This window comes from Patagioenas fasciata, chromosome 11, assembly GCF_037038585.1.
Source record: "Patagioenas fasciata isolate bPatFas1 chromosome 11, bPatFas1.hap1, whole genome shotgun sequence".
NCBI classification, from domain to species: domain Eukaryota; kingdom Metazoa; phylum Chordata; class Aves; order Columbiformes; family Columbidae; genus Patagioenas; species Patagioenas fasciata.
Window position 1 is genome coordinate 8,100,962 of NC_092530.1, and position 69,382 is coordinate 8,170,343.

General features: G+C 46.5%; 5 protein-coding genes across 5 annotated transcripts; 3 read left to right on the plus strand and 2 right to left on the minus strand.

Annotated features, from left to right (window-relative positions):
* Nucleotides 1-328: 328 nt before the first annotated feature.
* NSDHL (NAD(P) dependent 3-beta-hydroxysteroid dehydrogenase NSDHL) lies at nt 329-18,918 on the minus strand. Its single transcript, XM_065846317.2, has 8 exons — nt 18,786-18,918; nt 16,380-16,430; nt 12,445-12,606; nt 11,397-11,543; nt 9,864-9,992; nt 7,748-7,890; nt 2,029-2,131; nt 329-1,327 (listed from the first exon to the last, which is right to left on the minus strand). The coding sequence occupies exons 2-8, from the start codon at nt 16,398-16,400 to the stop codon at nt 992-994; spliced, it is 1,041 nt and encodes a 346-aa protein (XP_065702389.1). The 5' UTR covers nt 16,401-16,430; nt 18,786-18,918; the 3' UTR covers nt 329-991.
* A 401-nt stretch (nt 18,919-19,319) lies between these two features.
* LOC136106174 (centrin-2-like) lies at nt 19,320-23,334 on the plus strand. The gene is made up of 4 exons (XM_065846319.2): nt 19,320-19,681; nt 21,435-21,563; nt 22,266-22,403; nt 23,126-23,334. The coding sequence occupies exons 1-4, from the start codon at nt 19,436-19,438 to the stop codon at nt 23,213-23,215; spliced, it is 603 nt and encodes a 200-aa protein (XP_065702391.1). The 5' UTR covers nt 19,320-19,435; the 3' UTR covers nt 23,216-23,334.
* Nucleotides 23,335-26,119: 2,785 nt separating this feature from the next.
* Nucleotides 26,120-28,186, plus strand: LOC136106176 (centrin-1-like). The gene is made up of 5 exons (XM_071813666.1): nt 26,120-26,173; nt 26,360-26,413; nt 26,542-26,670; nt 27,443-27,580; nt 27,799-28,186. The coding sequence occupies exons 1-5, from the start codon at nt 26,120-26,122 to the stop codon at nt 27,883-27,885; spliced, it is 462 nt and encodes a 153-aa protein (XP_071669767.1). The 3' UTR covers nt 27,886-28,186.
* Nucleotides 28,187-30,170: 1,984 nt separating this feature from the next.
* On the minus strand, nt 30,171-35,318 carry LOC136106338 (glutamine amidotransferase-like class 1 domain-containing protein 3, mitochondrial). The gene is made up of 4 exons (XM_065846662.2): nt 35,157-35,318; nt 32,801-32,972; nt 32,156-32,357; nt 30,171-30,848 (listed from the first exon to the last, which is right to left on the minus strand). The coding sequence occupies exons 1-4, from the start codon at nt 35,262-35,264 to the stop codon at nt 30,656-30,658; spliced, it is 675 nt and encodes a 224-aa protein (XP_065702734.1). The 5' UTR covers nt 35,265-35,318; the 3' UTR covers nt 30,171-30,655.
* A 3,721-nt stretch (nt 35,319-39,039) lies between these two features.
* On the plus strand, nt 39,040-48,816 carry LOC136106458 (uncharacterized). The gene is made up of 9 exons (XM_065846792.2): nt 39,040-39,236; nt 39,973-40,086; nt 41,624-43,309; nt 43,897-43,996; nt 44,696-44,844; nt 45,017-45,129; nt 45,878-45,967; nt 46,854-46,976; nt 47,432-48,816. The coding sequence occupies exons 1-9, from the start codon at nt 39,176-39,178 to the stop codon at nt 47,606-47,608; spliced, it is 2,613 nt and encodes an 870-aa protein (XP_065702864.2). The 5' UTR covers nt 39,040-39,175; the 3' UTR covers nt 47,609-48,816.
* Nucleotides 48,817-69,382: the final 20,566 nt, after the last annotated feature.

The window sequence follows — 69,382 nt, forward strand, 5'->3', positions numbered from 1 at the left end:
GCCAAACTAAGCTTGGTGAACATAGTATTATGATACCCATTGTCTTGTGGAAAAGGGTTCTTTTCAGGTACTAAGTGGGCAAAGCAACAAAAATCACCGTTACCAGCAATAACATGTCAGGAAAGTTGAGAGCTTTGTGCAGTAGGATATTCTGACCAATGTAGTTCTTACGGGAAGTAAATGAGCTGCAGTAAAATAGCAGGTGCTGACTGACAACAGCCACAGCAAAGGTTTGTCCCCCCACAAAGGGAAAGATTAAAATCCTGCTTAGGCTGAGATGTTCAGAATGGGATCTGCCCTTTCAAAGATAAAACGCAAGATAAGGAAGTCATGTCGTCTTGATTTATTTGGCTTATTTTTGAGTAGAAATAGGCTCCTGCAGAAACAAAGGCATGTGCTTCCTTACAAAGAGAGGCCCAGCGCGCCTCTTGTCAGGTTTACTTCTGATGCCTCAGTAAGAAGCCAAATCACCCACCAATCACAGAGAGAATAACAAAATGAGCTTCAATGATTTAAGAGATGGTGGCAGAACTCCTTTTTGGCATGAGCCTCTCTTTCACCACACTTGGACAGAAAAAAGCCAAACCACAGCGAAGAACCAGCCAGGAGAAGTATTTCATTAACCAGTCTACAGCTATGGGAAGAAGTGGCTGTTATCACCAGAGCAACAAAACAAGAGGACAAGGGTGGAGAGAGAAGATGAAGGAATGTTGATGTGCTGGGTTGGGATTGAAGAGGGCACAGCAGGGTGTTTATTCATAGTCAGTAGGGTTCAGCAGTTGTTTCAAAACAAGATGTCACATCAAAGACAAGAACTGTTAGCACAGCTCCTACATGAGGTTTCTTTTCAACCCAGATAATGGTGAAGAGGAGGAGGGACTTTGGGAAAACACCCTGTTCCAGAGGACTAATGAAATTTGCTTCAGTGTTCATGTTAAAATGTCAAAGCAATTAGGAAAATTAAGTAGAAAAAAGATCCGTCTAGGACTTCTCAGGCCTTAGCCCGGCGTAGGTGGGGGTAGCTCTGCAGAGTCCTGTCTATCGCTTCATCCAAGCTCACCACTGGTTTGTAGCCCATGTCTCTTTTGGCCCGGTCACAGCTGTAGTAGTGAAATGTTCCAGCTAGCGCCACCCGCATGGGGGTGAAAGTGGGCTTGATGATGACCAGAGGACTCAGCAGCCACAGCACCAGAGACAGGAGCAGGGCCAGGTAATACGCCAGCCAATAGGGAATATGGTACTTGGGAGGATCGTAGTTCAAGCCAGTCAAGATACGGGACATGAAAGCCCAGAAAGGAACTGGTTCATCGTTTGTGATATGAAATGCCTGAAAGAGAGGAAGACAAAAAGCCAGATGATAATATGATTACGGTTTCCACCCATTTGGCTGTGTGATGGCCCATCTCACGTTCATGCTGAGGAGACTGACATCCCTGACTTGCTTGAAAAGATATTTTCACGAGAAACTGCTTTGCACCAACTACCTCTGAGAAGGAACAAACCTCTTCTTTGCTAAGAAAGGGAGCTCCTTCTGACACAACAGAGGTTAAGATTACTCATAAATTGTCAAACACATGAAATGAGACAACACCAACACACACCAGCATCTGGGCTCTATGGACAGTGCATGCTCAGAGCACGGTGGTGCCACGAAAATCTATAAAAATTTCTTCTATTCTGAACTATCATAAAAGCAAAATAACTCTATTTCTTATGTACGCGTCTTGGCTGGCGCAATTCTGCCTGCATTTCCTTCCACAAGGAGTTTTACAGCACAGAGTTAAAGTATATTCATACAGCTTAGCCCACGTGGTTGCACACAACGGTCGCCAGATGGGCAACCACTCATGATACCCACAGACAGAAAAAACCTGACCCATTTGTGTGCAGAACACTCATCTCCAAGGCAGATGTTCAGTACAGAGAAAAAAGCACATGAACTACAGAGCCGACACATGAAGCAAGGCTTGCAGATGAAGTTTGGCTAAGGGACACTCACTCTTCTCCTCTTGCGAGGTCCTTCCTTACCTTCCCGCACAGGGGAGAGTCTTTCTGAAGCTTTTCTGCAGCCAGGATGTGTCCATGGACCACGTTTTCCACATAGGTGAAATCCACCAAGTTCTTTCCATCCCTGCACAAACAAAAGGAAGAAGTTTAGTCCTAAGGTGAGTTAGGCTGAAAATCTGCTTGTGGCACAAAGGGAAGACTTTCACACAAGATATATTTGTCCCCAGTTTCCTCTCCTGCTCTCTTGTGCTGCAGCTTCAGGCTATACCCTGTCAGAGAGATGACATCGCTACATGTTATTTTGGAGACAGGAAAGGCTGTTATTGTTTCAGCTCTTGTCAAGACCCTCAACGTTTCCATTCCCATAACAATACCATTTTAAAATCTCACAAGTCACCAAGTTCCCAGGTCTTGGAGATCCCACAGGTCTCAGAATCAGGAGAGAGATCCACAGAAGCAGAACAGACAGAAACAGAGTGGTAACAAGCACAAAGAAAGTCATATAAGGACAAGCTTTCAATTATGAATTTCTTGGCTCATGAAATCCTAACTTACCCTCAATAAGCCAACTTAGCCCTAGCTGGAACAGATTTAACCCACTGTGTTAAATCCATTTCTATACCAGTACAGAAAATGAAAAATAATCTGGATATCACTTTCAGAAGTCCAGCTAAATCAAACAAACGGTTTGTTACAAAACCATTGCCACACTCATTTGTTTGTTTGTTTTTAAATAAAGGCAGTAATGGTTTCTAGAAAAAGGAAAGCTGTTGCTGCTGCTGATACAAAGAGTGTGTCTACACAGGAGGTGTCTACACAGACACTACCCTCCAAGAAGGATGCAGCCACCCAGGTTTCTGGCTGTGCAGAGTGTCTGTGCCTGGCATTGGCACCAGAGGATGGTGTGGGAGGCACCTGTGTACGATGCGAGCAGGTCAATGACTTACTGTGCCTAGTGGCAGAGCTCAAGGAAGAGGTGGAGAGACTAAGGAGCATTAGGGAAAGTGAAGTGGAAATTGACTGGTGGAGTCAAACCCTCTTGGCTCCTAAGGGTGTGCAACCAGAGATGGTGAAGCCCCATCCTTCCTGCCATAAGGCGGATGGAGCAGAACTAGCTGATGAGGGGGAATGGAAACGGGTCCCTGATCGGAGAGGCAAAAGAGCACTCTCTCGAACACCATCACCACCCTTGGTGCCCTTAACAAATAGATACGAGGCCCTGGACCCAGAAAGTCCATCAGAGAACAGCCAAGAAGATCTGCCTGGAGAGCCTCCTAGACAGACCTCATTTACAAAAAGAATTACAACCGCAACTATAAGGAAAAAACAAAGAAGGGTGGTTGTAGTCGGCGACTCCCTTCTGAGGGGAACAGAGGGCCCTATATGTCGCCCAGACCCATCCCACAGGGAGGTCTGCTGCCTTCCTGGGGCCAGGGTGAGGGATATCAATAGAAGACTGCCGGAGCTAATTCAGCCCACAGATTATTATCCCCTGTTAGTAGTCCAAGCTGGCAGTGAGGACATTAACAGAAGAAGTATCAGGGCAATTAAAAAAGACTTTAAAGCACTGGGTCAGTCAGTTCATGGGACAGGAGCACAGGTGATATTTGCCTCAGTTCCTGTGCTATCCGGAATGGATGAGGAGGCAAATAAAGAGAGAAACAGAAAAGCCCATCTCATTAACAGATGGCTAAAGGATTGGTGCCACCATAAAAATTTTGGTTTTTTTGACCATGGGGCAAACTCCATGGTACCTAGTCTCATGAAATCAGATGGGCTTCATCCCTCTGGGAAGAGCAAGAGGACTATAGCCCATAAGTTGGCAGCACTGATCAAGAGGGCTTTAAACTAGGTTTGAAGGGGGAAGGGATTGAAACTGGGCTCTCCAAAGATCAGCCTAAGGACAAAAAGCCTGAATTAAGAGTGAAATCAGCAGCCCACTTGAAGTGCATGTACACTAATGCACGCAGTATGGGCAACAAACAAGAGGAGCTGGAAGCCATCGTGCAGCAGGAAAGCTATGACATAGTTGCCATCACAGAAACGTGGTGGGATGACTCGTATGACTGGAGTGCTGCTATGGGTGGCTACAGGCTCTTCAGAAAAGACAGGCAGGGCAGGAGAGGTGGAGGGGTGGCTTTATATGTTAGAGAGTCTCTTGACTCTGTTAAACTTGAGGTCAGTAGTGACAAGGTTGAGTGCCTGTGGACCAGAATCAGGGGCAAGTCCGACAAGGCTGATGTCCTTGTGGGTGTCTGTTATAGACCACCCGACCAGGATGATGAAGGAGATGAATTATTCTACAAGCAGCTGGCAGATGTCTCAAAATCGACAGCCCTTGTTCTTGTGGGGGACTTTAACCTGCCAGATATCTGCTGGGAGCTCAATACTGCACAGAAGAGGCAGTCTAGGAATTTCCTAGAGTGTATAGAGGACAATTTCCTTCATCAGCTGGTAAATGAGCCTACCCGGGGTAAGGCCTTGCTAGACCTACTGTTTACAAACAAAGAAGGGCTGGTGGGAGATGTAGTGGTTGGCGACCGCCTGGGGCATAGCGACCACGAAATAATAGAATTTTCAATAGTTAGAGATGCAAGGAGAGCCATTAATAAAACCTCTACACTGGACTTCCGGAGGGCAGATTTTTGCCTATTCAGAAGTCTAGTTCAGAGCATACCCTGGGAAACAATGCTTAAAAACAAGGGGGCCCAGGAGGGTTGGACATACTTCAAGCGGGAGGTTTTGAGGGCACAGGATCAGGCTATACCAGTGCGCCGAAAGGCTAGCCGACAGGGAAGACAACCGGCTTGGCTAAACAGGGAGATTTTGAAGGAAATCAGAAATAAAAAGAGAGTTTACAGACTGTGGAAAAAAGGGCTGGCTACCTATGAAGAATTTAGGAAAATAGCTAGATCGTGCAGGAAAAAAATCAGGGAAACAAAAGTGCAGTTTGAAGTTAATTTGGCCAATTCTGTTAGGGATAATAAAAAGTCCTTCTTTAAATATGTTAATAACAAAAGGAGGGGCAAGGAAAACCTCCATTCTCTACTGGACTTTGAGGGAAATATAGTTAACAAAGATGAGGAGAAAGCTGAGGTACTTAATACCTACTTTGCCTCAATATTTACCAGTCAAACAGATGGCCCTCAGGATAACTGGCCTCTGGAGATGGTTGACAGGAATAGGAAGCCAAATAGTCCCCTTGTATTCCAAGAGGAAATAGTTGGTGGCTTACTGAGCCATCTGGATCCTCATAAGTCTATGGGACCAGACGGGATCCATCCTAGGGTGATGAGGGAGCTAGCAGAAGAGCTCGCCAAGCCGCTCTCCATCATCTTCCAACAGTCTTGGTTCACTGGGGAGGTCCCAAATGATTGGAAACTGGCAAATGTTACCCCAATCCACAAAAAGGGCTGCAAAGCTGACCCTGGCAACTACAGGCCTGTCAGCCTGACCTCGGTGCCTGGCAGGGTGATGGAGCAGATCATCCTGAATGCAATCACACAGCACCTCCAGGATGGACCAGGGATCAGACCCAGCCAGCATGGGTTTAGGAGGGGCAGGTCCTGTCTGACCAACCTGATTTCCTTTTATGATCAGGTGACCCACCTAGTGGATGAGGGGAAAGCTGTAGATGTGATCTATCTAGACTTCAGCAAAGCCTTTGACACTGTCTCCCATAATATACTCCTTCAAAAGCTGATAGCCCATGGCTTGGACAAGTGCACTCTCTGCTGGGTTAAGAACTGGCTGGAGGGCCGGGCCCAGAGAGTGCTGGTAAATGGGGCTGCATCTAGCTGGCGGCCAGTCACTAGTGGTGTCCCCCAGGGGTCAGTGTTGGGTCCAGTCCTGTTTAACATCTTTATTGATGATTTAGATGAGGGGATTGAGACCACCATCAGCAAATTTGCTGATGACACCAAGTTGGGGGGCAGTGTTGACCTGCTGGAAGGCAGGAGGGCTCTGCAAAGAGATCTGGATAGACTGGAAAAATGGGCTGATTACAATGGGATGAAGTTCAACAAGGCCAAGTGCCGGGTCCTGCACTTTGGCCACAACAACCCCCTTCAGCGCTACAGGCTGGGCACAGAGTGGCTGGAGAGCAGCCAGACAGAAAGGGACCTGGGGGTACTGATTGACAGCAAGCTCAACATGAGCCAACAGTGTGCCCAGGTGGCCAAGAAGGCCAATGGTATCCTGTCTTGTATCAAAAATAGTGTGGTCAGCAGGACAAGGGAAGTGATCCTTCCCCTGTACTCTGCATTGGTGAGGCCACACCTGGAGTATTGTGTTCAGTTCTGGGCCCCTCAGTTCAGGAGGGATATTGAGGTGCTGGAGCGGGTCCAGAGAAGAGCAACAAGACTGGTGAAGGGACTTGAGCACATGACCTATGGTGAGAGGCTGAGGGAGCTGGGGTTGTTCAGCCTGGAGAGGAGGAGGCTTAGAGGTGACCTCATTGCTCTCTATAACTACCTGAAGGGAAGTTATAGTCAGGTGGGAACTGGTCTCTTCTCCCAGGCAGTTAGCAATAGGACAAGGGGACATGGGCTTAAACTCTGCCAGGGGAAGTTTAGGCTGGATATTAGGAAGAAGTTCTTTACGGAAAGAGTGATCAGGCATTGGAATGGCCTGCCTAGGGAGGTGGTGGACTCACCGTCCCTGGAGGTTTTTAAACTGAGATTGGACATGGCTCTTAGTGCCATGATCTAGTAAATGGGCTGAAGTTGGACCAAGGGTTGGACTTGATGATCTCTGAGGTCTTTTCCAACCTAGCCAATTCTGTGATTCTGTGATTCTGTGATTCTGTGATAAAACCAGCATTGCTGCAATCCAGCATTCTGAGAAAGAATCATTTTCGTTTCCTATGCTCAGGGATGAATGGCTATTTTATTTGCTTTCTTGGAAAAGATACACAGGTCTGTACAGTGGTAGGAAAACTCAAATGAGGAATGTATGTTTGGGGTGGAAGAGAATGCAGACTTGCATGAAGCGGAAACCTTGAGTTTGTTCGCTGCTCACAGATCAGTTTGAGAGATCAATTCAGAACTGAACTGTAAGGAAGAACAAAAAAAACCCCAAACAAACAGAAAAACCAACCCAATACCCACAGCCCTATTCCCTTTCTTCCTTCTACCCCAAGCACGTATTCACATGTGCACATATACACACGAGCCAGCTCCTTGCTTGTAATAAAAATCTATCCTAAATTAAAGAGCACATTTTTTTTCAAAAGCATAACACAATCGAAATAAATATCCTTAGTAGTAGCTTGAACTATTTCTCGCTCTACAATTTCAGTGGTCTGCTAGAAGCTCTGCAAGGGTCAGTTAACAAGGCAAATATCTTTAATCTTATAATCAGAAATATTAAAAGACTGCCATAAAAGTTTTTTAATCACAAGAAACTCAACTACCAGAAGCATATATAAATTAAATTAATAGCAAGTAATCTGAGGTCTCTCGTATTTAAAAGGACAGCTCTTTAGACAATGGGAAGACAGCTCAAGCTATGTCAGCTTTCCTCACTGATATTCTTTTGGCCTTGTGAACACTCACATCTGAGTCCTTAACACAGAAGGATTTTTAAAAAGAACCCTGAATCACAAGTGAAAACTTAAAGAAATGTACTTTTTTCTATGCCACAACAACACTACTGATTTAACATTATTCCCTTCCAAAAGTGCTTTGTAGGTTCAGCATCAATTGTAACAAAAGGTGTAAAATAACGCAGCCTTGCTCACCCAATTATGAACTTCATTTTGCCGCTCTTAGCTGCTTGGATGAGGATGGGAACCAGCTGAGGGTCTCTAGGACCAAATATTCCATGGGGACGAATAGCAGTAGTGAAGAAATTGTTGCTTGGGTCATTTGCACTGAGCACTTCCTGTAGGGAAAAAGATACAAAAATTAGGGGAGAAAGACCGCGAAGAAAAATATGGCTTAGTGATATACGCCAAGATCATCACTAAAGGTGGTGGGTGTTCCCCCATTTCCTTGGGAACGCATCAGTGAAAGAATTACTGTCCACCCGTATCGTTACAAATGATCCTTCTCTTGTCCCATCCTTTCTCTCACTTCTCTTCAGTAAGAAAAACAGAAAAAAAGTCTGGTTTTGTTATTGAATTGACAGGCAAAGGAAATAAACTCTCTAATTTAACAGCATGGGAAACAGAGGAGCTTTGAAAGTTCCTTCACTGCATGAATTCTTTATGGACATGCTGGAGAAAAGGAGGACACACAGCAATTAAATCTCTCTTTCCTCAGCCAGTGGGTGATTTCCATCACGGGCCTTCTCAATCTCATTCAGAAGGGGTAAGATCCCACCCTCCTGGCAGCACCAAGTGGATTGAACAAGGCCTGTTTGAAGAAGACTTAATTCTATTGGGAGTTTCCAGAGTTTTTAAGAGCTGACGGATTTTCTATTAAAAATCCAAGAACATACAAATAAACACTGAATACTTTCACTGTTTCACCCAAAACTAAGACATGTCTACAAGCATTTTGGGCTAGACTTGAGTGCTATTCATGAGCTTCCACTTTATCAGTCTGCTGTACTGTACAATGGTTATCCTTGCAAATGGACAGGTGTTTTTATGCCGTGTTTTCAATCCAGCTCTTTTGAAGGAACGTAAGAATAATTCTTAAACATTAATACTTGACTTTAGAGGACACACTGTTGGCTTCAGTATGGAAGCAAGCTTCAATTCTTCTTGCATAAAAAGCGTTCATTCTTGCCACAATTGAAATGCAAGCCACTGAAAAAAAGTTTGGAAAACAAAAAACAACAAACACACCACACACACACACACACAAAAAAAAAAAAAAAAAACCCAAATCATGTTTATTTGCTTTGATTTAAAATATTATCATACCATATTTAAACCACAAATACTGCAGAACCTGAAATAGAACAGATCCTGGTGATCTGCAAATGTCCAAAGTAGTGGACGTTCAGATGTAGGGGAAATTTTTAGATCTTTTTCTAACAAGAATAGTTTGCTAGTTTCAGCATATGGTAAATGGCATTAGCTTACAACACGTTATTGGGCTGACATGCTCCTTAAGCCCCCCCACATCTCCATCTCATCTTTTCCTTCCCCAGTGACTTGTTCACAATCCCAACTGTAACCTCAGGCTGCAAATCAGGTAAATGTGGTTCTGAAACACCCCTCCAGTAGGATCAGAGAAGGGCAAAACAACTTCCCTCAGCTGCTCTTAAAACAAAGCTGCATCAGTTAAGAAATGGGGTTATTACATGGCTCTTGCAATAGAAGTGACATCTCTCCCAGTTCGTTTATTCTTCCTCTAGAAACAAACTCAGCAGTGTAACACATTATTTCATTCAACTTCCCTAGTAATTTATGTCACAGTTTTATTTTATTCTCTTTTATTAAGTGAATACACAACCGAGGAGTTCCAGCAGCCAAGGAAGATGTAACAGAGCACTGCATGTGTTTGGACTGCTGGGAGAGGGCAAAGGATGGGGGTGGCTCGTGAAAGACAAGTGGCAGCCACCTGCCAAACGTCCCTAGTCAAACAAAGGAATGCACAGCTCACCAGCCTCCCTGCTGGGAATAACAGGGTTAAAATCAGACGGCTTTGTCGAAAAGAAGGGAATTTTCTCTTTCAGTGATACCCTGAAAACTCTGGCAGGCACTGCTAGATATGCGTGACTCTGTGCAGATTCTCTTTGCCGCTGTAAGAATGAGATATTTCTTTTTAACGAAGGAGATTCTGGAGAACAATAAAGATCTGTTCAGTCAGAAGAGGCTGTTGTGTTCCCTAGGGCATGCCCTACTTTTAGCAGGGTAGTTTAAGCATTGAAAAGACCAGTGTTAACCATATGATGACAAATACCTTCTCCTGCAGGATCTTCGTCTCTGTGTAATAGTCAATAGGTTTTTTTGCATAAGGGAGGTCTTCTGATCCATTTTTTATGTCTGTGCCCTCAAAAACTACACTGGCACTGCTAGTTAACACCAGTTTCTGCAACAGAAGTGAAAGAAAGCTATTGTTAAAAGCCTAAGACAACAGGGTCATTATTTACAGAGGCTGAGTAAAGACAATAATAATGTTTAATCAACTGATTCTACAGATAATAAACTAACTCTAGAAGAATGTGGGCTAACAGAAGAAGATCTGAAACAGCAGGTAAGAAAACTCCCAGTGTTTTAATTGACTTTATTACATTGTTTAGCACTACCTAAAGGAGACAAAAACATTTCAACAAACATCCAAGGCAGCCAGTCAAGGGGAAAACATCTCCAGGAAAATGAGAGTGCCCACTTGGCTGGGTACAATTTAGCACTTAATGCATAATGAGTGCTTTCAAGATATATTTTCTCATCCTGATGATAACAATATCAGGATAGATTAAACCAAAAAAGAATTCTCATCTTGGATGTTTTTGTTGGATAAAAATGTGCCCTAGTGGATTCAAAACAGGAAATCAGTGATGTATTTGAGTAATCAGAAACGTGGTTTTAAACAAGAATGACGTTGTAATGGGAAGACGAGCAGATCCAACAAGTTCCAACAAGACTTAACTCCTTGCTCGGACAGAACCCAGACTAAGCCTGAAGGTAAACACCGCATGGCCCATTTCCTACAACAGTTCATTACAGGAGGTGGGGGGAAAAAAGAACAACAAATATTAAACAGTGGGGCTGAGAGTTCTATGTGATATACGTCATTTAATTCTAAACATTATCATTTCTGTATTTGTATGTGAACACTGCCCAAAAACATATGCTTCGGAGGCAACATCTCTGCTCAGAATAAGGGATTTTTAAATGCATTGTGCTCAAAAATTTGCTAAGAATTCAACTGAAAACTCATGTGAGAAGAAGATAACATAAGGAGAAAACAACAACAACAAAAACAACACCAAACTTGCAGCCTGGTTTCCTCTGGCTCTTTCTTTTGTGGGCAAATGATTCTCTAAATGAAATTACACTGAGATTATGGTACGAGTGTGTTCCTTCTCATTGTAAGTCAACGAATTCACCGAGCTAATAGATGCCATGAATACTTTCACTGCTGGAAAAGCTATCTTTAGAGCTGGCCCCTTATTAAAGCATGAAAGAATCCACCCATCAGTCACGGTTCTGTAGGTGATTCACAGACATCTAGTAGGACAAATTTTAATGGATTCTTTTCCTCCAACCAGGACAACTGTGACATGTAGGTTTTCTGTAACAAACATGGACTGAGCTTACACCAGACACTAAGCGGGGGACCAACAGAGTCTCTTCTACTAATTTTTACAGAACAAGTAAGAATTCAGTGTCTCAGACCTCTTTATCAAACTAGATTGAAATTCGTCCATGCTGCAATTGTTATAAAGCCACATCAGTGTCTTATGGTCTCCATGTGCTTTTCTACCCTTACCTGCACTCCAGCTTCTTTACAAGCTTCAATGACTGCTTTGGTCCCCATAAAATTCACCTTATAAAACAGCTCCCTGTTGTCACTTGAAGGTGCTGGTGATGCACAATGAAAAGCCACTGACACGCCTTGTAAAGCTGGGAGCAAAGCCTGGAAGATACATCACAGCAATGAAATGACAGCAATAGTGACTACTCAGGAAAATAAAAAAAAAAAAAAAGAAAAAAGGAAAGAAATAAAACAGTTATTTTCCTCATGGAAGCAAAACTACTAAATGCCAAGTCATGTTCCTTCCATAAAGGTGAGCAGCTGGAATAGGATTAGCATCCAGGATCTTCACAATATCCTCTCCTCCTTGCTAGGCAATAAAGCACATCATCATCATTTCTTTCCAGAGGAGAACCTGGGAACCTTCTGAGACCTGGAGGCTACCTAGACTTAACTACCAGCAATAGTCTCAAGTGCAGGTATGAGACTCAAAATTACCTGGAGATGGGAGTTAGAAAACTCAGCAAGCAGCAGGTTTAACAGGCAGCAGCACCCTGTGGCACTGTCTGCGTTTGAGGTGACTGTCATAAAGCTCTCAGACACATTTTATCGCGGTGGGTAGATGTCTCCTCACGTTGCATACAACTGAGTTAAGGCAAGAGGTCTCAGCATGCCTTAACTGTGAGGAATAACGCATTGTGCCGTTCTCATGCAGCTGAGGTTAGCTAGGAGAGCACCCACACACAATTACCAACAGAGACTCTAATTACACTGTATATCCAAGCTGGCAGTAACGCAAATGAAAACAATTTCTGTTCTTTCAGCCTCAGGCAGACGTCAGTATATTTCTTTAAATGTTCTAGATGAGGGTTCCACAGAAAACTGCTTAGGCTACTGACTTCACAGGGAAAGGTTGTGGGGGCATATCTATATATCCTTTCTATGCAATGCTTTCAGGTGTTTTAGCACTTCAGGCAAGGCTCGGGAAGCTGTTTGAACAAACGTTTCTTTAACCAGACATCCTTTCTATCCACCCATGTCATGTGCTGTCATTAGTCTGTACCTCTTTGTCGCAAAGGTCTCCCAGGAAGAACTGCACTCTGGTGTTATCAAACTTCTTCTGAATATCAAACACGTTGACAGCATAACCCTTCTCCAGGAGCTGCTCCACCATGTGCTGGCCTAAGAATCCCGACCCGCCGATCACCGTACATTTCTTACCAGCCTTCAGAGACAGGGAGAAAAGCACTTTAGCAAGCAATCACACACCAACAAACAGCACAAACAAACTGATCTGAACATCCTGAGATCTTAATGTGCTTGAACTGTGCATAACTAGTCAGTAGCTATAGTTTTATTGGAGAGGTCTAAATCCAGATATCAGAAGATTCTTCAATATGTCCGTGCTGCTACACTAACTTAAAAGTTCAGATGTGCTAATGGTCCACACTGCTCCTGTGCTGGTTTGTATTTCACAGAATCCCAGAATGTCAGGGGTTGGAAGGGAGGTGTGGTCTAGACAATAGAGTAGTGAGGTGGGTTGCAAACTGGCTTAAAGAGAGAAGCCAGAGAGTGGTGGTCAATGGTGTGGAGTCCAGTTGGAGGCCAGTATCTAGTGGAGTGCCTCAGGGGTCAGTACTGGGGCCAAAATTATTCAATAAATTCATTAACGATTTAGATGAGGGAATTGAGTGTACTATCAGCAAGTTTGCTGATGACACTAAGCTGGGAGGAGTGGCTGACACTGGAAGCTGTGCTGCCATCACAGACCTGGACAGGATGGAGAGTTGGGCGGGAAATAACCTGATGAAATTTGACAAGGGAAAGTGTAGAGTCCTGCATCTGGGCAGGAACAACCCCAGGTTCCAGTATAGGTTGGGAAATTACATATTAGAGAGCAGTGTAGGGGAAAGGGACCTGGGGGTCCTGGTGGACAACAGGATGACCATGAGCCAGCACTGGGCCCTTGTGGCTAGGAAGGCCAATGGCATCCTCGGGTGTATTACAAGGGCGGTGGTCAGTAGATCGAGAGAGGTCCTCCTTCCCCTCTACTCCGCCCTGGTGAGACCCCATCTGGAATATTGTGTCCAGTTCTGGGCCCCTCAGTTCAAGAAGGACAGGGAACTGCTGGAGAGGGTCCAGCGTAGGGCAACAAAGATGATTAAGGGAGTGGAGCAGCTCCCTTATGAAGAAAGGCTGCGGGAGCTGGGTCTCTTTAGTTTGGAGAAGAGGAGACTGAGGGGTGACCTTATTAATGTTTATAAATATATAAAGGGTGAGTACCATGAGGATGAAGCCAGGCTCTTCTCAGTGGCAAACAATGATAGGACAAGGGGTAATGGGATCAAGCTGGAACACAAGAGGTTCCACTTAAATTTGAGAAAGAATTTCTTCTCAGTGAGGGTGACAGAGCACTGGAACAGGCTGCCCAGGGAGGTTGTGGAGTCTCCTTCCCTGGAGACATTCAAAGCCCGTCTGGACACATTCCTGTGCGACCTCTCCTAGGCGTTCCTGCTCCAGCAGGAGGATTGGACTAGATGATCTTTTGAGGTCCCTTCCAATCCCAAACATACTGTGATACTGTGACCTGGAAAGCTCATCCAGTGCAATCCCCCCGCTGGAGCAGGAACACCCAGCTGAGGTTCCACAGGAAGGTGTCCAGGCGGGTTTGAATGTCTACAGAGAAGAAGACTCCACAACCTCCCTGGGCAGCCTGGCCCAGGCTCTGCCACCCTCACCGGGAAGAAGTTTCTTCTCATACTTCAGTGGAACCTCCTGTGTTTCAGTTTGCACCCACTGCCCCTTGTCCTATCACTGGTTGTCACCGAGAAGAGCCTGGCTCCATACCCCTGACACTCCCCCTTTCCATACTGATCCCCATGAATGAGTCCCCCGTCAGTCTCCTCTTCTCGAGCTCCAGAGCCCCAACTCCCTCAGCCTTTCCTCACACGGGAGATGCTCCACTCCCTTCAGCATCTTCGTGGCTGTGCTGGACTCTCTCCAGCAGTTCCCTGCCTCATAACCAAGTGGCTCATGTAGCAGGGACAAAAAGAGGGCTGGCTCAGACAAACCCCACCCTGACGGTAAAGTAAACAGAATTTGCTTCAGCCACATGGCACAGATAATTCAGAATATTAAAACCATCACCGTTAGCAAGGACAAAACCATTTTCAGAGAATGTGAAACTTCAGTTTCTCCATGCCAAGAAAGCAATCAGGCAAAGGCAAGGATTATCCTTTTTAGTTAACCATTAGTTCTTCTTTTTAAAATCAACGGCTAGAGTCACTACATAACAGACTCTGATCTGGTCACTCATCTAACTGGATTACAGACACAGAAGATATAGGCAACGAGTCTGAGGAAGCTTTTGTACTAAGAATGCCCTGTCCTGGTTGGAAAGAGATATGCTCCTTATTGTTGCCACACAAAAACCCACCTCTCCACTTACACTATTGAGCTGAAGGGAATTTTAACTTGGTGGAACCAAAGATGACAATCATTCAGAAATTTCTAAGTGCTACATCCTTAAACGAAGGTTCTACTGCAAAGTGCCAATTATCCACAACAAAAATTAGAAGAGTTCACTACAGTTGCTCAGTTACATTAAAGCATAACTAGTAATTTAGAACGGCGCATGCAAAGTACAATCTGATTAAAATAATTCAAAAATAGTTCTAATGGGTTGGCCCAGTGGTCTGTTTGGTTTTGACAGTTGCAAGAGAACAGATGATATAGAAAGAACATGTGAGTCTAAGGAGTCTCTGCAGTTCACTCTCCTTGTAGTCCCCCACTACAACAGGTTTGCATTTGCTTTACTCGTCAGCTTCCTGATTCTCTAAACTCCATCACATCCCTCGGTGATTTTACTTCACAACCATCGGTGGTTTGACTTGCCTTCCCCTGTACCCTTTCTCATCCCAGTGCGTTCTCCACAAAACCAGAGCACCCGAACTGCACACTGCGCTCAATGTGCTGAACCGAAGTTTTACAGCGGCAGCATGACGCCCTCTGTCTGGCTCTAAATATCAGAATCGCTTCTAACAGCACAGATAGTCCAGGTTTTTCTGTATGAGTGTTTTCCACTTGCCCAAGTATAGGGAGAGTATTCAAACCGGTGATGAGAAGCAAACTACTTAAATAATCATTAGTGCACATTTATAATATGCAGTACAGTCCAGTACACGCGCCTCTTGGGAAAGTACTAAATGAACCAACTCAATGACCAGAATCAGTATAACTGCAGCTAACGGTGCTGCACCTGGATTAATTAGCTGGTTTTAAAAATGCAGGTAGAAATCCAGGCTATGCACAATTTTTGGATATTAATTACTACCTATCTAGTGTTGCATTGTGAAGATACAACAGCTTGTTCATGCTCTCTACCATAATGCTACATTGGGTTTTTTTTGTTTCCTTGTTTCCTAAACATCTAAGATTTATTGGTCTTTCATAAATTTCAGAGGAAATAATGAGGAAAATAGTCCAGAAGGTAGAAATTTCTGCATAAACAAGAACCACGGATAATGCAACAGCTTAATAAATTGTACTCCTAGGAGTAATGTCCAAACATCTCTGAGCTAAGTGAAAATTATTCCTCCCATGTTCAGCCTCCCGCATTCAATGCAGTAATCACAGCAACAGGTTACAATGGTCATAGGGATGTCAGGGAGCGCGGCTGGACCCCAACCTTCACTACAACACAGAATAATATTATAAGGCACATAGAAATGATCCTGGAGTAACTAGATCTCCAGACCAATTGATTTAGCAGCACTGACAAAGCCACTGGTACTCTTTAGAGGTTGGAGTATTCCTGGATCTCTTGGGAACTCTAACAGCAGCAAACTATGCCTTGGTAAATCACGTTTCCCCCAGCAACATCTCTGGAGCAGAAAAAGAATCTCAGGTCTTCTCTAGTAACGTTCATAAGGAATACCTATAAAAACATGTTTCTGCAAGACAAAATTTCATAAAGCATCACTAAAGTCCTCTACTTACCGATCTGAGGCGTGTAGCCATTTCTCAGATGATTCACTATCAACTTGATTCCTTTAAAAAAGGAGAATATTATTTTATTCACAATACAATACTTAACTAACTTAAGCATGCCATTAACAGAAATCAGACTTTTTTAAAAAAAAGATTTCTAGCTAGAGAATTCTAAGTTTGAAGCCTGAAAAGAGTGAACTAATTCTCCCTACCCTGCTGAACAAATGAGTAGTACAAGAGTAACAGTGACCTCAAATAGCTTTCTCAATGTCACTGTTTTAATGTAATAAAATACCCTCGCTAACAAAGGCACCATCTTATTTCAGCCTATACAGCTTCATGCCCTTCCTTTAAGTCTGAATATTTATACTCCAAATAACATGAACAGCATTACAGATTGTGGCAATACCCCCTCCAAAAACATAATCACCCAGAGGCGTTAGGAACAACAACATCAAACTGCAGTTCAAGTGTTTCAGCAGCACCATGCCCACCTGTTCCACAGCAGCAGACACAGCATGGAAGAAACACCGGCACTTGCTGGTGTCCATCAGCAAAGAGAGGGGAGCCAGTGGTGAGATGTATAGAATCATAGAATCGTTTTGGTTGGAAGAGACCCTCAAGATCATCAAGTCCAACCATAACCTAAATCTAACACTAAACCATGTCCCCAAGCACCAAATCTCCACATCTGTTCCACCCCTCCAGGGATGGTGACTCCAGCACTGCCCTGGGCAGCCTGTTCCAATGCCCCACAGCCCTTTGGGGAAGAAATTGTTCCCCAGATCCAACCTCAACCTCCCCTGGCGCAACTTGAGGCCATTTCCTCTGCTCCTGGCGCTTGTTCCTGGGGAGCAGAGCTCGACCCCCCCTGGCTCCAAGCTCCTTTCAGGCAGTTCAGAGATCAGAAGGTCTCCCCTCAGCTCCTGTTCTCCAGCTGAACCCCCCAGGTCCCTCAACTGCTCCCATCACACTTGTGCTCCAGCCCCTCACCAGCTCCTTCTCTCAACTCTCTCCAGCACCTCAAGGCCTTTCTTGGCATGAGAGATCCCAAACTGACCCCAGAATTTGAGGGACGGTCACTGCCCTGGTGCTGGTGGCCACACCAGTGCTCGTACAAGCCAGGATGCTGGGGACCTTTTTGGCCACCCAGACACATGCTGGCTCATGTTCAGCTGCTGTCACCAACACCCCCAGGTCCTTTTCCACCAGGCACTTTCCAGCCGCTCTTCCCCGAGCCTGGAGCGTTCACAGGGTTGTTGTGACCCAAGTGCAGCACCCAGCACTTGGCCTTGTTGAACCTCAGACAACGGGCCCCAGCCCAACCATCCAGCCAGTTCAGATCCCTCTGTAGAGTACCAAGTTTTCACATCACAGGCTGTTTTTGTCACCAGTTTCATTAAAATACCCTCTTCCTCCCCGCAATACCAAACAAAATTCCCAACTCAGTTGGGATCCTAGTACATGGGGACAGACAGAAAAAGACAACATGTCTGTGTAGATCTGTTTCTGATATAAAGACAAGCTGCACACTAACGCTCCTGATGGCTTTATAGTCACTTTAAACCACCACAAGAAACTACTACTTTAGAGGTTGATTTGATTGTCCTTATTCCTAATCCATGCTTCCAGCTACCTTCTATTATCCATGCGCTGAGTTGGATCAGGACTATGACTACCTGAAAATAACCATTTTCTGCCTGGGTTGGATTTCAGCCAGAGCAGCTCTCTGACCCATCTGACCTCAGGAACACTAGTGCCAATGCAACTGGATCGCATCCAGGAACAGCTACACCAATGCTGCTATAAAATTATCACAGTTCCAAGTACATCTGTTGGACTTGCCCACTCTACAAGCTACACAATTTAGCACTTCTCTCTTTATATTTTTTTTAAAAAGCCCTTTGAAATGGTAAGGAAAAAAAAAAAAAGAAAAGAAAAAAAAGGGGGGGACTGGTGCCTGTCCAGCCAGGAACACCAAGCTGGTTTGGAAGCATGGGGTGATCCATCCTCCAGCTGCCTGCGTCTTCTACCCCTAAGTCTCCCTTAACACCTCTCCAAAACATAATTTATGAACAGCTCCGTCTCCACTTTCCCTCCAGCTCTTTCAGCCACCCACTGCAGAGCCCCCCAATCCTCCCATCAATCCTCCACCCACAAACCCTCAGCTTCTCTCACCCCAACGCCCTCACACCCCTGCAGCCCCCCCTGCCCACAGCACCTCAGACCCACCCTCCGCTCCACGTCTCCTCCCACCGCCCCCACCTTTTCCACACCCCAGCCTGCCCCTCCACACACTCCACAGCCCTCCTCACGCCCCAGCCCTTCTCACATCACCCCTACGGCTTTGCCCGCCCCCAGCTTCCCTCCCCACACCCCATGTTCCTCCTGCCCCGCCTCACCCCTACAACCTACCCCAGACCTCTCACAGCCCTGCAGGTTCTGCGGCCCCCACGACCTTCCCCACGCCGCAGGTCTCCTCAGGTGCCGCAGGTCTCCTCAGGTAGCGTGGGTCGCCTCACACGCCTCAGCCCCCGCAGCCCCGCCCTCAGCTCGGCTCCGCCCCTCCGTCCCTCCCGCTCACCAATCAGAGCGGGCTCTTCCAGCAAACCCCGCCCACTCCGCCGGCTCCCGCCCCTTCTCCTCCCGCTCGTCCTGGGCTGAGCATCGCGCCAGCCGGCTATCGCTCGCTGATTCGCCCGCGACCTCCCCTCTTTGGCCAATCGCGTTGACGGAAGGCGGAGAGGACTCCCCGGTCAGTCGCCTCTTGCATTCAACAGCCAATAGCTGTCCCGCAAGCGCCTCCCGCGCCCGGCTCTCCACCCAATAGGAGTGGCCGTTGCCATAGCAGCGGCCTAGCGGCATTAACCAATGGAAAAGGGCGGTCTTGAGTCTGGGTCTGTCAGGACCGGAACCGCCCCCGAGGTAGCGGCTGCCGGGATGGTGAGTGCGGTGGTGACCCAGCCCGGGGCCTCTCTCACCGGCGGCGGGAAGGGGCCTCGGGCCTTGCGCTGCTCCGCTCCGGCTTCCCGTGGCGGGTGTCAGCCCGGAGCAGCCCCGAGGCCATGGTGCGGGCTGGGGGCCCTTCCCGGGGCTGTGAGTGGCCGCGGCGGGGGCCTGATCCTCCGTTGTTCTCGTGTTGTTGTGCCAAGGCCTCCAGCTTTAAGAAGCCACTGCTAAGAGCCACGGTGCAGAGGAAGAGAGCGAGTCCCAAGCTGGAGCTCACCGAGGAGCAGAGACAGGAGGTCCGGGAGGCGTTTGAGCTGTTTGACACAGACGGCACCGGGGCCATAGATGTGAAGGAGCTAAAGGTAGGAATTTTCTCAATGTGAAAAGCACTGTTCTACCGTGCTTATAAAACAATAGGGGTATAAACGCCTAAATTACCTTAAATAGGAGAAATTTCTTTTTCTCCCCACCCCCTCAGCATAAAACCTTGTCAGCAGGTACATTTTTCTCATTAATTATAGTTCTTTACTGCTTTATTAGATGTCTTTAGGGCCAGACTAGCCAAAGTACATTGATGGTTCTGTATTTTCTCTATTGTCTGAGTTAAAGACATGCTTAAAATAATGTGCTATCTCAGTTCAAATTAATTTTCCTGTATAAGCAAGTTTTTATTAAAGGAGAATGACTGAAATGGTGGATTAAGTCTGCAATCCCATGACCTGCTTTTCTTCAAATAGCTGATGTATCCTGATTATCTCATACTGTCTATATGTAAGAAAACATAATTCAGCTACAGAAGGAGAAGTCTAAATCTGTGGTAAAAGAGTTTTCACCTTTTATTTACTCACTGTCACAAGTCACATTGGAGTAGCCCAACATTCTGCAGTGGTTAATGCTGATTTAGGAAATCTACTACTTGGCTTCTCAATTCTATTAGTGTTAGTGAGCTGCACCCCAAGGTATAAAAGCTTATCACCTACATTCTTTACAAATTTTCCATTTCTAAAGTAGAAATCAGGTTGTCAAAGCTATGGAATACAGCAATGTTACTCATTTTTATACTTTTATTTATTTGAAAACATTTTCATCCCCTCCCTACCCCCGCCCTTTGGGAAGAATAGTAATAACTTAGGGCTTCTTTTCCTTTCAGAATTTGCTCTTCCTGTTTGCTACCTGGATGTTCGTATTGCTTAAGACCATAGGGAGAAGAACTGATTTCAAACTTGCCGCTCATCCCTTTATCAGAGGAGGAAAAAGTAAAGTGTATAGGTGTGACTGCGTATGTCTACAAGTGAAGGCGTCCATGGCTATGCTGCTCACAGGAATGTTGTCAGAAAGGCACACATTTGAATTGTGTTTTCCAGGATTCACTGAACTAGATTCTTGTCACTAAAATGAAAAACTAACTGATTTTAGTTCCCTTGCCTTGAAGTTGTTTGGCTGAGATATTTCTCAGTCTTCCGTTTAACCATTTTGCTTACGACAGGGCCTGAATTAAGCTTTTACAGTTATTAATATTATTATTATTATTCAGTTTCATTGCAAAGGGAATACTAGTAGCAATTCCCTTAACAGGAATGGAATAATATTCCATTTTTCAGTAGCCTTGGAAATTGCTCTCCACAGCACTGCGTGATAGTTTGGGATTTTTTTCCTTCAAAATATTAATCAAAATGGGACTCTTTAAGCTCTGAGTGCCCATCACAAGACTTTTTAAAAAATACATACCAAAATAGGTATGTGAAGACTTTCTGAAGAAATCCAAATATTCTCAGAGAAAATATTTATCCCCAGACTCTGTTGTATAGTCTTATCCTCCAAATTTCTGCCAGTTCTAAGCTGGAGGTGGTAGATGTGATGATAAGAATGTATTTAGGAAATTTCTGTATTAACTGAAGGACAACTCCAGAATGTGAAGGGTTGCAGTCCTGTTTTCTGCGTCTTGATGTGCTTGTAGAGAATCATTGCTCAAAGTGTGCTCCTTACCTTGCTGTTTTCCTTGACACACACAATGCGTGTTTTAATATGATGTGGTATAAGGTTCAACTTTTTTTACCCCCTGTGGTTTTCTTTATAGTTTTGTATGTTTTATAAATTGTTTCTTTGTCCTTGCAGGTGGCCATGAGAGCACTGGGGTTTGAACCTAAAAAAGAAGAGATCAAGAAAATGATATCAGATACTGATACAGAAGGAACAGGAAAAATCAACTTCAATGAATTCTTGGCAGTGATGACACGTAAAATGGTACGTAAATTTAAAAACTCAAAGTGAAAGCAATTTTGAAAATGGCTGAGTACCTTTCATCTCCTTTTGTTTTAGTGCAATATGAAATCACTGTTTTAATCATAACAACAGAATATGTAAGAGTTAGAATTGCAAGACACTGACTACCCTATCTTATTTTTAATATGAGGTTAAAATAATTAAGTCATTAATAAGTTTATTTAACAATCGTGTGTGTGTGTGTGTGTGAGAAAAGAGAAAAAAGGAAACTGGTGTTTTTATCACAGATTAAAACCAGCTCTGGCCTGCAGAAAACTCAGGAACACTGACACACGACACGGGTGACTGTGTAACAATGCACTGTATTTCCTTTCCTGGAGTATTAAGATTTTTACGGATGAAATCTCTGGTTTTAAAGAAATCTTAAAACATGCTGAGTAAAAACAGATATTTATCAGTGGAAGATCCTGATACTGAAATCCCAAAGACGTTTAGCTAACTATGAAAGAAGAACATTCCATGGAACTTGGAGGTTTGGGCAGCATTGCTGTGTCTCTGTGTACCCTCAGCCTTTGTACTTATCTTTCTTGCTGGCTGGGCTTCTTGAAATTTGTTTTTAATAGAGTTTCTCAGTTTATCTAATGCTTGTCTTTTATAAGTTTGAATGTTACCTACAACATAACCACTACTTTTTTCCCTTAAACTTGTGCTTACTTCTTTAAGGCTGAAAAAGATTCCAGAGAGGAGATTCTCAAAGCTTTCAGACTCTTTGATGATGATGAAACTGGCAAAATCTCTTTCCAAAACCTCAAACGTGTCGCCAAAGAACTGGGGGAAAATATCACAGATGAAGAGCTGAAGGTTTGTACGTGGTATATGAAACCGTTTCACACACACTCGCTGCCTGTCTTTGTGTGTATGACCATAGAAAGGTCCAGGTTACGCTGTCACAGAATGTTCATGTATTATTTGATTTGTACTTACATTAGTTTAAAACCAATGTAAATAGTCACAGTCTAATTCTCCTCCTATCTGGAGGGCTAAACCATCTCTGACTGGTCTGTGAAGCACCAGAAGCAGCAGAGAGAGTAAGGGATGCAAATACCTAGGTCAGTGGGGGAGGGAAACCCTCTCGGGGTCAGTTCTTAGGTAAAGGCAGCAGTCTGCCAGCTCCACCTGCTCTTCTCTAGTGTCCTGATAGGAAAATCTGTTCCCTCTCTCCCAGCCGAAATGAAAAAACTTCTGTCAATTTGTGGCTGGGAAATGGATTCTGAGGGGAAAGATGGGTTAAGCATGCGTGGCTGTCAAAATTGCAGTTTTATGGAGATATGGTCAATTCTGCTCCAAGCACTTTGTTTCTTCCAGGAAAGTTGCTATAATATAACATTTTCTATACAGATTTCTGTATAAATATAGATTAAAAAATATTAGTGCCTACTTCAGTAAGTATTTTATAGCATAGTAGGTGTGAAGTTGAGCTAACACCGTCTTCCCCCACACAATTTACTAAAAAGCAGTTCTTACTCTGAATTAATCTGATGAGTCTAGCATGCATCTAATTTCTGTATACAAACATCTTTCAGGATATGATCGATGAAGCAGATAGAGATGGGGATGGAGAAGTGAACGAGCAAGAATTCTTGAGGATCATGAAGAAAACCAGCCTTTACTGAAACAGAATTTTATTTATTTTATTTATTTTATTTATTTTTGCCCATGTGTATATATTTTTGGTAGGTGCCTCACTTTTTTACAATCTTTTATTTATTTTGAGACAGCAGAAAATATGAGTCTATTTTTTAAATGGATGTTCCTAAACTTGTGTTTGTGAACAGTTTCCAGCTGCTCACCTGTTTACATGGAGCAACAGGGTTGCTTATTTGTGCTTGGAAGACGTTTACACTCTAGTTTTGGTACACGAATCACATTTTCCAGTGACAGTATTCAGATCCTTCTCTGACTAAGAACCATGTGTCAGATGATTACGGTTTGGTAAAGAGAGGACTCCAAACCGCATCATGTAAACCTTGATTCCCCAGCAGCTGATGTTTTCAGTTTCATGTCTTGGTTTGAGCACAGCAGCAGTGAACTCTTTATCCGATATATTTCCAGGGATCTTTTATACTCTGTTTTATGGTTATTATCCCCTCTCTTATTCTTAGTATGTTCTTTAAACTGAGAAAAAAAGCTAAGTGTAAATAGATGCTGCAACTTCGTGCTATTCTGTTCCCACATCTACAGAAATCTCTTAGAAGAGGCAAGTTACCACTGTTGCTGTGAAAGCTCTGTATGTTTGCAGGAATATTCAGAGCTTGCAAATATAAGATTGTATTTAAAATAAAGTGTCTTATTTTAAGCCATCTGAGTCATGGAAATAAGTTTACAAAAACGCCAACAAATCTGCTGGTACAGCCCACCCTCTGATCTGCTGACAAACAACAAAATTTTTCTGGGTACTAGAACAGTTTCAGCTTTTAACTGTTAATTCTTCCAAGGGCCCCAGTGACTAAATGCTTCGCTCCCAAGGCAGCAGCTGCAGCAGTTGGTGTCTGGAGCTCCTGGGCAAGGGATGGATTCCTCCTTTCCAGACTTAGGAACATCTTCCTGGCTCAAATCCGATTCATTCCTCTGCTTTCCACAGACTCCGTATCAGCCTTTTCATTGAACTGACTCCACAGCCCATGGACACGGGAAACATTCTCCGTCTGGCCTAAACATGAAACCAAACGAACTGAGTTTGTCCCGGATCACTGCAGAAAGTCTGAGACGTTCTTCTGTCTTTGACAACGTGGTTTATTCCAGCACAGACAGGGAGAGAATTCTTGCGGTCTCTTGTGACCTCGTGTGGTAGAAAATCCCCATTACAGAAAACTAAAAAGTGAGATCCGCTTTCTAATTTAACACGAGACACAGGTACAGGAATATCGAAGTGACAAGGAGTACATCGAAAGTAGATTATTTATTTATCAGCTCAGGTTAACTTAATAAACGACGTGGGGATCATTCGCTCCCGGAAATAACGTTCAGCTCCTCTCGAGACTCCAGGTGGCACCGGGAACCCGCCCACAGGGGTACATCTCGACCAATCAGCCCCGCGCTTTCTCTGAGGAGCAGGAGCGTTAGCCAATGAGGAGCGTGATTGCAGCGAGGACGGCTGGCGGTGGGATGGTGGGCGGTGCGGTGGGGACGGGGATCCCTCTCTCCGCGCTGCCCGGGGGCTGGGGGTTCCCTGCGGAGCGGCTGCTTGTCCCTCGAAAACCTCCCTCAGAAACACCTCAGGGGCATTACTGAGGGAAACGGGGCCGGAGGGAAGTGCCCGTGGCCCCGCCGGCCGCTCAGAGGGCGCCGATCTCTGTCCCCCAGGCTGCGGGCAGCGAGGGCGGCGCCGCCGGCGGGAGCTCCCTGGGGGACGAACCGGCGCTGGCGTTCCCGCTGACCGAAGAGGAGAGAGCAGAACTGCGAGAGGCCTTCGACTTGTTCGATCCGGATGGCGAGGGCCTCATAGATGTTGGAGACTTGAAGGCAAGGAGCTGTAAAAATGCAGCGTGGTTAGAGGTGCAAACTGTGAGGTTTAGTGACTCTTGGCTTGTCCTGACGGTCCCCGTGAGGTCCCGTTGCTGCTCTCATGTGCCTCTGGGCCGTGGAGAAGGAAACCTGATCAGGAATGAGAACCTCTGGCTGTGCTTTGCTTAGGCAGGCTCTGTTCCCTTCTCTCAACTCACTCCAGCACCTCAAGGTCTTTCTTGCTGTGAGGTGCCCAAAACTTACCCGAGGATTCAAGGTTTGGCCTCCCCAGGTCCCAGCACAGCACAGGGACGGTCACTGCCCTGGGCCTGCTGGCCATAGCAGTGCTGGTACCAGCCAGGATGCTGGTGGCCTTTTTGGCCACCTGGGCACACACTGGCTCATGTTCAGCCGCTGCCACCAACACCCCCAGGTCCTTTTCCACCAGGCACTTTCCAGCCGCTCTTCCCCAGCCTGGAGCGTTCATGGGGTTGTTGTGACCCAAGTGCAGGACCTGGCGCTTGGCCTTGTTGAACCTCAGACAATTGACCTCAGCCCACCCATCCAGCCAGTTCAGATCCCTCTGTAGAGCCTTCCTACCCTCCAGCACATCAACACTCCCACCTAACAAAATCACCTAACATACCGGAATGTAGAGTTTGTCATCACTCTGCTGCTGATCGACTTCAGCCCAGATCAGTAGCAGGTTCAGGTCCTTTATTTGTAAGGCTGTGAAACAAATATCAGAGGTCTCCTACCTTGTCTTTCTTCACAGTGGCCCCTGTCCTCCAGAAGTTGAGGAGAAAAAATGTTTTGCAGGTGGAATTCTCTAACAGCCGCCGTCTCCTAACAGCCTTTCCATACACAGTGCAAGTTTCTGTAGCTGATGGCAGCTCAGTCTGCTGCTCTGTGAGGTGTGTTTGCCCAGTCTGATTAACCCGGATTGGGATCGGAAGCCTGGGTCCCCTCAGGCTGGTAGAAATCACACAGTCACTTCGTGACCACAGTTGTACTTTGAATTTGAATTACTGTCGTCAAACAGAAGTGACTGGCAATAAACAGAAGTGTTGGAAATGGGGCAAATCATTTACAAGCCCCTGATAAACACCTCTTCAAAGCAGCAACAGGTGAACTGGTGTTTACCACCTGTTGCTTTTGGAGCACCTGCTGTGCTACCAGACTCTGAACCGTGACTTCGTTGTGGGGCCATCAGTGGTGTGAGGTTCGTGCCACGTACAGCCAGGTATCCTGAGGAGGGACCAGGGTCTCCCTCCTTGGCCCCTGCTGACAGCTCTTTGCTGTTAATTTTTCAGGGTCTCACACTACAGGTGTTTGGCAAAACCCTCTTCTCTAAAGACAAAATCATGGTTGAATAGCTGGTAATGAAAAGTTGTTTTTTTTTTTTCACCGCTATCATGTACCTGCTTGTTTCAAGTGTCTTTCTCTCTTTGTGCGATTTGTACACCAAGCATTGGTCTGTTTTCTCTTTTGGCAGATAAACGTGAGGGCTCTGGGCTGTGAATTGGAGAAAAGTGAAATGAAGAAAATAGTCTCTGAATTAGGAGAAGAAGGGTCAGGGAAGGTAACCTTTCGGTCTTATCTGCAGGTGATGACTCAGAAAATGGTATGTGAGCCCAGCCGGTCACAAAGAGTGAAATTCCTCTTGCCAAACTCTATGATGGAGGTAGCCACTGCAGATTGGGTCACTCTGGTTCCCTGCAGGGCAGAAACAGCAGTGTTTCGGGAGTTTAATCTGAGCTATGTGAGAGATCTACCCTTGGGTGAATTGTCTTACCCCTCTTGCCTCTTTCTGTGAACCGCAGAGGTGGCAGGATGGCTGGTTCAGACAGAGACAGCTGCATCCCAGCAGAAACCCCCTTCCCATCCCTGAGCACGCACAGCACCTGAGAGTCCCCATCTCCCTTCCTTAAACCTTCCGTATGACATTTCCATTCTGTCTTTATAGTCACAGGGCTATTTCTCTTCAAGGCAGCGGTGAGCAAACATACATCAGCCGAACAATTCACCATCTGTAGTGAAATAATTCCTCAATACCCACTGACACTCAGCCGCTCAGACTCATGCGGTGTCCCCAAAGCTGATATTTGATACCGGCTCTTTGCTTCTGTTCCGTGTCCTCGTCGCCCCTCTGAGATTCCCATGGCTCAAACAGGCCAAGCCCCTGTGCCACTCAGACAAATTCTCTGAGGGCTTTTCCTTTAATACGCTGTTATATGGGGGAAAGTCAAAGCAGATCACCCTCTTCTATGGCCACATTTTCCCCAGCATGATGTCTTGGATTTGATTGCGTTTTCTGTCTTAAGTGCCTGACTAGGGATTGTAGGGTGGCATGATGTTATATTTACACAATGGCATTTTTCCATTTCCTTGCTAAGGCGGAGCCATGTGAGAAGAAGGAGATCCTGAAAGCTTTCAAAGCGTTTGATTGCGATGGCACTGGCAAGATCTCCTTAGAGGATCTCAAGGCGGTGGCTGAGGAGGTCGGGGAAGACATCACGGAGGAGGAGCTGCAGGTTTGTGAAGTACAAACCTATTCCTTGTGCTCTCCTCAGAGAGTGAGGGCAGTGCCTTACTGTGGGGAAGACTGGTTGGGGGATTGTGGCTTTGCAGGGGACACAATCTCTGTCTCGCTGGGGCCTTGCCTGAGACCTTCCTTGGGGTTTGCACTTTGTGAGCATCCACCCTCTCTGATCCAGCCTAACCTGGTCTCCAAATCTGTGCTGTCCCGCAGGAGATGATTGATGAAGCAGATGTGGATGGAGATGGGGAAGTGGATGAAGAGGAGTTCCTACGGATTCTGACACTGGCTGACCTGTAACTACAGGATTTTCTTTTTCTCTCCCGTTCCCATATAAACACCTGCTTACTATGTCATTTTGTTCAGCTTTCTTATTTCTTGTGTGTTGCCTTTCTTGGGTGTCAAAACCGCCAAAATATTGCTAATGTTTCATCTTTAAGTCTGATTTTTCCATTCCACTAGTGGAAGCCGTTTTCCACATCCCAGCAAACAGTGTTGTTACCAGCTTGTGTCTGTGTGGGTTGGATGCAAAGTCAGAGATGAATTCAAATTCCTTGGTCAGTCCCTGGAATTCTCCCTCTTATATTTACATTTACATAATAAAGACTACAATTATAATTATAATACTTATTATTATTATTACTATTACTGCTGTTATTAAAATAAATATTTACATAATAAAGACATTATTTTGTCCTTTTAGTACTTAGGGCCTCATTAGAAAGATGGAGACAGACTTTTTAGCAGGGTCTGTTGTGACAGGACAAGGGCTGGTGGTTTTAAACTAAAAGAGAGGAGATTCAGGCTGGACATGAGCAAGAAATTTTGTACACCGAGGGTGGTGAGAGCCTGGCCCAGGTTGGCCAGAGAGGTGGTGGATGAACCATCCCTGGAGACATCCCAGGCCAGGCTGGACGGGGCTCTGAGCAACCTGAGCTGGTGAAGATGTCCCTGCTCATGGCAGGGGGGGCACTGGGGGAGCTGGGAAGGTCCCTCCAACCCAAACCTTTCTGTGATTCCATGATTCTACATTCTTTTCAGCCTATCTGGTAATCGAGTCAAAACAATCTTAATCACAGAAAGTCCTGTATAACTCTCAAAAGTCAGTACTTAAGGCAGAAACTTCTGTACCATTCCTAAAGTCCCTCATTGTGCAATAGACGACTTCAAGGGTTTGGGAACAATTACTTGCCCTAAGGTAATGAACAGGTTAAGCTGTGGATTCCCCTTCAGAAGTAACAGTATGGGAGAAAACGGTGCAGCTCTGAGGCCTGGTCTCCCATGGACTTGTTCTGGAAGTGAGTTCTTCAGCTACAGGAGAGAAATAAAGCATGACTTATCTTGAATGACGCTGGTTAACAGTGAGAATGAGCTGTCAAATGCCACGGCAACATCTTCAGGCCAAGACTGAACCCTCTCAGGCAGCCTCAGCCTGATGTAATTCCCTGTGCTCTTCACAGCTCCCACAGAGCAGTGGGATTACCTGAACAAATGGTTCCCTCTGGCCTTACCAACCTGTGCAAACAGCCCTGTTGTCATGTAGAATGGTTATTCCAAGGAATTGTCCTAGAGACTGGACGCTCTCTCTGGGATGCCTGCACCTTGCCCTGGACTTTTTCTGCCTAGGAGCAGTATGGAAGACTGCTCCTAAAATACCCCGTGCTATCATAGCAGGTCTTCTGTTAATACAAGGGAAGAATTTAACCTCTCATGGATGCTAACGTGGGTTTGGTTCTGCTTTCACCCGTGTTGTATTCATGCCCAAGTCTGGGTTCTGACAAATCCTAGCAAAACAAGTGGGGTTTGTTGCTGGTAACTTCTTCCTGTATCATATTCCCCACTCGTTGGCCAACCAGTAGCACTAAAAGCATGTCTGTCCTGGTTTTGTTAAAAACGAAGTTTCTCTTTTAGTGAATCTTACCTGTCAGCTAAAGCCTTCATATTAGCTGTGTTTTCCTGGAGAACCAGATACATGTTTTGGTAAACCTAGCAATGGAATGCAAACTTATTGATAAGCACGGATGGACATCTCGTGAGAGGGGCAACGAGAAACCGGTGACCAAGAAACTGACCAACTGTGTATAACATCCCATTCATGTGAATACTTCATGTAAAAGTGGGAGATCACCAGAATCTCGTCCCTTTTCCTTATGGCCGACATTAGGAGAGGACCTTGCTGGTCGTCCCTGTGAACTGAGGCCCAGTGACAGACTGAATCCAGCTCCAGTTGGCTACAGAGTCCAGTCCAGGACTTCGGGTGCCGGCTCTGCAGTTGCTGGGACTTTCCAGATTGGTTTTGTATATTTTGTATTATTTTCTCTATTTTATCAGTAGCGTTAGTAAAACATCTTTAATTTTTCCAACTCTCTTCTCTCTGTCCTTCTGTACCTCCCGATTGCCTGTGCTGAGTGGGAAGGGGAGAGAGGGAGGGGTAAAAGGGGGAAGTGGTGGGGAGAGGAGGTTAACGATACATCTGCCAGGGTTTGATTGTCACCCCACAATCTTAACCCTTGACACATGTCCTAAACCTGAGTAAAAAGCAAAAAAAAAAAAAAAAAGAGAAAGCAGAATTCAGCCCATGTAAAAAGTTTCAAGTTTTATTTAGCAGCAGAACCATAATCCTTCCTTTAGCCGCTAATTCATCTGTTCTGCGAGGTGCAGGTATGTGGGGGGCTCTGAAGTATGGGCAAAGATGGATGCGTAAGGAATCTCAGAAAGGGACGTGATGTGCTCATGTCAGGTCAGCCCAGTCATGGCTGACGTGACCTGGGCAGCTCTTCAGCCACTTGGAACCAAAGAGCGGCTGTGTTGGAGCCCCAGGGAAAGCTGGTGCCCACACTCCAGTTACTGCCAGTTTGCTGTCAGTAAGTGGTATGTCCTCAGCAGAACGTGACAACGCTCCATTGCTCCGGAGTTCCCCCTCCCCAGCAGCCCCCAGTGCGGGCTGGTGGGGGGGAACAACTCCATGCAGGTCGCAGTTTGGTGACACACAAGTATGAAAGGGGAAGAACATTATCGAAGGCTCAGTGCCCGCGCTCCAGAGGAGATGGGTTCTGTGGCTTTGCAGCATTCAGGCAAGTCTGACCACTTCTTTGACCATTTTTCCGATGCCATCATAGATCTCATGGATGGGGGCGTTGCACATGAAGGCGCTGGTGGTCACCAGCTTGTTCTTCACATCCACATGAATTTCAGTGACGTGTTTGTTCACGTGCTTGCAGCCAAGTTCCTTCATGGTCTCAGCAGTCTTTGCATAAGGCCATCTGCAAGAAGAGAAGAGAATAAACCCTGTGTGAGGAAGCTGTCGTTACACAGCGATTTGACGAAGACCTAGAGAGATTGATTACAGAGAGATGGGTGGTCCCTGCAGAACGCCTACTCAATAGGATCCAAATCCCTGCCTACTGCACAGGATCCAAATCCATTCCTGTCAGAGGAGTTTCTCCAGGACTCTAGAACCAGAAAGACCTTCAGATCACAGTGAGTTAAACATCAGAAGTAAAGCCAAAATAAGACCTTGATGTTCCACTATAGATGTTCCAATGCTTAACTCTGCCCACTCCAGACTTTGTGTTTAGTGTTTGTTTTGGTTTTGGTTTTTTTCTCCAGCTTCCTACAAGTGACATTACTTCCTAGCCATTCCTATCAAAAGCCATGCTAGTTCTTTCCCTGCCACTGGGAGAATTCAGCTTTCCTATATCATTAAGGACAAATCTTGTGCAATGGTCCTGTTCCTACCTGGGATCTGCTTAACTTTAGGAGGCAGTGATCTGGTGTCTTTCCTGCCCTGGGACCAAGAGGTGCATGAGACAGGGTGCTACGTGCACTGGGGATGCAAATATAAAATTATATTTAAAATAAAGTGTCTTATTTTAAGCCATCAGAAGTATACAAAAATGCCAACAAATCTGCTGGTACAGCCCGCCCTCTGATCTGCTGATGAATAACAAAACAATTCTTCTGGGTGCTAGAAGAGTTTCAACCTTTAACTGTTAATTCTTCAAAGGGCCACAGTGGCTTAGTGCTTCACTCCTGAGTCGGTCTCTGGAGCAGCGCCTGTGAGGAGGAGTGTGATGGCAGGATGGGTTTTGCCTGGTGATGGAGGAAACGAGCACCTGCTGCTCCTGTTTGTGCCACTGACCCCTCAGTGTCCTCCCTCTGCTCCTGCATAAGGGAAGGACAGGTTCTCCTCCTCTCCAGACATCTGAATGTCTTCCTGACTCAAAATCTGATTTATTCCTTTGTGATTCTTGTATTCTCTTGTGCCCCCATATGGTAAAATATCCCCATTACCAGAAACTGTAAAAAGTAAAATCCAGTTTCTAATTTTAACACAAGACATACCTAGTGGAATGTGTAACTGACAAGGGGTACATCAAAAACTCTAATTATTTAATTTATCAGCTAAGGTTAATTTACTAAACGCATTATGTGGATCGTTCATTGTCAGAAATAACGTTCAGCTCATCTCAAGACTTCAGATGTCTGGGCAGGACAGCTGAGACAGGGCGCTGTGTGCATTGGGGAGGCACTGCTGACTCTTTCCTAGCAGCACTCCGAGGTTACTCACTTCTCACACTCTGTGTCGTGACCCACGGTCAGCTCGCAGCCTGGGAAGATTTTGGCGGCCAGCACTGGGGAGATGCAGCAGAGGCCAATGGGCTTTTTGGCAGCGTGGAATGCCTTCAGGACGTCCTCCACCTCTTTGGAGATGGTGCAGTTCTTGCCTTGGGTGGCCCAAGTACTCAGGTTTTTAGCCACTCCAAAGCCACCTGAGAAAATAGAAATGGATTAGAGTGGAACACCAGTACTCCAGGACAGGATTTTATTTTAGGTATCACTTGGTAGAATGCTCAAGTGGATTTGGTGCATGGCAGCGTTTGTCCAATGTTGATGAAATAATTAAAACCAGACAAGTTGTACCTTTGTGAGCTGAGCGCCAGGAGATGAGACACCACAGCACCTTTCTCACCTCCATACAGAAGTGAAGCAGAGCCGTGTCAATGTTCTGCTGGGTGTTGTGTTTCACCCATGAGTTATTTTCTGAATTGTGGTGCAACATCCTGACAAGTTTTCACTTGTCTCTTAATCCTTGCCCCAGGGCTCATCCCTCCCCACTGAAATCACGCAGTCAGGCTTTCACTAAAGAGGAATTGCCAGGCTGATCGAGCTTTCTGCTTTTGAGTCACCCCACTCTGTCCCAACCTCTTCCTACCTGGGATGATCAGGGCATCCAGCCCCTTGACATCCAGCTTGGCCAGATCCTTGATGTTGCCTCGGGCTATTCTGGCACTTTCGACTAACACATTGCGCTTCTCCGGGGTTGGTTGTCCTTTCACGTGGTCCACCACGTGCATCTGGTCAACATTGGGAGCATAAACCTCTGCCTGGGGAGAGGGAGAAGAGTTCTGTCATCCTTCAGGTGTGTTAAAGATCATTGGTAGTGAATGAAAATGCTTGAGTTACTTTGTTAGGAAAGAGCTTTGCTGGTGAATGCAGTGAGTGACCTTCAGGCTTATCTGTGTCTGATAGCGGTGTCAGGAAGGTTATTGTTGTAGGGAGGTGAAAGGAAAGAGAGGAGCGAAGGAAGGAAGGAAAGAGAGGAGGGAAGGAAGTAGGGAAGGAAGTAGGGAAGGAGGGAAGGGAGGGAGGAAGGAAGGAAGGGAGGGAGGAAGGAAGGGAGGGAGGAAGGGAGGGAGGAAGGAAGGGAGGGAGGGAGGGAGGGAGGGAGGGAGGAAGGAAGGAAGGAAGGAAGGAAGGAAGGAAGGAAGGAAGGAAGGAAGGAAGGAAGGAAGGAAGGAAGGAGGGAAGGAAGGAGGGAAGGAGGGAGGGAAGGAGGGAGGGAAGGAGGGAGGGAAGGAGGGAGGGAAGGAGGGAAGGAGGGAAGGAAGGAGGGAAGGAGGGAGGGAAGGAGGGAAGGAGGGAAGGAAGGAGGGAAGGAGGGAGGGAGGGAAGGAAGGAAGGAAGGAAGGAAGGAAGGAAGGAAGGAAGGAAGGAAGGAAGGAAGGAAGGAAGGAAGGAAGGAAGGAAGGAAGGAAGGAAGGAAGAAAGGAAGGAAAAAAGAGAAAAGAGAGCAAGAAAGAAAAAGTCTTTTGTAGCTTCTGCACAGGAACATTTACTCTGATCCTAAAGGAATGAGGGTGTTGTTAGCAAAAGCTTGTTTTGGTGCCTGAAGCTCTGGAGAGGGAGCAGTGACTCCTTTCCTTCCTAGGAAAATTTAGTGTCCCAAGAGCCATTTCTGCATCCCAAGCAATCAATCACTATCACTGGGGCAGCCCCCCAGAGCTGCCCCCCCGAGCCCATCATCCCCTACAGCCGCTGCCCACCGAGCAAGCTGCTCTCAAACCACATCTCCCCCAAAGGCAGGGCTGTGATTTTCTTTTCCCCAGCCACTGTTTTCCTAGGACGTGACCTCAGGGCTCTCTGCAGCTTCCTGAGAGGAGATGTGGAGAGGAAGGTGCGGAGCTCCCTGGATCCAGGGGCAGGACATGCAGGAATGGTTCAGAGCTGCACCAGGGAGATTTAGACTGGACATTAGGAAGCATTTCTTTACCGTGAGTGTGGTCAGACACTGGAACAGGCTTCCTAGGGAGGTGGTCAATGCCCCAAGCCTGTCGGTGTTTAAGAGGCATCTGGACAATGCCCTTAATAACATGCTTTAACTTTTGGGCAGCCCTGAAGTGGTCATGCTGGATGGTCATTGTAGGTCCCTTACAACTGAAATATTCTATGCTATGCTACTCTTTGTTTCCCTAGGTGAGCATAACTGAAAAAGAAAAGGAGGTTGAACAAGGGCCTGAGTTTCCCTCACTAGAGGTCCCTGCTGACCAAGGGATGGGTGCAGGAGGACGCCCTGAGCCCGCCCGTTCAGGGTATGGCAGCGGAACGTGTCTGCAGCGGCTCCGGGAAGATGAGGCAAAGTTACACATAGCGGAGAAAACGTTTGGATAAGTCTCACCTTTAAGCCAAACAGAGAACACACACTTTGAAGGCTTTGGAATTGGGTGGGATGGCTCTGCAGCACATGTACATCCCACTGTGCCTTAGTCTTTAATAGAGAAATTCTCTCCCTCCTCTCTCACTCTCACAGAGTGGCTGTCGCAACTAATGGCATTTTAGAACGGCTGCTGGAGGGTCGCTTCTTTTAGCCCTTTTCAAGTTTAACTCAAAAGATCCCGTCTGCTTTCAGTTTTAATCTTCAGAGTTTTAAAAAGATGAATTTCAACCAGCCAAAAACCATAGCAGCCTTTAAAAACAGAAATACCCAAGCAGAAAAGAGGAAGTGCAAGCCAAAAAGAACAGAGAATGCATTTAGGAAAGTTTGTTTCAGAGCTTGGATACACTGAACACAGAGCCCCAAGCCAATCCTCTCGTAGAGAGCAGGGCGTTCTCCACGCTTGCTGCAGCAGCCCCTGCGCTGTGCCGTTTGCTTTGGCTTCGCAATTACCCCAGCAGCAACGGGGAGCTTGTGATTGTCCAGCGAGCCGCAAAGCTCCTTAGACACAAGTAAGAGAGAGATTGAAAAGCAGAGCGGGACAAAAGGAGGCAGAGATGGGGCAGGTGCCTCTTACCTGTGCCCCCTCCCTGCTGAGATGCACCAGCACAGCCGAAGACTCGTGGATCTCGCTCCCGTCGTACACCCCACAGCCGGCCAGCACCACGGCCACTCTCTTTCCCATGGTCACAGCCAGAGCAGGAGGATTCCCCGGAGAGCCCCAGATCGCTGTGCAGCTCTGTTCATGGCCGGGAGTCTTTTATAGCACGATCCCTCCCCCAGGAGCAGGTGGGGCCGGGAGGGTTGGGCTGAATTTCTTACTGGCAAGAGGGTTTTATTTCCAGTGCCACAGGCAGGGTATGTAAATATTATTTGTTTCCTCAACTGACTGCTCCCTTGCAGATCTTCTCAGAACGTTGTCTCCAAAGCCTCCCCTGCTGACACAACCTATTCAACAGAGCAGCTGTGTTTTTCCTTCTCAGCTGTCAATTTTCTGTTCTTTTTCAGACTTCTGGGCCCCTCAGCTCCAGAAGGACAGGGAACTGCTGCAGAGAGTCCAGCGCAGCCACCAAGATGCTGAAGGGAGTGGAGCATCTCCCGTGTGAGGAAAGGCTGAGGGAGCTGGGGCTCTGGAGCTGGAGGAGACTGAGGGGGGACTCATTCATGGGGATCAATATGGAAAGGGGCAGTGTCAGGAGGATGGAGCCAGGCTCTTCTCAGTGACAGCCAGTGATAGGACAAGGGGCAATGGGTGCAAATTGGAACACAGGAGGTTCCACTTAAATATGAGAAGAAACTTGTTCATGGTGAGGGTGTCAGAGCCTGGCCCAGGCTGCCCAGGGAGGCTGTGGAGTCTCCTTCTCTGCAGACATTCAAACCCGCCTGGACACCTTCCTGTGGAACCTCAGCTGGGTGTTCCTGCTCCATGGGGGGATTGCACTGGATGAGCTTTCCAGGTCCCTTCCAACCCCTGACACTCTGGGATTCTGTGATTCTGTGATAAAGTACCAAACTCTTTGCACATAAGATGGTATCAAAGGGAGCCTGCCCAGAGCAAGTATTCAAGCCAATGCATGCCTCTCCATGCCCCATTTTTTAAACCCTACACTGCTTAGGCAGCCTCAGTCTTTAACACCAAGGTTTCCTTTTCTGACCTTAAACGTTCCTATCCTCATATCCCATCTCTCAAGAGCAGATGTTTTGCACTCACTTGTGGTGGCTTCCCGGCCTTTGGGTCCTGAGATAAGAAATTAATTACTCGATTCTTCATCAACAGCACCATTTGCTGGGAATGTGGTACCAGGAAGTGGCAGCGCCTTGACCCCTGTAGGGACACATGGCAGCAAGATTCTCAGCATGTGATGGGAAAAGCCCCTTGTTCATGCAGAGATTTGTTCTTCCTTATCCTTGAAATGCTCACACCTGAGGTGGTTGTGTGCCTCTCTATTATGTTTCAACTGTTGAAATAACTGTGGCCTGTTCAGGTTGTCTTGCCATTCTTCAGCGAACAAAAAACTTCATGCGACATGGCTGAAGAATGTTTTTCAGGTTATTCGTAAAAAATTTTCCTTGGGTGTCTGTCATGTTTGGAAGAGACGTGAAGTACGTCTTGTGTATAATAAGATAGTGTTTTGTCAAGTTCATTAGTCATAGCAGGCCTGAGGAAGATAATCCTTGCTAATGCATGTGATTTCGTTTATTGTGTGCATCTCTTAAAACCAGTGGTATCAGGCACCACATACTCCCAGCTACTGCCTCTACAAGCAGCAGAAAAAGGCAGGTGAGAAAGGGCTTGCAGTACAGCTCATCTAACACAGGCTTTTCCTTCCAGTTACTTTTATTGCCCAGACCAGGAATCAAACTGTGAGATAAGTGTGGAAAACACTCCGAGCGTTTTCACTGCTGTTTGTTTGGGTATCTATAGTATGCTAACTGTGGGTTAGCAATGTTGTACTTCCTCTTGCATGAAAAAACAGCTGAATCATGCTGCAACTTGAAGGGATAATTTCTTCCTCCTCCAGCTGGTTGGAGAGCAGTCCTGTTAATGATGGAACAAAGATAGCCAGAGGCTGATAATTTAAACAAATTTACTGCTTGCTGCAAACCACATCATTTAGCTCTGCCTGTTGCAAACTGGTTCCTCTGGTATAATTGCTTAGATGTAACCAGACAAACCGGACTTGTTCCAATGTAATTCCTCGTGTAGTAAGATCTGTCTCGATAGTCATATTGAACCTAGAGATCTATCTGCAATAAACATATTCTTGATAAATAATACTTTTCAGCTGAATTGTTCCGTTCTATGTGGGAATGTCTGCACACAGTTATTATGATAGAGACACGGGGCCTTAACATTGACACCTTGCTTTAATCTGCGTTAATATTCTAGTAAAGATGAGCGTGAAGGAACCTTGTTGCCTCAGAGCTATTCTTGGAGGGTGCACACAGTTAAAGATAACTGTCCTCCAAAGCACTGAAGAAACCAGGAAAGTTTGGGAGCCAGGGAGGGTCAGTGGGACATGAGGAAAAGGTTCTTCCCCCAGAGGTGCTGGACACTGAACAGGCTCCCAGGGAGGTGTCACGGCCCAACCTGACAGTGTTCAAGAAGAGACTGGACAGCGTCCTCAGACACACGGGGTGACCTGTGGGGTGTCCTGTGCAGGGACAGGAGTTGGACTCAATGATGCTTGGGGGTCCATTCCAACTCAGGACATTCTGTGATTCTAAGATTATGTGTGGATGTTGACAGTCCAGGGTTGTTCTGGATGCTGCTACAGGCCTAAGGCTGCTTAGATGATCCTGGTGGCCTGTCTTTGAGCTCCAGTCTGTGCAGCTCTAATTCCCACTTCCAACAACTTCTCTGTCCTCCAGCTTTGGCTGTGGAGTGTGACTTATGGGAGAACATCACAGGTTGCTGCTGTAGGACCTCTGCAGAGTCATCCTTGCCCAGCCCAGTAATATTAGTGTGAATCTCTTTACACTGTTCTGCATCTTTTGTCGAGATAGTGGGAGTGAAATTTGCTTTAGCTGAGTCTGATGGGAACGGGAGCCGAGTCCTTCATGGGAACGGGCCCTGCACTGGTCCATTGCACAAAACCAAAACCACGTACATAAGTGCAGGCAGGTGTTGCCCCTGTTTTCCATCAAAGCTCTGTTGGCTCTCACAGGACAGTTCTCCACCTAATTCCCACTTGATGTGCAACCCAACATGATCCCAAAGCCAGTGTCCACTGCTTTCTGCATCCTCTCCTCTGTTGCCAAAGACCTTTATGCCCTGATTGCATATTCTCCATGGGAAGCAGCAGGCATCTGCGCATAGGTCCTTCGCGTCACCTTTGGGATAGACCAGCGATCGTGACACTGACTGATATCCACTCAGCGCCTGCACAGATCTCCTGGGAAGCCAACAAAACTCCTCTAGGCTTATCCTCACGCTGATGGTCATTGACACCTCACTCATTAAAACCACTTTGGAGGAGTTCCCCGTGTGTGTGTGCAGAGAGGCTGGGTTAGAGAGATGTGTGACATGTGGACAGAAGTCACCTTTAAGGGAATGACACTGAATGTGCCGTGGGCTTGCCCAGCACAGGACAGTGGTGCCAGGCATTCATAGCTGTGACAGGGACAAACAGCAGGACCATGGCCAGTGTGAGGAGAAATAACTGGTCCCCGAGGAGCTCCTGGGCTTGCAAAGTGCTTGTTTGCTCCAGCAAGATGGATTATTTAAAAAGCCTTAATTTTAACTGGTGTAATTTCCTCGCTGGCAGCAGCAAAAAGGCAGTAATAGTAATAAACCCTCGGCGTTATTTGTCAAGTGTCTTTTTTAACAAGGGTTAATCAACAGTAAAATTAACAGGCCCCTGGAGGGAGCTACCAGCAGCCCACGCTGACTCACACACCGAAATTTATTGCAGCGAGGAGCTCGTTTGCATTTCCTCCCGCATGCAGAAAGGAACACTAACAGAAGATGTTTGTAGGGAAAAGGGGTGGAGAGCAGGGAGGAACGCAGGCCAGTGGAGTTGCTTTGGTTATAAAGAGCTAGGGAGGAAAGAGAGGCAGCATTTGAGCTGCAGCCGGGGCTTCGGCGGCTCCGCGATGGCCGACAGGAAAGCTGAGTCACTGCATTCCTCCATAGGGCTCTTGGGCATTTCCGCAGGTAGGGATGGAGTTTCTTGGCATGGGGCGATGGGGTTGGGACTAGCTGCCACGGACAGCCCCCTTTGCAAAGGGGGCTCAGAAGCCTGTTAATTCTCAGTCTTCTCTGGGTAAAGCTTTTAGATCCAGAGATCCCTGTGCCTGTTTCAGCAGCCAACAAAATATTTGTCTTGGCTTTAAAGGGGTGGCCTGAACTTTTTGTACTTGATCCATCCCGGGTGGGACGCAAATCAAAACTTTTTGATAGTCATTTTCATAAATGATCTTTGTTTGGATGCAGTTGCCTCTCTTTTCCTTTGGTAGCTGTTTTCCCTGCAGCTCTGCTTTCCGTGTTCACCCCCTTTCCTTTTCTCCTTCTGTGTGTTTCATCTTTCTGAGTGCTGCCCTTTCCATTTTTAGGCTGGTTTTCTGTAAGCACAAGGCTTATGTGATCATCCGTAGAGTGTGTCTGTCTGTCTGCTTTTTGTGTAATTGAAATTGGAGAGCTGATTTTTACCTTTATTGGACAAGAGGGGAGCACTTTCAGACGTGATTAAGTTCAAGTTTGTTAAAACTAAGCACCCAGAAAGAGTTGAGACCTTGGACACAAATCAAGTTACAACACACCCCCCCAGCTCCTTAGATTTCATTATTTGTAGATCTTGTACTGTTATTTTTTCTCTGTTCCTCGCTCTTGCTGCTCTGGTTCTCCCCTGTTTGTTTGGGCAAAGTTTACAAGCTCTTTATTTTCCACACAGGCTCACTCTTGCTGGCAGTGCATTTCTACCAGTTAACCAGAGCGGCCCCTCTGATCCCCAGCACAGCTCTAGGAGTCCTGCTGTTGATTTTATCATCTATTTTGGCATATGCAGGTAAGTCTCAGAGGGTGACCAGCTTCAGGGCCTCCCCCTTCTATAGCTTTGCATGTATTTGGTCTGCTTTGCCAACAGGTTTCTTCAAGCTGTGGCAGCCTTGCCAGACCATTAATCCATTCTCCTAGAGGAGCAATTTTTTCCTATATAGGCAACTGAAGAAATCAGTGTTAGTTTTGAACAAATGCTTTACCAGGACCTCTGAGAGTTTTAACAGACTGAATACACGATTGCTCTAAGAATGATTCCCAGACTTTCTGAGAGTACTTTAGGCATCTGTGGATTGAAATGGTGTGTTGATGTGTAAATGCCAGGAGATCTACTTATCTGGCTATAATGAAGTCCACACTTTTTAGAATGAATGCTGAGTTATATCTCTCTTTTAACTCAGAGCAATGAGGACATGAAAATGTATGACTTGATGATGGTATTTTTTCCTCTACAAAGCAGACAGTTTGGGAAAGACACTACATGTTTTAACCCATAAAACATAGGTGCACCTCTTCTCCCAGTCATTGGTGGCACCCAGCATTAGTAGAAAGTGCTTAGAAGCATCTGTATTGATGGGACCATATGGAATGGACCACTGGGCTGGTGATGTTCCACAGTTGGTGGGAATCAACAGCCTCCTACCAAAGGCAGGAATTTCTGTGCTCCCTTATTCCAAGAGATCCGTATTTGTGTGATTACAGTCCTCTGTAGCTTGGGGACTAGTTCGGCAGAGCTCTTGCTTCCCTTCCCAACTTGAGTCTGGCTCACGAGGCTCTGTCAGCTTGAGGAAGAAATGAAGTGTAGATCCATTACAAAGCTTCACCTTGGAAGGAAGCTTCCAGGTCTATCCGTGCTGACCAGTATCCTCACATCGTGAGGTGAGAAAGCATAGCAGTAAAAATAAGGTACTCAATGTTATTGTTTGGGGGTAGTAAAGGCATTGCATTCAACTTGAAGTGTTCTAAATCAAGGGTTTGTCATTTTGGAGATCAGGATACCAAATAGGATAGTGCCTGAGAAGGAATGAGTTTTGCAATTCCTGAGAAGGCCCAATTATTTATGGGAATCCAACAGGTTGTACGACACACAGGTGACCCAAACAAGAGAGATATTAAGACTCAATTTGCATTAAGGTATTATGGTCTTGTTATTGAGTATTGTTGGCATCATGGGGGAGAGAAGACAATGGCTTGCTGAACCTTGACTTCATTAGGGCAGACAGTGTGCAAGGCCTGGTACAGTACCGACTTGAAGGAACTCAAGTACTCTGAGTTCACCTCAGGTGCTCTGATGAACACAAATGTTGTGTTGATGGAGTCTTTATGGTTGTGTCTACACAGTGTAATGGGGCATGGTGCAGACCTGCCCAAACGTGTGATATAATAGCTCTGCCTGGCATCATACAGGACCTGTGCAGCTCCATGCTAGCATAGTGATTGTGCTTCCAACATACCTTCTGCCTATAGCACACGGGTCCTAACTACTGTTTTGCATAACCTATCATCTTGAAATCACAGTTCTGTCTCTTTCATCCTTTGTTTCACAGGAATTCGAAGAAGCCTAAGAAACGCCCCTCTGTTCTTGTCTCTCTGCCTGACCATCTCAGTGTTCTGGTGCGGCTATGGAGTGGTCTTCATCCTGGGAGGGCAAGGAGTTTTGAACGACACTGGTGATTTCCGCAATGCCTTGGTGCCTGGCCTGGTCACGTTTACTTTGGCACTGCTCGTTATCGCAGTGGTGGGCTTCCTTTGCAGAGAGGTCATCCTAGCTATGATTGCTTCTGCTGTCTCGCTTGCCAGTGCTCATGAAGTTGCCATGCATTATAGCACAGCTTTCGGTTCCTCCGCTGTGGCTTGCAATTATATGATTGTCTGCTTGGTTGGTGGTTATTTTGCCCTGGGAAGGATTCTCTATTTCCTAACCAAAGAGAAAATTACCCTCCCAGGCACCGATCTGGCCAAGAAAAAGACCCATAATCAGATCCAATCCACCAGTGGCAGCGTAAATCATTTTGCAGTCACCGCTCTGATCCTGAACATGCTGTCCGCCTGTGTCTTTGGCTGTAGGCTCCTGGGAGTCACGGGCAAACTATTTATTGGTCAAGTGCCCTGGCTGTGGGCAGCTGGGATCTACCAGATTGGCATCTGCATTTTATCATACCGTGCCATGGATGTCCTGATGGCTACGTTCTTTGGTTTCACTTCTATCCTGAAATTTGCTGGAGGCTATTGCCTTCTGTACCAGATCTGGCAATCAGAGGAGCCATCTTTCCATACTCCATTCCTGGTGGTTTTCTCAATTCTTTTTGTTGTCTTGGCTCTTTTTCTCACTCTTAAGAGCCCAGTGGCTGGCCTGTATTTGCTGTTTTATGTGGCCTACTGCATTGCACTAGCTTGCAGTCCCAAGGGATTTTTTGAAGGTGGACCCCAAGGCGTGGATGTGGCCATCTTTGTGGCCTCCGCCTTGATGACATTAATTCACCTCTACAATGCGAATGCAAGCACCATGATCCCAACAGGGAAGGGTGCTGTGAGGGCCCTCCTTGCTCGCAGCAGTTTTCTGAAGCTTCGTGAAGGGGCAGACCTTCACGCTCCCTACCTAGGGTATTCCAAGTATGCAGATGCAGAAGTGCTTGGCTACGCATGCAGTGTCCTCGCTTCTTTTGCTATAACAATGACAGGGGACCCACAGGCTCCGCTTGCTACGGTTGTAATTCCATGGGTAGTGGTAGCTGGAGGGATCCTTAAGTTTCTAGGTGGTTCAGTGGCCTTTGCCCGGGGTAAAACCCTGGAAAGCAGTGCCTTCATTCTCTATGCTGTCATGTGGATCATCTGGGGCTTGGCAAGATATGGTGGCCTCTATGGCACTACCAGAAGCTTCCATGCAGCGGTAGGAATCATTGCTTTCATGCTTTTCAATGTCTTCATTGTCTTCTGCACACTCTTCCTAAACATCGCCTGGTTCTTTTACTCCCTCACTTTCTTGCTCATCGCTATCAGCTTCTTGCTGGATGCCGTCCATGCTCTTCCAGCTGGCTATGACATTGCTGCCTCCCTCATCTTTGGTTTGGTCAGCTTCTACTGCTTCCTGTCTGCCCTTTTCAACAGCACCTTTGAGGGTTCCTACTTACCAATGGGTAGGCCCATTGTGCAGCTGAGTGGTGTGGGGGGAGGAATGACCAAGTGCCTTCACCTGCCTGCCAGGAAAGCTTCCTCAGTCAAGAGAATTGCAGGTAAGGGAAATGCATAGGGCACAATGTGGGGGTGGAGGGTAAATTCTGGGAGGTTTTGTAGCAGAACGCTATTAAAATAACATCTTTCCAATCCAGATGTGGAAACCATGATAATGGATGGATGTCTTGATGAAGGGGGCCAAGTTACAAGAGTCATTAGAAACTAAATACTCTATGGGGGAAATAAGACCAATTCCTTGATAGGAGCTGGGTTTAGCAGTGAATTTGCCTCTGTCTGTCCTGTATCATACCCCTGTCTGCTCATCCAGTCTTAAATACATTAATCCTCCAGGCTGGGGCTACCACTGAAAGCTTTGTACAGAGAAAGCAGGGCAAATACATGGTGCTTGCTCTCTCCACAGGGCTGAATGACTTCTGGCCCTGATGAACGTGTCCCAGAACTCCCCTAAATGCCAGATCTCCTCTTGGATGGATGCTAGAAAATGCACTGTCAGAGGAAATGCTTTGTTAGTTGGGAAAAAGGAGATGAGAGCACCGAATTGGCTGTTTTGTGACAGCTCTTCCGTGAATTACAGCCCCTCACTTCTAGTCACTCAAGGGGTTCTGCCCTGTTCACATGCCAACAGATATCCTGAAGAACGGAGGGACTTGCGGCATCCCCACAGATACTGTGTATGTGCTTGTGGCAGCCTGTAATCGGCCTGATGCTGTGGAGAAAGCTCACCAGTAAGTATTTGTCTTGCCTTCCCAGCGAGGGCTTCCTTGGCTGGTCTAAAGAAGCCTATAGGACTTATAGTTACTGCTGAGCACTGGCTATAGCAGCCATCCAGAGCAAGAGACAAGTAGCTCAGCCTTCATGGGAACTCAGGGTGATGGGTCTGGGCGAGAAGATCCGAATGAGGGAAGGAGACAGTTGAGCTGGAATTGTCTTCTAGGATATTGAAGGCTCTTGGCAGGTGATGGAGCCAGGTAGCTCAGATATCAGAAGGAAACCCAAAGAACTGGCAGATGGGCCAGGGGATTATATCACATATTTGTAGGTATATATTTTCACAACCAAAACGCATCTGGTGTTTAACAAATGCCTCTAGCTGTACTTTTGTAAGCAAATCAATCAAGGTACCCCTCAGAGCCCTTGTGTCGGTGGGGTTTCCTCAGAACTTGGGCAGTTGGAACTTTTACCCATCACTATGCAGGAAGCTAAGACCTTGATTTGGAGTAGACATTCCTGGTTGGGAATAGTCATTAATGACCCTTCCGGTCAGGTAATCTGTTGAACAGTCCTACTTCTACTACAGACTGGTGACCTGGGCAGAGCCTGCACACTTTGTCTTAACTCTAAGCCTCCCCAATACAATTTCCTTTTCAGCTTGAAAATAAATCCCCATCTGACTTCCAGGTTCACTTTTCTTGCCTCCTTTCCAGCTCCAAGCGCCAGGCCCAGGATCGCCCCATGTCACTCTGGATTTCTAGCCTAAAGCAACTGGAACCTGCAAAGCATTTGTTCACTCCCCTCCTCTGGGACTTCATGGAGGCTGCATGGCCATCTCCCATCAGCTTGGTGGTTCCCCGAGGTGAGGAAATCCTGTTACTTCCAAGCTCTCTGGAGAGCTTTGGCTTTGAAACTCCAACTTTAAGTCATGCATCCCTGCAACGCCACATGCTCCGTGATGATATTTGTGGTAAGATCGTTGTGTTTAGGCTGAGGATACATCCACAAGTGCCGTGTGACTCTTCCTTGTGCAGGTGAATGGGTGGACTTCCTGGGAATGAAGGACTCTGCTAAATACGTCGGTACCCCTCAGAGCATCGCCATCCGCATCCCTGACTGCTCTGTCACCACACACCTCATCGACCTGGTGAGTGGCCAGAGCATACTCGTCCCAGCAGCACCGGTGACCGAACCTTGCCGTTCCACTGCCCAAGAGCCGCCTTGGTGTCAGTCCCCAGGCCTGGGTCCTCTGACCTGCAGGAGGGCAGTGAGAGGCTGGAGCTCTCTGTCGGCCCTCTTGACATGTTACCTCTCCTCCCTTTCTTCTTTTCTCAGTGAAGTTACAGGTTTGGGGAGTGAAAAGTGCTAAACTGAGAAACTCCCACAAGAAAAATATCCTTAGGAAGGGACGGGGTATGCAGGCAGCTGGCAGCTGATTTTGTTGCAGAAGAGAGGATAAAAGGAACAACCATCAACCAGAAAAGATGCAATTAAAAGACACTTATTTCCTACAGAGAACTCTTCCATTGCAAGCTCAAGCTTACCTGAAGCCAGAATGATTTTAGAAGGTCCAGAGTGTGGCCAGAGGAACTGTGATACCCTGCGTGTTCTGTTCAGTTCTGGGACAGACACTATAGGTCTTTGGCAATTGCTGTTGCTGGAAAACAAAAAGTTCTTTCCCAATCATCATCTGTAAACCCCAGTTCAGCAGGGTGTTAGTCATGTATACAAATTTGGTGGGACTGTAGATGCCTACAAAGTAGGTGTCTGCCTGGACGAGTCACACTGAGTTCTCTTTAGAGTCAGAGACTCGCGAGTGAACTTCAGAGTTCAAGTCGTCTGTTTTATACACCCAAACCTGCTCAGAGCTTTCATTCCCGTTTTTCTGTCACCAGGTTGGCCCCATTGTGGTCACGTCAGCTAACCCAACGGGAGAGGCGGACACAACACATCACAACCAAGTGTATGCCAAGCTGGGAGATAAGGTAATTGGGGCTCTGTCTCTTTTTGTTCCAGCTGGTCCAAAAAAGAGGAGGGATGGAAGAACGCAAGCACTGCATTTCCAGTCGGCAAATCAATAGACGATACCATTGATCTTGGAAAGTGTCCTTTTAAAAAAATCTCATTGATGCTCCACATGTTGGTGTCATAGTGAAAGAACAGCGTAAAATACAGAACTTGATAGGAAACAGAAGTTGTTCTGTTTTATACAGTATAGTAACAGCTTGGCACTGTGAGTTAGTTTATCTTCCAACACAGAATGATATGAGCAACAAAAAAATGCTTCTTTGCTTACAAGCAATAAAACCACTGATGCCTGAATGTGCCAGGGCTCCAGCTGGTCCTGAGCTGCCAGAACATGGGGGATTCCCATCTCAAGCTGAAGCTGGTCTAAAACTGGTGCCAAAGCTCTAAAATATTCCTGGCTTCCAGGACTTCCAGAAGTTCTGGGAGTACAATGGTCATGGCTGCCTTCTGTTTCACTGCTGAATCCTGAGATTACTACATTTTGTGTATTCATGACAGGGCAGTTTCAAAGAAAAGGTGGTATAAATCTTCCACCTGTAACTCCTCAGAGATATGGTTTTCTACACATTTGCTTTGTGGATGGGACCTCTTCAAAGCTCCTCAACTGATGTAAACCTGTCTTTGCTGTACCGCTCACCTACACCCCATAGAACTCTCTCTCTCTCTTTGCTTTTACTAAGTTGGTTTATTCCAAAGTCAGCCCGTAATTAGTGTCAGTACAGTACGATAGGAAGGAGCAGAGTTGCCCTTGAGGATAATTACCTGCTGTTGAGAGAGGGAAACTGCCTCCTCTTTTCGCAAGTACCTGAGGGGGACTTGGTGTGAACATCTGTTGCTCTTCAGGTGGATGCGGTTCTCTGTGATGGGCCTTCTCCAGAGAACATTGCCTCCACCGTTGTGGACTGCACTAAAATCGACAGTGGAAACATAGGATTCTTCCGAGTCGGTATCATCCCCAAGTCTCAGGTAAAATTAATCTTGATTTTATTCCTATTCCCTTTCTCCATCTCCATTTAGTGGGTTTCAGACTGGGGGTTTCCTGGTTCCATAAGGAGGTGAAGAAATCTGTGGTAGCATGAGGAATTATCACAAGGTGGTGTGAAAAAGCAGAAAAACAGAGCTCTGTGTCACCCGCATCCTCATCCTGCCTCCGGGTCACCCTCACACCTCTCTGTGCTGTGCTCTGGGGAACATGTGAGGTGAGACTGATCTATTCGGGTCTGAGATCCAAGGTCGTGGAGCTCTATGGGGCAGGCTCTCCATCTGCACCTGTCCCGGAGACCTCTGAGGAGACAGAAATGCTTAGTGCAATCCCAAGGCCGAGCCCAGACAAATAGCTTGAAAAGGGCATTATTTCAATAGCTGAAGATGAAATCAGTGCTTCCATCCCTACAATCCCACTCACTGTTTACTGATTCCAGGTGCTGCAGATACTGGAGCAGGTGCAGAAGAAACACACGTTGGGTCCTATCAGAGGCACCTACAGCATGAAAGGCCAGGAGGAACATCTGGATCACCGCCACACCACGCACAACGGGGTGGGCACAGCTGCTGTGGAGGGGACGGTGCCACCACCTGAGAATCACACTCGCCTCTGACTCCTGTGCAGGTCAAGCAGTTCCGTGCTCACTGGGAAATTGTTTGCTGGAAAATGACATAGAGGTGAAATTGGGAAATAGGAGAAGTTTCCCAGCTGCAGGGGTGACTTATTCACCTTTCTATAGATCCTGCTAAGACATCCCGGTGCAGAGCTGACTTACCACAGTCACCCAGAAGTAAAATTTTCACCTATGGAGACTTACAGCTTTTGCTAGAGATCAGACATGACCGAAGAAAGTGTTATATCAGTGACAGACTGGCCTCAGAGTAACAGAGCTTTATTCCTTTCACTAGGAGTTAATAGGACACAGGGTAACATGAAGTGTTTCATAATTACATATCAAGGAATAAACTTTGCATGAAACTTGAAGCGCAAGAGGGAGAAGGGAAGATATAGAGGAGTGGAAGATATATTCAGGTACTGTACTGGTGAATGCAGTGGACTTTCTAAAAGAGGTGAGGCAAGCCCCTCAAGAGCTGGGGCTGTATTCTAACGTCTCTTCTCAAAAGGCAGGTCACAGAACCCAACAGTAAAAAGAAATGCCATTGGCCAAGATGCTATTTTCTGTGCTTCACAGTCAGCGTGAGGGTGCAATTACTGTTTTGATGACTCCAATAATATCTCCTTAGAAGCGCTGGAGCATTGTGAATGACTGTCCCTTCCCATGTTATCTTATGCAGAGTATGAATTTCAGGACAATCGTCTGCTAGGGTGCTAGAAGCCGGTCTCTTGCCTCAATAGCGTAACTGTACACATCTCATGGTACGTTTCCTCCAGAGTGCAGATTTACTGCGGAGCGGTAACTGCTAACTGGGATGACGTGAAAAGAAGTTTCAAACCAACGTGAAGAGTTTTCCTTGGCAAAAGCTGCCTGGCTGTGCAGTTGGTGGCTTTTCTAGCCTATGAAAACTGTTGATCTTATTCTTACCTGACTCAGGTGCAAGGTGCTGATCAAACTCCAGCTGAAACCAGTGAATTGATTCATTGATTTCACCTGAAGTTCTGCTGGAACTTGAGCATAAATGCTGTGTAGTCAGAGGAGCTCAACCTCTATGAACTATGGCAAAACCAGGTCTTCTCAGCTTGTTCTTACAGAACTGGCTCTCTTCCTGCAGAGAAAGAAAATGCGAGATAATTGAGTTTGTTAAATAATTCTGCTGGTCTACTTACTGTATCTCTTTGGAGTTTATTAAAACTAATTTTTAGAAGGCAATAAAGTATTTTCAATAAAGTCATATGCCACACAGAACTGGGGTATCATCTGCGGCGGGTACCTGAAAAATAACCTTGTGGGTCAAAGCGTTACGGATTTCAACATGTGAGGTTTCCTAGCACTGCATGAAGGATCTGATGAGGAAATCAAATTGCTACACTTTCCAAGGTGGGGAAGAGGAGGGAAAGAGAAGATGACTCCTAAGGTCGCCCCCCTGATGCCAGTTCCCTTGCTGAGGAGTGATAACGAGCTATAAACACCAGGGCTGAATTTGGCCACTTTCCAGTAAAAAAAAACCCACCAAACATAAACACTGAAATCTGAGGCCGTGTGGTAGAGAAGCTTTAATCTGGAGAGGTGCTGAACCATCACAAAGCTTTTTGCTGTGAGGAAACAGCCCTGGCTTAAATATACCCGTGATTCTGCTGCCTTGTGCTGCAAATAATGATACGTTTTAGTGGACCACAGGTGAAAAGCAGTTTAAAAAGCTGGATTCTTCACGAGATGCCTCGCCTGGGTCCAGTTTTCCTCTTTCACTCTCCATGGTGCTTGTTTCTTATGGAAAGTTTTCATCGCAGCATCAGGGCACTCGGAGAAGCTGTGGGGGAACCATTTCTCGCTTTGCTGGGAGAAGTGCAAGACAGGGAGATATTTAATTTCGGTCCTTATTTTACCCCTCTGCTTTATCCTCTCTGCTTTATACAAGCAAACTGGAAAGAAATAGTTAAAGGAAGAGGAGATTTAAATGAAATATTTCACTTTAATCAAGGCAAAAAAAAATTCTAATGTTTTCAGAGGTTTTCTAGCATTCAAGGTGAAGAAATCACTTTTAAAGAGAAATGGAGAGAGAGGAAAAGCTGCTGTTTTAACTGACAAATCCAAGATACTTCAGTATGAAAGCATTGAGACAAAAATTTAAACTTTCTTCAGCATATTTTCAGAGATTGAATCCATTTGGAGGTATTGACAAGAGTTTATCAAATATTTTAATCCCTCTAAAAATGTAGATTTTTTGGTTGAAAATGGTTGCCCAGCCCTCCTCAGAGCAGACTCTAATGGAGTGGTTCCTCTCCCTGCTCAATGGGAATGAATTGCTCCATTGCAGCGTGCCAGACTAGGGGGACAGGACGGGACTTGGGGTCCTCAGATGGAGAAAATGATGGAGAAAACTCAGAGACTTCTGCAAAAGGCCAATTTGGGTTGCATTGTCAATGATTTGGAGGCCTTTAGGCCTGAAAGGTCACCCTGGGAGACGAAATAATCTCATGAATGGGCCTCTTTGTGAAATCACCAACATTTTAGTCCCACTGGGGTTGGAAACAACCCAGGAAGAAGGGTTGTTCCACCTTGATTTTGCCCTTTGTGGAGCCCAGACATCCGTGTCAATTGAAAGAAAAAAAAGGAAAATAAAGAAGTGTATTTTCCAGTTGCAGGAAAAAAACAGCTCACCCTTCTGAGAATAGAGCTGTGCCATAGGAACAGGAATTGACTCAGCGGCATCTTCGAGCGTGCATGTTGGTATAGAGGGTGGACCTGATACTAGAGTGGGCACAGTGGTTCAGAGGGGAAGGGCGGCATCGCCACCGCCTCCTGAGGGTGACCAGCCGAGCAGAAGCCTTGAGACACGGGCAGAGTCATCGTTGTCCCTTGACCACCTCCAACTTAAACACCAGGAACTAGGAGAGCTGTAGGGACAGAGCCCTCTCCTTTTTGGCTCCTGCTCCTGAAATAAAAAAGTCAAAGCCCGCCTATAGCTTGGGGTGGGACATGAGGTGGGGGAAAACACACAAGCAAAGTCCTGCTTAATCGGCTGATAAAAGTCAAAGCAAACCCCTTTGATCTTGGCACTGTTGAATGCACAGCACCTGAAAACACAACCCACAGTGACTTTATGTCATACTTACCTTGCTGCATTCTTCCTGTTACTCCTCCCTATAATGTCAAGGGCCCTAGGGTTATTAGTACAAAATGACCTGATAATCCGGTTTGTCGCTTTTGGGGAAAATACCAACAACAAAGAAATAGCATATTTCAAAATCCTGGGCCAGATCTTCATCTGGTTCACAAAACACAGCTTGGATCTACATGCCCGATAGCTGAGTTGCTGTGCCCAGCCAAGAGCCGGACAACCTCTAACAGCCCCTGACATTCCTGCCAGCTGTAATACTGAATTTACAGAGCAGCCCTGAGCCAAGGTTCGAAATAAGTCAGGACAGAGGTAGCTGGGTGACAGCAGCTGGGCTCTTAACCAAAAAAGAAAATAATTCTGTTAAAATTGTCTTTTGCTACGTGTTTCCCTCATTGTAATTCATGGTGCGCCTGAAGTTGTCTGGTGTGGAACAGCAGTAGAGAATTTATCTACCTAGTGAATAAAATTGATTGTGTAAAAAATCCTGTGGGAAAAAGCAGCAGTCTGGAAACAGAGCTTCTTGAGTCATAACAAGAATTAACAGGATTAACTTCGAGTTGTGACTCCATCATATTCTTCCTTTCTTACTATAAAAGTATCTGATGGCTCCAAGACTTTCACCTCCTTTCTGCATGGCATTGTCATGGGGGGGCTGAGGAAGGAAAGGCTCTGCAATAGTGGCAGCTATGGCAGGGACCAATGAGTTTATCAGATAACTGTATCCCCTGCTCCATCTCCAGGTCCGCTGGCATCTCACTGCCAACAGAGATCAGCTAGTAACCGACCACACGTGTGAGGGCTTGTGTTCAGCTCGGTGGCTCCATGTTGTTTGCCTGTGACCTCTGATGGAGCCAGTCTTGCACCTCCAGCACTCTCAGTGTACATGCCTGACCCAGCGCTTCTCTGTTCAGATTCAGCTGTGCATCAGTGGGTGTGAAGGTGCACAAGGGCAACCAGGCACAGCTTCCAGCCCTCCATACTGGTTTCTGTCTCATTACTCACAGAATCCCAGAATGTCAGGGGTTGGAAGGGCCCTGGAAAGCTCATCCAGTGCAATCCCCCCATGGAGCAGGAACACCCAGCTGAGGTTCCACAGGAAGGTGTCCAGGCGGGTTTGAATGTCTGCACAGAAGGAGACTCCACAACCTCCCTGGGCAGCCTGGGCCAGGCTCTGACACCCTCACCAGGAAGAAGTTTCTTCTCATATTTAAGTGGAACCTCCTGTGTTCCAGTTTGCACCCCTTGTCCTGTCACTGGTTGTCACCCAGAAGAGCCTGGCTCCATCCTCCTGACACTGCCCCTTTCCATATCGATCCCCATGAATGAGTCCCCCCTCAGTCTCCTCTTCTCCAGCTCCAGAGCCCCAGCTCCCTCAGCCTTTCCTCACACGGGAGATGCTCCACTCCCTTCAGCATCTTGGTGGCTGCGCTGGACTCTCTCCAGCAGTTCCCTGTCCTTCTGGAACTGAGGGGCCACAACTGGACACAATATTCCAGCTGTGGTCTCCCCAGGGCAGAGTAGAGGGAGAGGAGAACCTCTCTCGACCTAAGGGATCCCATACAGCACATGGGTCCCCAGCTTCTCAGCCCCATGGACTGGATGGAGGAATATTGGCAGAAAGTGCTGCAGATCAGCCAGTGCAAGGGGTCACTCTGGGGGGCTGGATGGGGAGGTCTGTCCTGCACATCCAGTTCAGCACTGCCTCTGGCCACGGTTCAGCAGTCATAATAAATACCTCAACTCTGTACAAAGGCTCAGAAGTGTGAGTTCTGTGAGAATCACCTTTTCATTCCTTCCTGGAAAACACAAAGGTCTGACTCGCGTTATTATCTCTTTCTAGACAACATAAAAGCAGGAATTTCAACAAATTCTGCTCTGGCCATGAGACGAATGTCAGGGTTCAGACAGTTATCCTGAGATATATCTGTCTCAGCAGCTGTGGAACAGACACCCTGCAGCCCCTCCAGGACCGGCCATGGCCAGGCACCTTTGAGGAACCTCACATTCTCCACATTCTGCTGCAGAAGCAGAAAATTCTTTGACCTTCTTGCATGCAGCCTGTCCTGGCTCTATGCAGCTCTCAGAGGAGCAGGGCTTGTAGGGTGACATCCTCAATTTAGAGGCATTCTCTCCCTGAACGCCTCCATTCTCAGACCCTATTTTTCATATTATCCACCCAGCAGGAAGTAACATGGGCCTTTCATAATTTTATTTGTTGTCAAGTTTCAGTAAATAGCCAGCTCGGAATTCCATCTCTGACATAACATCAATTACAGAAGGTACTACAACAACCTTCCTCCTTTGGTCTGACTGCTGGCTCACACCAAACAATTGCTCTCTTGTCTGCTGAATTAACAACAGATGTGTATAACGAGTTTCACACTGTTATGGGTTCTACCATGATCTTGTGTAATCAGTGGCAACACCCTAAATCAGGGGTGCCAAACTCATTTTCACCAAGGGCCACATAAACTTCGCGGTTGCCTTCAAAGGGCTGAATGTCATTTTAGGACGTTCAAACAACCCTAAATTAACAGGATGTACCCAGATTTCCTTTCAGTGCTCTATTCTTAGGAATCTGGAGGAAGGGTAAGTACCAGCAGCACTGACTCTACCCCTGACCAAACTCACCTTATCTCCTCAAAATTCCCATAAGTCCCCTAACCACCTCTGGCATCCTTTCCCCTGCAGCCTTGCTAAGGACTGTGTACTTCCACACTAGGTTATCAGATCTCACATGACCCAAGGAGTACCGCAAGCCCCCATCTTCCTTCATACCACCCTCTACTATTGCTCCAGGCCCTCCTTCCCTGTGGCCGCCAGCAGCTGCATTCACTTGCAAAAGAAACCAAGTCCTAATGGGTAACACAGAGTCTCTTACACAGAGTAGACAAGGCAGTAGAGGTGGAAAAGGTATAAAGGAGTAGACATAGAAGCTTGTTACAGTTCCAAGAATGAAGAAGACACTAGCAGGACTAGGGCAGTAATTGTTCCACTGTACTTGGCACTGATGTGGCCCCACCTCGAATCCTTGGGTCAGTTTTGGGTCTCTCACTATAGCCCTTGAGGTGCTGGAATGAGATCAGAGGAGGGAACAGAACTGAGGAAGGGGCTGGAGCACAAGTCTGATGAGAAGCAACTGAGAGACCTGGGGGGTTCAGCTGGAGAACAGGAGCTGAGGGGAGACCTTCTGATCTCTGAACTGCCTGAAAGGCGCTTGGAGCCAGGGGGGGTCGGGCTCTGCTCCCCAGGAACAAGCGCCGGGAGCAGAGGAAACGGCCTCAAGTTGCGCAAGGGGAGGCTGAGGTTGGATCTGGGGAACAATTTCTTCCCCAAAGGGCTGTGGGGCATTGGAACAGGCTGCCCAGGGCAGTGCTGGAGTCACCATCCCTAGAGGGGCTTAAAAGGCACATAGACGAGGTTCCTGGGGACGTGGGTTTGTGCCAGAGTTGGGTTATGGTTGGACTCAATGATCTCGATGGTTTCTTCCAACAAGAATGATTCTATGATTCTAAATCCAGTAGGCAGCAATGATCAGGACCACGGGGACACAGAATACAGTCATACTTCTCCTTGGCCACAGAAAGGGCTGAAATGGGGTTTTCAAAGACAGAATTAATATTGATTATGTTCTCCATCCCACTTCCAAGCTCTGACTCTCCAAAAACATAATGAATGGTGAGTCAAGGAAAGCTAAAGGCTCTGTCCTTGTCTATTCATAGCTAAACTTCTGCTATGAAACAAAGCAGCTTTTGGAGGGTTCGTAACTGAAGACTGGCTTTATACGTCAGCTGTTGGATTCTTTGAGGTTGCTTTATCTGGCATACTGCAGGTTTCGGTGATATTTTGAACTTTTTGGGTGTGCTTTGCCCAGAACAGGACAATTCATTCCATCTATTGAGGAAGTGAGTCCCACCAGATCTCTGCGGGAATATGAAGATGCAGGGAGGAGGCTATGTGCATGTGCACAACACTAGAAACTGGTTATGTTTTCCTGATACTCTGCTTGAAATTATGTTTAAAATGTGCATTGATAACATGCAAATTCATGGAGTTGTGACCTCATTGCTTCCAGTAAAGAAGTTTTTTCCTGACTCATAAAATTAAGACAGATAAAATGAAATAACAAATCATCAGATCAAGACAAGAAGAAGGAAGGAGACATGTGTGGGCAGAGAAGAGCCGAAACCAGACAGCACAACCTTGGACTGGGTCAGCTCTGGGGAGGAAGTAACCAACTCATGGGACTTACAGTGCTGTCTTAGGAACAATTGTTTCACGGAATGTTAGGGATTGGAAGGGACCTCAAAAGATGGCCTAGTCCAATGACTGGTGAAAGCTGCCATCTGAGAGTCCAGGAGAGTAGACAAGTTGGTTTTCTGTGCTGAGACAGAGATGGAAATACTGTGCTCTGGGTAGCTGAACTGACCAAATCTTCCCTCCCTGGGAAAGGAGGCACTGTGGAGGTGTTGGAGATTTGATGCATTCACATGTGCTGTCACTCTCGGAGTGTTGGTCTCTTGGTCACAGAATGGGTCTGTCCACGGAGGGCAAGATGGTCATGCCCTAATGTTCCTGTCACCAGGCTGCAGCATCTTCCCTGGAGCAGAGGTGTGATGCCCTTCACCACCAGTGACATTTTATACAACTTTCTTCCTTGATGATACAAGCAGACATTCTGCTTTGCAGCAACATTTTGCACCAGTGTTCCTTTCAATAAAATGATGACTTTGCGTCCCCTTGCCTAAAACTTCCTCTCCCATCCTTGCATCCACACCTCTTTCCCTCTCACAGCTGTTCGCACAAGCAAGTGGGCTGCTCTTCTCTGCCAGAGCTGGTGCCCCATCCTTGAAAACTACTTAATTAGAGCTCAGCTCACTTCTGAGCAAATGTTAGGATTAGGAGGTTGGTGAAATAAAGAAACCCATCCACAAGAGAGATTTATGGACAAATACAACATGGTTATATCCTTTACACCTAGCTCTGTTAGAAACCAAAGGTCTGGTTGCTCATTGCTGATTCCCATTTGGAAATGATCCTTCAGCAATATATAGCACCTTGTAACAGAAAGCACAGCAAAAAGCATTATATATTAGTGATAGCTCTACTGAAAGAACCCTGTGTTTAGAGAGCTTGAATAAAGGAATGGAAAGCTCCCATTGTTGATCTAAGGAAGGTGTTTGTTTCCCTCTAACCTTGTGGGTAGGGGTGGTCCAGATCCGGGCAGTTTGCTTTGAGTCCCTGGGAAGAATTGTGGGTACGTGACCACGCAGACATTGCTCCAGCTCCCAGCCTTCTTGTGGATGTTTACGGGAAACAAAGACCTATTATGTTCATGGAGTCTGGACATGGTGCTGCTCACTCACGTTGGGGTTGGTGACTAAGCCATTTTCCAGGTTAACTTGTCATGATAACTATTTAGAGCCCAGTGACAAATTCCGTTTTATATTTGGCTGAAGTGGCAGAACTGACAACCTGATGGACAGACCAAAATCACGAAGGATCTCTGGAGATCACACAGCTAATGCTGATGCATAGGCCAGGATCTCATCATGCATGCTCAGGGTTTAGAGTTGTTGCTATTAGGACCAGAGTTAGATTAAACCCTCCTGGAGGCAGACGTGGGTGACCACCTTGGAAAATCTGGACTGTTCTTTGGCGTTTGTTGAGGATATCTGCTGGGTGTGAGCTCCCAAACCAGACGTATCTTCAATCACTTTAAGTTTTACCGTTCCTCTGTTTCTGTGGTCTTGCATACAGAAATGGGCATTTCTGGCCAGCATTGCTGGATGTTATGGAACAACAGGTTTGCTTGTCAACAGGAGAATCAGGATAAATCTCAGCTAAAACACCAACAAAATGACGTTATTGTAAAATACTGTCGTACACAACACATTAACGGAAGGGCTTTGTCATAATAATGATATAATGGGGATTTACCTCAATATGTTTTGTAAAGGAAGTATTCCACTCTATTTAGCAGCACTAAGGTAGCACTGAGAAATCTAATTTATTTCCTTATTGCAGCAAAGAGAGATGCAGGCTTGTTCCCAGCACTGACTGGGGGAAGACGAAAATAACTGTGTCCTTTGCTGTGCTAAATAAAAACATTCTTTTTTTATCATGCCACACCTGATGTTGGAAAACAGGTACAGTGCAAACTCCTCTTTCTCGTAATTTCAGGACAACACTTATGAGTGTGATCCAAGTTAAGAGGCCCAAACTATTGTGTTTTGTTTTCTGTAACACCATTACTTTGCTTTCTCTTTCAGTAAACCATGATAAGTCAGTTAAAATATGAAAGAGTCCCCACCTTTACATCTCTGGCTTTCATCGTACCTGTAAATAGAAACGGTTTATTAGTTTCATGGTACCCTACCGGTAAGTAATTCTTTGCATAAGCATGTTTTCAAAGGAAATACCGCTCATGATTCTCCCCGAAACGAAGCCGTTGTTTGAAGACAAGAGTTTCCTCTAGTTTTTTTGTCTTGCTCCATTTATAATGTAAATATAATCCATAGAATCATTTTGGTTGGAACAGACCCTGAAGACCATCAACTCCAACCGTTAACCAACTGTTGTTCCCAGCTCTGAAGCTGCAAAAGTTTCCGTTTTAACCCCTGATCTTCCGATCACCGCAAGTGCTTTCCTCAAGGGCTGAGACATCCCAATTTTCATTTACCTGTCAGACAGCAGCAGTGGAAGGTGAGAGCTGCTTCTACTACCAAAATACTCACTGTATCTTGCCCCAGGAGGCCACAGACCCACAGATAACTTATCCAGATGGGCCAAAACTTGCCTGGATTTACCAAATCCTGGGCCATTTGGTGTGTGCACTGATCATGGCAGATGGAGAACTCTATAACCTTCCCTTGAGCTGAAATGTCCTGTGGAGACATGGAGATGTTCTAATGCAGACCCGCATCACAGACGTGACAAATCAAGAAGAGAGCTTTTTGATTTTTGTTTCAACAGTTTATGGCCAATATTAAAAAACCTAATTTGCTTGGAAATGTCAAGTAGTTTTTCAAGTATTAAGACATGAGAGAAGTCCCATGTTGTGGGACCTCACCACATGCTTAAAGTTAAGCCTCTTCTGGCTGGTGGTGGACCTCAGCTGGCACTTAAATGCATTTATTGAATAAGTGCTTTATTGTACTGGGGCTTGCAGAAGGTTAACAACTCTTTGCACTACACCAATAATCCGGTGTTAGTGGTAGCCTCCTCTCTGTTTTTTGTCTAATGTAGTTTCCTAATTCATTTATCTCTACATGTAATTTAAGTATTCTGTGGCAGCACCTGCAGCTGGCTTGCAGATATACAGGGAGCACGTGAACCACAGGTAACTGTCCCTGTGAAGCAGCAGGATTTATTGCACTAACTTATTGATAATTTTGTTTTGTGCCTTTTTGGGTGTGGGCCAGAGAAGATGATGGTATTTTAAAACTTCCCCAGAAAACCCCACAGTAATCTTCAGTTTACCCGGTCTCCTGTGGTTTCCTGCTGCCATCCCAGCTGGTCCACCTCACCCTGGCACTGTGGTGCTGATGACCTTTCCCTTATGCCAGATAAAGCTGGTCAGTCTGATCCGTGCTGGGAGGTGCACAGCGTTCTGGAGAGGACACGGTCCAGCACACAGCGAGAAGGGGGACGCCTGGTCCAAAAAACAGGGAGAGCTCTGCCCTGGGGAGAAGGGCACAGAGGTTTTGCTCTTTGCCTGAGGCTGAGCTTAAGAGCAGCAAGCCAGAGCCTTCCTGGCTCACATTTTATCTTGGGAGTGCCCTGGGCAGCCCCTGGTGCTGCCAAAGATGAGCAGATGTTTGCTCTGCTCCCATCCCACTGTGCCCAGCTGGCAGGGGAGGATGGACGGCATTTTGCAGAGATTACAGGGATGTGCTGTCCACCCACAGCAAGAGGAGGGAGGTGATTTTAACCTGCGGGGAGGAACAGGAGCTCTTGACACATAGGCTGGTCATATAGGTGTCACCCTGGCCGATGGCTCAGCAAGGCAGAATACACGCTTGTGTGCAAGAGAAGGGCCCAGTGTGTGCAGAGGCTTGTTTAGCTGTCACAAGGTATGTGCAGGGAGGAGAACATGACTTAATTCCACTTAGAGATGCTGGCACAGGCTGGGAAACCACAGGAGAGTGGGAATATCCGTCTGTGCCCAAGTGGAGTGAACAGTGACTGCCCTCAGCCCCGGAGCAGAGGGTGCGGGTGGGTTTGCGGGGTCAGAAGGCTGCAGGGTGAAGGGGACCCTGTGTTCAGACCCAAGGAACAGCTGCCACGGAGTTTTGATGAGGAGTTTGGGGAGCTGCTTGAATGAAACAACATTCGTCACCTGGAGAGAGAGTAAAAGTCGCTGTTTATGGTGACTTGTGAGTGCAAACTGAATAGCAGGCTGCACCTCGTGGAGGAGCAGATGAGGGACAACAACCCCGGCGCCAAAGCAAGCTGAGCATGGTTAAAACTGGAGTTACTGTTTACATGTTAGTAATGAAGCGTGGGAGGAATCCAACCCCAAAAGCTCCCAGGTTTGGCTGCTCAGGTCTCAGAGCAGTGTCGGGTGAGTGGGGAGGGAGGAAGCTCCTGCCTGGAGGTTTAAAGGGGGAATGTGGCTGGAGGGAGAAGTCCATGAGCAAGACAGAAAGATGCTCCAAAACAACCATAAGGAAGAAGAGAAGGGAAGGGGCTTGTGCCTTGGGTGCTGTGAGGTGGTGCTATGGCTGTGCCAAGGGAGCAACCGCCCTGCCCAGAGCAGGAGGGAGGAGAAGTAACAACTGTGGGGAACTGGCAGAGATCTGCCACTTGGACACTGCCTCCAGTACAGGAAAAAACATTACAGAGCAACCTCCAAATCTGTAATGCACATCTCAGTGTTTTGAAGCCAGTCCCTTGCCTTCAGGCCCTAACTCATTGTTTCCTTGGTTGAGGTTTGTCTTTATTAAGAGTGAATTTCCCTCATCCTTGACTCCCCCCTGCTCTTGTTTGCTTTGGGGGAGAGGAAAGTGCTGTTCTCGGGTTTTGGCAGGAAATTCCCTTCCATCCATGCTGGATGACACAGGTCCACGTGCTTGGGGACTGGGTTGCAGCCAGGGCCCACCCGACTCTGTGCAGGTCCTGGCTTGGCCACGGACCCACATCAGCCTCTGCGAGGAGACGGGTGCCCCCAGACCAGCTGGGGAATCCGCTGGGCCAAGCAGGGAATGGCTGGGAAGACGCCAAAGAAGGACAGGGGCTGAGTTCCTCACTGTACGCCCTCCGTCAGAATTGCGTCTTCCAATATTTATTCCTTTCTCTAGTGCTTAGCCATGGAGCCTTGCAATTTTTGGAACATGAATAGCTCAGTGTAAATCAAATGAAACTCAAAGTTTTTTCCTTATGTTCCAAAAAAAAAAAAAAGGATTTATTTAGTGGAGTTTAGCAGTTTAAAATACACAGATCTGAGTGTTGTGGAAGGGGATACACAAGCAGGCATGACATTCACAGTTCAAGGCATTTAAGAAACACAGACGCTCTGGGAATTCCTGCAATAAAGCATCAGCTCCTGATCCTGCTGGCACCCTCTGGGCTGGTCTCGCAGCGGTTTCAGGCACTTTCTGGACATAAACAATAAATAGCTGCAGAAAACTCTCAGGAGAGATGCTGGGTGGGGAAGTGCTGCTGTTTCCCAAGGAGGTAAGTGCTTGATTGGAGAAGTTATGACTTTCACAAGGCCATGTGCTCCAGTGTGTCTTTTAGTGAGAGCAGACACTGGGAAAGTGTCCTTCTGTTTCAGACCACTCTGTTCTTCACTCTTTCAAATATCTGCATCACCTTGCCTGCTGGTACGCAGCCTTCTCTCAAGATGGTGATACCACCTTCCCAGAGGAAGAATAAGAAAATTAAGATAATCCCTGAAGGGTGAAAGAAAGGCATGGGAATATAAAGAAACATTTTTGGGCACTAGATCACAGAATGGTTGGGGTTGGAAGGGACCTCTGGACATCATATAGTTCAACCCATCTGCTAAAGCGGGTTCGCCTGGAGCAGATTGCACAGGAATGTGTCCAGGTGGGTTTTGAATGTCTCCAGGGAAGGAGACTCCACTAAAGGCATCCAAATGCTCAGGATATGCAAAAAATAAAGTTGTGTAGTAAGAGCACCGGAAACTTTGACAGTAAGCAAAACCACTTACCAACACCAACCCAGTACTTTGTTTAAGAGTTTAGTTTTCCACTAGAGAATCCCACTCAAATGACAACCTGGATCCAGCTAATGACACCTCAGCTTGTGCTGTTACGTTATTGTGGATGAGCTCCTGTAACACCTGGTGGTCTACAAGGAGTATACACCCTTCCTTTTAGGAGCATCCACCCTCCCACTTGAAGCATTTTTGCTCTTATAAGGCAGATTTTGCTTGCACAATCGTGTTTGTCCTCACTGCTTCATTTTCTGTCAACAGAGAGGTCCTCCAAGGACATCTGTTGTTTGTTCCTCTTCATCAACGTGTTTGCAAATGTCCAGGCACTCAAGAACCGTTACTCTTGGAGCACACTGTGCTGCCAGATTGATATTGTTGAAAGGAGTGGAAACACCCCAGGAAAAAGCAATTGCTGACATAGAAAGGGTGGTTCTTACACTCACTTTCATCAATCTTTGTGCAGTTGACCACAGTCGATGCCACCACCTCGTCAGATTCTCCATCACAGAGAACACCCTCCAGCTTATGGCCAAGACGCCTGTAGGGAAAAAAAGCAACAACACTACACGGTACTTCATATTACAGGGTGCTGAAATTCCCCTCAACACAAGGCATCACACCATGATCACTTGAACTTGATGGGCACGGACCTGACAGTTGGTTTGCACTGTGATAGAGATGTCAGTGAACAGGGTACTCACGAGATGACCATGTCGTGGTGCGTGCTGTCAACCTCTCCACTGGGATTAGCAGATGTGATTGCCAAGGGTCCCGTCATGTCAATGAGGTGCACCAGGACAGTCAGGTCAGGCACTCTGATCATGATACTGTCTTGAGTTCCCACTCTGCTGTAGCCTGCTCCAACTCCTTGAAAGACAAAAGACATTGGTAAGACTGGCACAATACCTGGCATGGCATCCGAGGGAGACCTCCTCCTGCTGTCTTTGCAAGCGACTCTGCTCCATACCCCAAACAAAACTGTGAGTCTATTTGTACAGTTTCAGGAAAGTTTCTTGATCAGAATTTGACAAGAGCAGCTGTTAGATTTAGGAACTAACTGCAAAATGAAAAGATTAATGGCTGGAGATCAACATAGCTACCTTCATGTATGTAGGATCTACCTATACCAGAGAGCCTAACTCCTTATGGTCATTGCCTACCCTTCAACCCTCTGTCACATACCTCTGCCTGGTGAGGCGATGAGAAGGGATGCCCATGGGAACCCTGTCTGCCCTGGGACAGGGACATCTGTCCCTGAACCCCCGCCCAGGGTCTGCTCATTCCTAACCAATAGCTATGGGCTTGAAAGAGGTGACACCCCCGGGCTGATGAGCCTCCTTTGCTTTGAGTCTGACTGGGTTAACAAAATCATGACGCTGGCTCACACTGTTAATGAGTCATTACAGCTCACTAACACCCTCTGCTAAACATTTACCAAGGCTTGTAAGAGCTCCAGAGATGATTCCTTGGGATAAAATGAGCAGAATGTCTCCCCATTGATGCCCAAAAGAGTGTGTGGATTGCAGACCTGCTGTGTTGAAAGCATGAAAGAGGGAGAGAAGGGTTGCCCTGTTCATCTCACCCAACTTCTTCAGCCACTCTCCTTTCTTGATAATGCAGCCGATGCCCCCAGGGTAAACATTTTCCATGAATTCCCAAAGCAGAGGGCTGATGGGGGGAGCAGCTGCTCGCAGCTGGTCCAGGTTTGAAATAAATATGCAGATGGGCTTCTCTTGAGGCCTGTCCTGCAAAAAAAAGGAGGAGAGGAAGGGAAAAAAATGATGAAGAGAGAAACTGTGTGTTGAGAAGACTGGAGACCATTGGAATCCTGGTTTGTGTTGGTTCCCAGGGACTGGGATCAAGCAAGCAAGATGATATCTCTTCACAAAGTGCTGAGCATAGGAGGGAGCTGCATGCTGCGGTTGATGCCACAACTCAGGTCTGCATGTGCAAATTGAAGAAGAGAGAGAAGAGCAGCCTGCTCTTGGGATCTTGGCGGCACGCATCCAAGTCCCCTGCTTTACACACAGCTATCTCAGGGACGGCTCATTATTGGTGCTTTTAACATCTTATACACCAGAGGCCTGATTTTCTTTTAACTTATGCTGTATAAACCAAAATCAAACCCACTGATTCACAACAGGATAATGGAAGGAAAACCTAACACTCTGGAAACCAGCATTTGCATTACCACTTCTTCAGTTCTTCAGTGTTTGGAAATAAGCTTGCTGTAAAATGAACAGTGATATGGAGGGAAAATAAAAAGAACGCACAAAGCAGTGTCATTTCAGTCCTCAACTGACATCAGTTTCAGCAGGGCCAAATGACTAAGGATCTGGGCATGTATTTACATTCTGTTTATATTATCTCATCGACAGGGAAGGTTAGCATTGGCACCAAAGCAGGACAGAAAAGACTGCCTTTGTTGCTGATGTTCACACTAAGTGCCAGCTGAGATAGTCTGTTATGCTTATTTCTCCAGGCTAGCCAGGAAATTGCCTCATGGAGAACAGACAAGACCAGGCTGCAAAAGTTGTATTGAAGGTGCAAACTTTGAGTCTGATTCCAGCCCTGAATGTCTCCAAAAGTCTGGGGAAATTTATACCTGGGTTTCTGATTCAGCATTTCATAAGACGGAGGACAAATATGGGTTTGGGCCCACTTGTGACAAGTGCTGGGGCCATACCTGTTTGGGTTTGTGCTTTGCCCCCCAGTGAAGCAGGATGGAGCTGTCAAATTCCCAGTGCCCCACGCCCAGAGCAGAAGGTGCTCTACCCCACGTTGCCCAGCTCAGAAAATGGTCCATGACATTTTGGTGTGGCTGCTCATAAACTCTATCCATGGTCAAACCCTGAGGCTCTGGACAACTTGTAACAAGGGGTCCCCGTTTCTGTTTCTGTACATAACTCATCTGTAGGACACACGCAGGATCCAAGTAACAAGACAACAACTTTGTGTTCACACCTTGATTCTGTAGACCTTCTCGATGGCTTGAGGGTGTTTGCAGGAGGCTGCCAAAGCATAAACAGTGTCTGTTGGGACACCACACACTGCCCCTGTGTTCAGCAAGTCAGCGATGGTCCTCAGGCCACTCGTACAGTGAGACCTGGGGCAGACGCAGGGTGGAGGATCTTCAGTGTCCTTCTGAGATCTCTCAGCCTGGCAATAATCAGGAGGCAACAAATCCATTACAGTGGGAATAAGCAAACATAGGAAACACAGGGTAGGATTCAGACCACAGAAAGGTGCGTATCTCACTGTGCTGTGATAGTCAAAGGGCAGAGCCACCACTTCCACGGACACTTCGCCTTGAGTGAATTATGAGGAAGAAGTGATTAGTTCTGTCCCAGTAATAAAGTCAAAGGGACTGGCTCAGGTGCAGATATTGAAACTGCTGATGCATTCAATTACAGTAGATTAATCCCAACCAGCACAGTGAGTGCTTCCTGGAGAAATAACTATTCTCCAAAATGACCTAAGGAAGCTGCAAGGGAATCTTAAATCCAGAGGAACTTGGGTAAGATCAAGTTTCAAGTGTTTCCTCATGAGTCTCCATGGTTAGAAATGCTGATTTAATGAAAATGTTTCTCTGCAGCAGGAACTAGAGCTGTCAGATCAATCAGCGCAGTTGGGTGGAACTGCCTTGGTCAGGCATACAAGACGGTAGAAAAAGTTTAAAGTTAACAGGTACAGTGACGAGCTCTTGCTGTCCACTTTGGGAAGCTTTTAACTTCCCTGTCCTCAAGGTTGTGGCCTTTAGAAGTTCAGTCTGTCAACAGTTCTTGGATTGGAGATGGCTAATTGCACAGGACCATGGAGATAGGCACCTTGGAGTGAGGTAGGAGCTTTGTAAACATCCTTGCTCCTTCTCCAAGATTCCATAGATGTTATTCATAATGGAAGAGAGCTTGTTTTCTGCTTATAGGTCCCAACAGAAATGCCGTGATGGGGATTTCAAATTACACTAAGGAGTTCAAAGGAAGGACGTTAGATGGAAATTTGTACTCCTCTAGGGAAGACCTAAGACCCCAGCATTTCCCTCCGGACCAGGAAAGCTACACCATCACGTAAAAAATCTCTTACTGTGAACAGAGGGGGTCCCATCATCATGAGATCCTTCCCAAACATGCTGTTTGCAAGTGATGCTGTTGCTCCATAGAAGCAGATGATGCTGAATATGCTTAGCATCACAACTGGAAAAAACAAACAAGCAAACAAAAACCAGAGATTCAAAGGCAGAAAGGGTGATAACAAAGGAGCTTTTTTCTTGCATGTCTCATGATTTCTCACTATTGCAAACTTACTTCAGTCTTTCCCACCGTGCAACATTTGCAATGTAGTATATTTGTGGGTCTGAAAATTCAAGGTATTTCCAGGTTTGCCTACCTGTGAATCCTTCACCATATGTATTTTCTCTTTTTTTTTTTTAAATTCTTCCTCTGGTGGAAAAGCTTTTACAAACCACCTCACTAAAAACTATGTAATTACAAATAGAATTTTTACTTGGTGCAAAGCCAAAGCTTCAACAGAACTACAGCCATGCACACTGATTGCGCTTTCAGTTCACCGCAAACCTTAGCTCGCTGAACAACTACCAGAAAGCAGGACTGTACAGAACCTCAGGAGGTTGTCTTGATCCAGCAGTATCAGTCACATCTAAATGGTTATTAGAAAGCTCAAGGACCTGGGGATGGAAGGAAGAAAGGTTTCCTCCTCCAGTCATGGAGCTGAAAGGCCCAGCAGCTGTAGCTCACACACACACCATTCTTCTATGGAAAGGTGACACACTCATCTGTTTGCTTTTTTCCAGATCCAGGTTGTGCAGAACATTGCCCCCCAAACATGGACCCCCTCACTGCCTTCTATGGATGAAGGTTTGAGCTCCAAGTTCACCTAAAACTCACTTTCAAATAGCAAAGGGAGGTTCTCCAGCGTAAAGAGCAGGAAACAAATGGTCAAGAGCTCCATTGCAAGGGTCATGCAGAGAAGCACCACGTTAAAAGCGGAAGCTGTGAAAAGAAACAGAAAGAAGAGGGACTCACATCAGGGAACGGCCCATTAAAATGTATGTGAAACAGCAGAAGAATTCTTAAAACAACAATCTTATTTGCTTAAACTGAGCAGTCCACGGTCTGACTTCCCTGTTGATGGAGGAACAGAGAGGTACGGCTATGGTTTGTTCAGCCCTCAGCTTTCAAGAGAGAAGCTGCCAAACCTTTAATCTGCCAGTACACTGTGCTCACATGGAAAACACTCCTTGGGCAGCCAAGAAGATTCTGATTTACAGCAGCTGGGCTGGAGGGTGACTGTGGATATATGCCAGTGTCCCAGTCAGTCTAACACTTTCACCTTATTTGAACCTTCTATTTTCTTTGAAATGTTCTTCCATCCCCTTATGACTGTTTCTTCTAAGCCCAGCTCAGCTTCTGTTACTGGCTGTGGGCAAAACATTTCAGTTCTTGCTTAATCTTGACAGAGCAAGCTGAGACAGCCTCACTTGTGCATCTCCACCACAGAGCAACCACAGATCCGATTAATGATCTGACCCCAAACACCCCTTAATAAACAATCATGAATGGCACTGAGACTTACCGAGAATAATTAAAAAGGCATTGAGCACCAAAAAGGCAATAGAACCAGCAGTGAATCCTTCACTGTTCCCCGGAGCAATGTCTATCAAGTGGCCTGAAATAGAAACAGCAGATTTGGTTGTGAGCAAACCATTAAGTGCAGTGTAACACAAGAATGACATATCTGTGGTTGAAGTGGCTATGATTCGAATTAATTGATGGTGGCCACTATAAAGAAAATCTACCACAATGAAACCCGTTACATCTGCAATGCAAAGTATTCAAAGTATTAGCTGAAGAACTAGTGATGGTTATCCAAAAAAAGCTGATGATTTTACCTCCAGCTTGTAATAAACAGGATCTGGCTGAAAACATTAATAGCTTCTTGCTGTTAAAGCAACAGCTTTAACTTCCCCCACAGGTGCTCATTTTAATAGGACCTGGCATGGAGGCTGTATGAACATGCTTCCCACCTGGAGCTAAATAAGGCTTTTTAAAGCCCAGGCTCATCATTCTTGGATCTTCTTTCATGGCTATGATCAACTAAGATGACTTGCTCCAGGTTTCTGAAGGATAAATCCAGAACCTGGAGTATTCCACTGCCTAAAAAGCATCTCCCCGGCTGTTATTCTAAGGCAGCAGCCCAGAGACAGTCCAAGTGCTGTCTCACAATAGTTTAGCAGGGAAATCTTGACCGCTGTTGGGATCAAAGACATGACTTAGACTCCTGTAGCTGTGAGAGTACCAAGTGATTGCGGCAGTGGCAATCAATTACATGAGTACAAAGCTGTTTGGCCATTATCTTTTTACAAGGAGGGATACAGGTAAACCTGGTATCATTGAATCTCCTGGGAGAAGGAATTATGTCGGAGAAAGCAATCTGAAATTTACTATTTTTTTTTTTTTTTGAGTAAGCAAAATAATAATCTTGACCTTGCATTACCTGCAAACCGCAGCCAGGTCCATGCTCCCCAGAAGGCAGCATAGCAGAATGGAAGAATGCACCCAAACCTTCTCCCGCCTTGGACCTGGATCCTGCAGACATACAGCTGCATTATGGCTCCTGGGATGAGCACGGAGGGTATGGAGAGCTGTCTGCTGGGGTCACCGATTGTCCCCTGGATGGCAGAGACTGCAGCCAGACCGTTGCAGACGTAGAACAAGGCATCTGGCACTTCAGCCCTGGTGCCGCTTGGGAAATTCTTGGACCTCGTGAGGAAGGTTTTGGCAGCCATCAGGGTGGTTTGAAGAGCTGAGCTGGACATAGCCTGGACACCAACTGGAATCAAAACCTTCTCCCCAATGGAATTGATAAGGCTGGCAAAAGTGGCGTACATTGAGAGAGCAGTGCAAAGGCTGCAGGCAACCCCGAGGAACAGGTAAGCACCTGGCATGGGGATCTGATGGATGGAGGCAGTGGTGAGGATGATGAATGAGGCATTTTGCAGCATCTCCAGGGTATCTTTGTGGGTTGACATCAGAAAGAGCATGCAGGCAATGCCCAGGAAGAACCACCCACCAAACATTCCCAGCCTACTTTCTTGAGCCGTGGACGGCCCAAGGAAGGTGGTGAGTGTAAACTCTTCCCAAGACATCACCAGCCAGTAGAGGCTGTGGACACCAAACTTGGTAGTGTAGTAGACATCACTTCTCAGGTAGCTGTAGAAGCTGGACAGCAGCTGGCAGCTGGAGATGATCGATATCCACACTGCTCCAACACAGAAGTTCTTTATGTACCCAAAGAAGTAAAAGGCAAATAAAAAGGAAGAGACAGTATTGCAGATGTTGCCCAGGGCCATTGGCTCAGCATACTTTGTATTCTTCTTCTTTTCTTCCCCAAGAGCCTTGGAAGAGCTCTTCTGTGCTGACCCCAGTAGCAAGACATTGAAGAGAGGATGCCCAAAGCCTGGAAGGACGTACCGTTGTGTGATACCCTTGAACAGGAGAGCCACTGCTCCGTACAACCCACACAAGACAATGACAAGTTCAATGACACCTGACACTACCAGAGCCCACTGACCAAACAAGGCAACTGCTTCAAACACCAGGGCAAGCGCGATGGCCCCGAATATGAAGGGCATGATGTAGTTCACCGTGGCGGAGCAGAAGGAGAGGATAAAGGAAATGGAAATATAGGCCACCAGTCCAGCTACCGCACTTTGACTGGCAGAGAGTTGGGCCATGCCAGAGGGCAGGAGGTGGCTGGCGTTCCCTGAGGTCAGGGTTACGTTCTGCCAGGAGGGGTAAGCGGCTGCAATGATGCGTGTAGCCCCATAGCTACTCCAGAGAGCGGAGAAGGTGAGAAAGGCTGCGCCTCCAAGGTGGTCATACTTCCGAAAGGCAAGAAATCCTGCCAGGAGCTGGACAAAGCCTCCAATCAGGATGAGGTGGACACCTGAGAGACACATGAAGACATCAGGTAGGAAAGGTAACACAAAAGGGTTGCAGGAAGCAGTGCTATGTCTCCAGGCTCTGGGCAACACCCCACCACAGGTCCCACAGCCTGCTTGTGGCCAACCCCACATCCTCTGTGTTTCCCTCTCTTCCTACTTTAATAAGAAATTTCTGTGCTGAGCCCTGGGGCATGGGCATTGAGCTCTGTGGTATGTTCAGTGTGGTGGGCAGGTCCAAGAGCGGTTTGGATTTATGAAGGTGGCACATGGAATGGCTGAACCAGATTCCTGGCAGAGTTGATGGGGAAAGAGGAGCAGCCATCCTATGGAGCACTCAGACCATTGGAGAAAGCCCACACCTGTCCCACCAGTTCTGCCCATTGGCCCGTGGGGATGACCCTCAAAGAGTCCATCCTGCCCAATGCTCTCAGGGGAAGTTCACCTCCAACCAGTGTCCCCCGTAAGCAGCATCACCCACCTGCGAGGATGTCCTCTGCTCCCTGT

Coding starts and splice junctions, on each gene's coding strand:
- NSDHL (XM_065846317.2), bottom strand. CDS start 16,400: ATGGCTACACGCCTCAGATCG. Junction 7,891..9,863: donor CGAAGATCCTGCAGGAGAAG/GTATTTGTCATC, acceptor TTTTCCCTACAG/GAAGTGCTCAGTGCAAATGA. Junction 2,132..7,747: donor AAAATGAAGTTCATAATTGG/GTGAGCAAGGCT, acceptor TTGTTTGTGCAG/GGATGGAAAGAACTTGGTGG.
- LOC136106174 (XM_065846319.2), top strand. CDS start 19,436: ATGGTGCGGGCTGGGGGCCCTTCCCGGGGCTGTGAGTGGCCGCGGCGG. Junction 19,682..21,434: donor TAGATGTGAAGGAGCTAAAG/GTAGGAATTTTC, acceptor TTGTCCTTGCAG/GTGGCCATGAGAGCACTGGG. Junction 21,564..22,265: donor CAGTGATGACACGTAAAATG/GTACGTAAATTT, acceptor TACTTCTTTAAG/GCTGAAAAAGATTCCAGAGA.
- LOC136106176 (XM_071813666.1), top strand. CDS start 26,120: ATGGGGCAAATCATTTACAAGCCCCTGATAAACACCTCTTCAAAGCAG. Junction 26,174..26,359: donor CCTCTTCAAAGCAGCAACAG/GTGAACTGGTGT, acceptor TTAATTTTTCAG/GGTCTCACACTACAGGTGTT. Junction 26,671..27,442: donor AGGTGATGACTCAGAAAATG/GTATGTGAGCCC, acceptor TTCCTTGCTAAG/GCGGAGCCATGTGAGAAGAA.
- LOC136106338 (XM_065846662.2), bottom strand. CDS start 35,264: ATGGGAAAGAGAGTGGCCGTGGTGCTGGCCGGCTGTGGGGTGTACGAC. Junction 32,973..35,156: donor TCAGCAGGGAGGGGGCACAG/GTAAGAGGCACC, acceptor CCCTCTCCCCAG/GCAGAGGTTTATGCTCCCAA. Junction 30,849..32,155: donor CACGACACAGAGTGTGAGAA/GTGAGTAACCTC, acceptor CTCTTCTTGCAG/ATGGCCTTATGCAAAGACTG.
- LOC136106458 (XM_065846792.2), top strand. CDS start 39,176: ATGGCCGACAGGAAAGCTGAGTCACTGCATTCCTCCATAGGGCTCTTG. Junction 40,087..41,623: donor ATCTATTTTGGCATATGCAG/GTAAGTCTCAGA, acceptor TTTGTTTCACAG/GAATTCGAAGAAGCCTAAGA. Junction 44,845..45,016: donor CAGCTTGGTGGTTCCCCGAG/GTGAGGAAATCC, acceptor TTCCTTGTGCAG/GTGAATGGGTGGACTTCCTG.